A 72,089-nucleotide genomic window follows, 5' to 3' on the forward strand; every position below is an offset into this window, starting at 1 on the left:
GAAGTAAGGTGACATTCATTCATTCTACAAACATCTATTGAGTATTTCTCTGTTCTAGGGAGATGGTAGGACAGACAATTAAAAGTCGACTATGACACAATACCTGGTCCTGAGGAGCTTACCCTAAGGAAGGCATTTGTGGGAGTAATTAATTACCCTGGATGAGAAGCACAATGGGGGCTGGAGATAATGGTGGCCTAGTGTTAGAGGACAGAGTAGCTTTCTTAATAGTGATGTTCCCATCGATGTGTTTGAAAAATGAGAGCAAAGGGAACGTAGGACAAGTGCTGTGGGATGGTCTGTATGTGCTCTGACTGGTCAATAAATAAAACACTGATCAGCCAGTGGTTAGGCAGGAAGTATAGGCAGGACGAACAGAGAGGAGAATTGAGAGAACAGGAAGGCAAAGGGAGACACTGCCAGCCGCTGCCATGACAAGCAGCATGTGAAGATGCCGGTAAGCCACGAGCCACGTGGCAAGGTATAGATTTATAGAAATGGATTAATTTAAGATATAAGAACAGTTAGCAAGAAGCCTGCCATGGCCATACAGTTTGTAAGCAATATAAGTCTCTGTGTTTACTTTGTTGGGTCTGAGCGGCTGTGGGACTGGTGGGTGAGAGAGATTTGTCCTGACTGTGGGCCAGGCAGGAAAACTCTAGCTACAGACAAGCTCAGTTCATACTGAAGAAAGATACACACAAATGTCACTGAGTTTTACTATGGTATGGATGGTGACCTCAGAGGCCCTGCTGCTGAGCTGAATGGTAGAAGTGATGGAGATGGACCAGAATTTTTCAGGAATTTCATAGTTAAGAGCCCTGTGTATCAACATGTAGTTTGAATGTATATAAGTCACTTGGTCACATGGGCTATAAGTAATAGACAGATCTATGGTGAAACACAAGTTATTTAATTAAGACCAAGGCCAGGATATACTACATTGTAATTATCTCATTCTATATAGAACAGTGGATATCACAGTGACCCTCAACCTCAGTGCTGCTGGGGTTACTCTCGGTGGTGTAGTTTGGATTATAGAATGTGAAAGATGTGGTCAAGGGCCATGTCTGGGTCCATGGCACTACCACAGCCAGAGTCTGTGATGATGTCCATGGCCCATGTTACCATCGAAAGCCATGCAGATGCCTGGGGTCTGGCTCATCACCTGAAGATATGTTGGTGTCTGAGGGCCACACTGTCACTGGGGCCATACCACTCTGAGTGGCCTGTGCAGCCACCCAGGGCCATGGTCACATCTAGCCGTGGTCCTACTTCAGCTGGGGTCTGTGTTGATACCCGTGGCCTGTGTTACCACTGGGAGTCATGGGAGAGCTGACCTCAGTGGCCTGGGCACCGTCCCTTGTCATCCACCTCAGCAAGAGAACTGCTCTCCTCTCCCCCTCAGCTGGCCTGAGTGGCGTGGGCACAGGAGAGCTGGCCACAACCTTCGATTGCCCTAGGAGAACTGCCTCCCCCTCGCAGACTGGCCTCATATAAGGAGAGCTGGTCTCCTCCCCCAGCATGTGCTCAGGAGAGCTGGTCCTGACCCTTGCCTGAGTGGGGAGGTCCCAGTGGAGGCCCAGCCTGAAGAACCATAGAGCAGGATCTCCATGACTACGGGCAACAGTAGGGTGTCCAGGAGAAGTTTCGGTGAAGATCCAGTATTGATGATGTGCTAGAGGCCAGAAGCCTTAAACTAGACCAGCAAGTCATTGCAATGAACATTTGCAAGTAAAGCAGTTTGGGCAAAAGGGTGTACTGCATGACACATTGTAGCTCCCAAGGCTGCTCAACAGAAGAACGTATGATAGAGAGGTGGGAAAGATGGAGCAGCAAAATGTTTTTCCTTTTTTCCCCTTTCTTTTAGGGTTAGGGGAGTCTACAAGGTTGGAGGGCAGATATGGAAGGACTGGAAATGAGTGGGATTGGGGTGCATGATGTGAAATTCCCAAAGAATCAATTTTAAAAAAAGAATGTGGAAAGTAAATCTATGTCTCCTATTAAGATGGAGAGTTAGAGGCAGACACACTGAGGCTGCTGACTGGAGGAATCAATGGCTTACTTGGGCAATGCAGATTGCATATCCCTTTTCCAATATGCTTGAGACTGCATTTTTTTCTGATTTCTTATTTTCAGATTCGGGGGGATCTTTGCACATATATACATATATACACATAAATATACATTTATATGCTTATATATAATGAAATTGGGATTTGACTCTAAATTTATTTGTGTTTTATATGTACGTACAAGTAGTCTGTAAGTAATTTTATCTAATATTTTTAGTCCATCTGCATTCTGACTGTGGCCCGTTGTACGGAATTTTTCACTTATGTGGCATGTCAGTTGTGGTGATATTTTATTTGTACTGAAATGTGATTTTATCCGTATATTAATAAATAAAGTTGCCTGGGGGTCAGAGCTAATAGTAAGCCATAGCAGAAGCTGGGCGGTGGTGGTGCATGCCTTTAATCCCAGCTCTTGGGAGGCAGAGCTATGCGGATCTCTGTGTGTTCAAGGATACAGCCAGCATGGAGACACACGCCTTTAATCTCAATACCAACCATAGAAGACCTGGAGGTCTGTACAGACAGGCAGTGACGAGGAGGTCATGTGGCTGGGTTTACAACCAATGAGAAGGCAGAATAGAAAGTCTATAAAAAAGACAAACAGACAGGAAGTAGCTCTCTTGCTGAAGAGGACAGCAGCAGCAGTGAAAGGTAAGGTTTTTAGCTCTGACCTCTTGGGCTTTCATCTTTTCATTGGCTCTGTGTTTCTTATTTAACAAGACCGTTCATCTACAGCCAGTATTTAAAAAGTTTTCAGTTTGAGAGTATTTCAGATCACATATTTTCAGGTTAGGGATGCTTAACCTATAGCTAGTCTTTGAGTTCGAAAGCAAAGAGCCCAAAATTAGGTTCCCCTCCCCCAAACAAACAAACAAGGGAAGATATGAACCATCTAAAAGTAAGTGAAGACAGGAAAGCAGAAAGGTACCAGAGAGTCAGGCAACAGATCAACACAGGAACAAGATAGGAATCTAGAAATAAAGATTGCAGGGAGAGACGGGGGGGCACAGTACCCTCTTCCTCACTAGTGCCTGCAAGTTCTGTTACTGGTTGTTACTTAGTGCTGGCTAAGGAGGTATGCATGCACCGGTGACAGTCTTACTGCTCCGTGGCTGTGATAAAACATCATGACCAAGGCAACTGATAAATGAAAATATTTCACTGCACTTCCAGTTCAGGGGTATTAGAGTCTGTGATGGTGGAACCAAGGCATGGTGGCAGGAAAAGCAGAGAGCACACAACTCAAACTGCAAGCAGGAGGAAGAGCATCTGCTGGGGATGGCAAGAGGCTTGTGAAACCCCGAGCATACCCACCCAGTGGCTCACCTCCTCCAACAGGGCCTGCACCAACTAATCCTTCCCATGCAGCTACATACTGGGACCAAGCAGTCAAATGTCTGGGCCTATGGGGGCCATTCTCATTCAAACCACCACGGCAGATCTTTGTTAAAAGCACAAAGCTGACACAGGGAGCAAGCTGTAATTGGGCCCATTCTGTGCAACTGAAATCACCTCTTCTGTAGGATGCCTTCATGCCAGTTGAGTGGTCTTGCTATTGTCTTCCTTGCAGATCTTAGGGATCATTGTCCCTTCTTTGGTCCCTCCCAGTGGAAAGTGCCATTTGAACATTTACAATAAAAGCATTCTCTTGAGGGTAGTCCAGGGTTTAAAATTAATTTGAGTAGTCATTTATGGAAACTCACCTGCCTGAGGACATCTCACTTAACCATCCTAAAGAGCATTACTGTCCTAGAAAAAAAAATCAGGTTAGATAGAATTTGTATGTAGGTGAGTTAGATAGATGAAGGGAACACACACACACACACACACACACACACACACACACACACACACACACACACGAGAAGTAGGAAGCATGGAAGTCTCATCCTAGCTGTTCCTGGGTTTCATTGTGGGCAGTGTTGTGTTGACAAGTCTGTTTCTGTTTGCTCTGCTGTATTTGCTTTCTGGTCAAGTTGGTGGGGTGTTAGAGTACAGTGCTAGCGCTCACTCTGGCAGCCTAGCTGGTTTTGGTAGAGGGATTCATGCTGGTATGTGTCACAAAATATAACCAGCTCTTTGCTCTTCTGGCCCCTCTTGCCCAAACTAGAGAAACACACTTCTTTAAGACTGATTGGCAATGCTAATGTGCAATCTCGATAATCTTGAAATCTTTTGACTACAACAAAAGCACACCTGTTGGGTTCTCACTCAGTTCTAGCTGGTGCTTTGAAAAGATCAAGCAAACCAGTCCTGTGCTCTTCACGGGCCAGCTGCGGCTGAACCCAGCTAAGACTTTTAGTGGACCAAGTTACAGAACCCAAACCTACATCTGTTAGAAAAGCCTGCTGCTCCAGTTTTCAAGGGTGTTGATGTTTTTAAAGTGGCTTCAGAGCCGAGAAAGTCAGAATTGTTTCTGAAACGTTTGCAGATGCAGCAGTATACCTTAGAGAGTGGCAAGAAAGTTTGGCATTCTTTTTAAATTTAAAATGTAGCAGGCTATACCTTTACACGAAGCAGTCATCCTTTCCAGCTTCCATTGGGAATCCTCAGTGGTCTTGTCACCTACTGCCCTGGGGGGTGAAACACAAGGGACGGACTCTGCCTTCCCAAGGTCGTGATGAGAGGTTACGGACCCCCTCAGAGATTGCTCTGGAAATGGGATTGCCCAAAGTGAACACTGCCTTGCTTCTTCCTCTTGTCTCCTCCCCCATCCGCTGCTCACCTTGTTTATTTTTTCCTTACTGAGGAAGAAAGGATCAAATTATCACACACATCCTTCTGAAGGCTCTAAATCATCCATATCTCTGCCCATTTCTTCAAACATACAAGCTGCATTCTGGAATGACTAATATTATTTAGCTTGTCATGTTCTACAGAAAATCTTTCTAGACCTTGAGAAGGTTCTGATAAAGTTGGGTCAGAATAATGAAGTAGGATATAATAAATTTCTCTTGTATACACATAAATTTCCTTTGCATACAAATACATTTATTTTGTTAATTTATATATCCCAAACACTTACTATCGGACATTAAAAATGTCCTCAAAATATTTGAGTAAAATAATGAATGAATAAAGATCCAAATGTGTTTGTCATTCATTGAAAAGTTTCATAGCATGTAAGGAGCTACCTGGTTCTTCTTTCTATTCTTCTCTGATGGATTGAAGAGGTGGGAAGTATGAGCCCAGTGCGTGGTGAACCTCTATAATGGTAGCATTTGTTTCACCGAGGCAAGAACAGCCAGAGTTCAAGGCTAGACTGAGCTATATAGACTATATCCTACCACAAAACAAATATGATAGAGTATAGATAGAGTAATGAGTTAGGGAGGGAGTTGGAGAAACTTTGTGATTTTTAAAGTATTACATTCAAGGAGAAGCTTAAATGTATATAAAAATAGTCTAAAGAATTAAAAGCAAACATTGGCCATATACATGTACACTAAAGTTCACATCAGTTTATAATTGATAGCAGCCAAATTATGGAAGCAACCTCAAATGTCTAACAGGTTAATGGATAAAATGAATGTGTTGTGTAGCTCCTATGGGACATTAGTCAGTCTTTCAAAGGAATTAAAGTTTGGGTGTGTGCTATGATGTGGTTGAACCTTGAACACATAATGCTTAGTAAGTCAGACACAAGTAGACAAATACTCCATGGTTCTAGTTATATGAGGAAAATATAACAGATAAATTCATCGAGGTAGAAGGCATAAGAGTTTTCAGGAGCTGGGAAGTTACTGTTTAGCAGGTATGGGATTCTATGTGAGATGTTGACAAAGTTCTGGAAATGGACAGTGGTGACAGTTACAGCACTGTGAATGCACTTGGCTCCTGTGTTGGTAATTTTTTTTCCTGTCAACTTGGCACAAGCCTGAGTAATCTAAGAAAAGAGAACATCATTTGAGAAATTACTCCTGTCAGACTGGCCTACAGGCAAGTCTGTAGGGCATTTTCTTGATTAGTGATTCATGTGAGAGGGACCAGTCAGTCCACTGTGGTAGGGCTACTCCTGAGCAGGTAGTCCTGGGTTATATAAGAAAGAACATTGAGTGAGCTATGGGGAGCAAGCCAGTAAGCAGCACTCCTCCATAGTCTCTGCTTCAGTTGCTGACTCTAGGTTCCTGTCTTGAGTGCCTGCCTCTGTAAGTTTCTGCCCTGCTTAAATTCCTGCCCTGACTTCCTTTCATGATGGACTATAAGCTGCAAAAGAAACCGTTTTCTCCCCAAGTTGCTTTTAGTCATGGTGTTTTATCATAGCAATAGAAACCTAACTAAAACAGTCCCTCTGAATTGCCTCGTTTGAAATGGTTAAAATTTCTGTGATGTGTGTCCTGCCATAGTTTTAAAAAAAGGTAAGGCATGATTTCAAAAACTGCTGTTTCTGCTTTGCAAACATTTGGTCCCCTGATCCAGGACTTCACTGATAGAAGTGTGTGCTGTCTGGCTCAGGAAGCAGCTACTGTGGAGCTAACAGTCCGTGAATCAGGTGTGTGTTTGGAAAGCTGTGCAGACGTTTAAACTGGAGCTCAGAGTCCTTTCTTTGTGTCTCTGGTATTGCTGGTGCAGTCCATACATTCCTCCATCATTGGAGAGTGAGATCCAGTCAGTTTCTTAGAGTATCAGTTTTACCTCCCTTATAGTAAAGCACAAAGGAACTTCTCTCCTGTGTGTTCATGGCTTTCTTTTTTGAAGTTACTATTTTTAAAGCATGCAGTTTTAAAAGTCAAAAGGTTCTATAGCAATTATAAACGCAGCATTTTCTTTCTTACTCATCCCTCCTCCTGAATCTAGCTATGCAGAGACAAGTATTATCAACTCTTTTTGCTTTTACTGTTAATATTTATCATACTCCATTTTGCAAATTATATAATTTTACTGTTCTGCCTTATTTTTATTGAGTTAGATATTATCAATTGACTTGTTACAATTAAATATGAGAATTTTCTCACTTAAAATTTCTCCCAGCTCTCTAGCCCACATTGTTCCTCTTTACATCCTTTTATTAAGCAACATTGGGTTATATTAATAGCTGATATTTACATTTTTATAACATTGTTAAGTCTTGTTCTCGACTGAATCATGCATGCTTTAATTTTTGCATAATCACTTTTAATGTCCTTTATAATCTTCTAACTTAGAAATTTTTTTACAAATCTTTTCTAAGATATTATATCTGAAAATGTGTTCCATTTGACTGATACTTTGATGGGACATAAAATTCTTAAGGATTTACAAGTACTAAATCTTAGGGCCATTATTGTGTTATTCAATTTCTGGTGGTATGTTTGAGAAGTCTAATGGCGTCCTCTTGCTTTGTTTATTATTTGTTCTGACTCGGTTTGGTTTTCTGAGTGTTGAGATGACCAGCCTTGTCACTGTGAGGGGTAGTCAATAGTCCCTGGCCTTCTGGAACTTGTGGCTCTTACTCTAGTAAACTCACATCATCCCTTTGATGATGCTCTTTAACTCTTTCTGGAGATCTCCTAGACCAGCCTTCTGGTTGATATATATTTTCTTTCCTTTTTTCCCTTCCTTCCCATTTCTTCTATGTGTTTTTTTAGAATTAAAAAGTGTCCTTGATTTTTTTCTGACCTGTTTATTTTAGTTTAGTATTTTTTTATATTTATACTTGATTTAGTATTTTTAACTGTCAAGAGTTTTCTTGCTCTTTGAAAGTTCCTTTTTCATAGTCTCCTGTTATTTTTTAAACATAGGCAATATCTTATATCTTAAAGGAAAGAATTACATACAGTGCTTTGTTCTGTTTTTGTTTTTCTTTCTTTTTTCCACTTACACAATTTCTTCTGAAGTTCTCTTTAATCGACTCACTCTAATATTCATTTCAGAATATTTGAAATGTTTGGTCTTCTGCTGTTCATATTTAGGAGTGAGGAACTAAAATAATGGTTAGAACTTCGTATGAGCCGAGCTGTGGACTGGAAGTGTTCCTTATCTACGGTTAGTTCAGGGCCTGGTCATTTTAGAGAAACTTTCATGAACTCGTGACTGTAGGTTCATTTTCTTGGTGTATCAAAATTTCTGGTCCTCTGTGATGTACATTTGTATTGGGGGAGTGATTAGGAATATAACTTTAGGCTGAAACATTCTGGTTAAGATTGACTTTCTGGGAGCTGGAGAGGTGACTCAACAGTTGTGAGTACTCGCTGCTCTTACAGAGGACCTGGGCTGAATCCCCAGCACCCATGTGGGGGATGCACAATTGTCTGGAAATCTAGTTCCAGGAGCTGTGACACCTTCTTCTTGCCTCCACAGGGAGTTACAAACTCCTGGTGTGCGTGTATGCACACATATACACACATACACAATTCATGTGCACACATACGCAAGCACACATACCAAACACATACAAATAAATCTTTGAAAACAAAATTGATGCACACTGTTGATTCTCAGTTTGACCATCCTACTTTCTATGAGAAGTCTCTGTTTTGTCTCTTTAAGAATGTAGAGCTAAATATTCCTCTTGAGATTACGGGATGATCTGTGTTATGAAAGACATCTAAGGAGTTTTCAATTTGCTGTGTGGATGAGAGAAGGTTGATGTATTAAAATTTAAAATGCAATATTTAGGAAAATTGGAAACAAAATGCAGTGCCAACAATAGGGACAAAATCAAGTAGATTGTGATGCAACCTTGCCCTGATATTTGGATGATAAAATAATTATTAGACAAACCTGATACATAGGAAAATGTTCATAACCAAAAGTCCGTGTGATAAAATATGTATATTGACCCTGTGTAACCACCCTGGAACTCGCTCTGCAGACCAGGCTGGCCTTCAATTCACAAAAATCCACCTGTCTCTGTCTCCTGAGTGATGGGATTAAAAGCATATGCTACTGTGAAATTGTTGTCATGATTAAATATTTTGAGTAATAAGGCAAAAGCTGTATGAACAAGATCGATGAGGTAATATGGCTCTTTAAATATAAAACTAAAGAGTGTCTTTTCAAAAAGCTTTTTCCTTTGACGATGTATAAGAAGATTATATGCTCTGGCTTTTTTCCTACCTCTTGTCATCTGTGTGACTCAGATATTTTTGACTTGACTCTTTGGCCAAAATAGGAGGTGAAATACAATATAAGCTCTGTGGCACCCAGTGACCCAACAGCCCACAGCTACTACCTGTGGCAAAACTAGAGAAGTTCAAGGGCCCTGGGACCAGGATGCAGACAGCATGAGGAGAGAGAGTAGAAAGCTTCAAGCATCCTTGGTAAACACTGTATTTTTATGTTATTGAGAATCTTAGGAAAAGTGTTAATTACATTCCAATAAGTTTGAAAATGGCCTGTTGACTCTTAAAATGGTGTGTTCTCTCTCCTTCCCTCCTTCTTTACCATCTTAATGAAGTTTCCTTACAATCTTGGATTTCAAAGGGCCTTTATTTAACTTGTCAGTTGAATTTTACAGAATGCTTTCTATAAGCTTTTTCCTACTTGATTCATTGATCTATCATTAGATTGCTTAATATTTAATACTTCTAGTTTAGCTTGAGAATTATGATTTGATTGTGGCAGTTTTTGTACTTTATAATACCTTCAAATTTTATTTGCTAGCATTATCTTTGGGATTTTCTCTTCATTTGACTTCATAAGTGATAACGATCTGTAGGGTAGTAGGCATGTATAGATTCATGTGAATGTGGTTGTGTATGCATGCGTGCAATCTATCAGTGTAAGGGACAGGGCAGGATTATTTTCACTATAAGTAAAATGCAATAGATAATCTACGTTTATAGTAAGAGATTTCAATGTTTGTTTCTCAATAACATACGAGATGAGTAGACATGTATACCTGAAGAATTTTTGTGTTTTTGATCATGGGGTACATTGACCTATTTTTTTTTGGTAATAGTTCATCTGGTTTTGTATCAAAATAACATTTGTATCTTGAAATAATTTGAGAAATATTCTTATGGCTATCAGTTTCCAGAAGATATTAGATAAACACAGTGCTATGGTTTTCTTTAATACTTGATGGGGAAGGCTTTGAACACCAGACTCATGAGCATACCCATGGTATAAAAGATAATGTCTACACAGTTTGCTTGAGAAACTGAATCTGGCAGTTGTAGGTAGGGAGAAGGCTTAGGTCTCCCTTGCTCATATAATCCCTCCTCTTCAACTAAACTCCAGGATCTTGGCCTGTAAGACGAATTACTAAATGGTCTTATTAATAAAAAACATGGAGTCAGATATTAGGGTTAAAACTGAGAGATCAGAGGAATCGGACAAGCCACAGCCAACCCCACTTTACCAATCCTCAGCCTCCAGAGAGACCCACTTCCACACCTATATGCCTTTCTGTTCTGCCATCTCACTTCCTCTCTCCACTCAGCTACATCACTTCCTGTCTGTCTGTACAGACTTCCAGACCTCTATGGTTAGTGCTGGGATTAAAGGCATGTGCCACCATGCCTGGCTCTGTTCTCAATGTGGCCTTGAACTCACAGAGATCTGGATGGATCTCTGTCTTCCGAACGCTAGGATTAAAGGTGTGTGCTATCACTGCCTGACTTCTATGTTTAATATAATGGCTGGCTTTTCCCTCTGATCTCCAGATAAGCTTTATTAGGGTGCACAATATATGGGGGATACAATATATCACCACATTGGCCCAGTGCTTAGCTATGGATCTCTGCATCTGCTTCTATCAGTTACTGGATGAAGGTTGTATGATGACAGTTAGGGTATTTCTGATGAGAACTGCAAGAAAGGTTTTCTTCATGGAAAGGCTAGAAGAAGGCTGTAACCACGGTCACTGAAGAGTGATACCTCCTGCCTGGAGCTTCTCATTTAGCTAAACAAATCCAGCCTGGCTTCACACATACTTTATGAAGCACCAGGAATGAAATTAGACCAGAACGTTTTTAAGTGACTGAGGTTTTCAAAGACTATTTTGGATTTCCTTTTCTTTGTATATTTAAACAGTCATAAAAGAAACAGAAACCCAAAAGAACTATTCATAACAGCACTCTGTAAAGTTGCTGGCTGCCCACAACTCTGAGGATTTGTCAGATGAACAAGTACAATCTGGACTTGGTCTTCCATTCTGGACATGGTGTCCAGGCTATTTCCTTCTATACTGTTCATTGTGTTTAAGAGAACAACATTGCAATGTGATTGGATTGCCGTGGCCACTTGCACTGAGTTGCCCTGCATTGCATCAGCTCCCAGGATAGGACAGGGCCAAAAAAACTTAGTAAGTTCAACTGTAAGAATAGTGACATAAGCTTATTTGAAGGTCAAAACCACTGGATCTTGTAAATCAATTGCTGCTCATGAAAATATTTCCTAAGACACAGGTTTTCTAAGAGTATCTTTTGGGATTTCCTTCTGCTCTTTAAGTCCAACAAAGCCTGAGTGTTAGTAAAGTATACATACCTTGCTAATGTCACTGTTATCAGGGGGAAGTCACAGTCAATGTCTCTGAAGACTTAATGGATTAGGGAGGAGGGCTCACTGGCTTCAGTGTGAATGACTTGGCTTTGTCATTATTTTAACCAGAGAACACCTTGCTCAGTGATTCTTACTGTAAACCCCAAGTCTGTGGTGTCAAATTCCAGTACAGTCTCTATCTGGAATGTGAGCCTGCCAAATGTGCACACGGTAAATGTCTTTTATTCAAACAGCTCTGGGGGCAGAGAGCTCCCATCTGAATGGTGCGCATCTGTTTTCCCATCTGGTCCTCGTAACAACTGTGTGAAGTGACTAAGTCAGAGTTTATCATTGGCTTGTTGTAAGGTGGAGAAACGGAGACTTGGTGACAGAGGGGAATTTGCCAGGATTAGAAGGAAAGAACTAAGATTAGAACCCACAGCTTCCAACCTGGGCTCTCATGGTTTTACCATTGTGGGACTTTCTCCAGAGTGAAAACACAGATATTATAGTTAAGTTTTCAGTTTGAAAGATTAAAACACACCCCCATCCCCAAGCCACAGCTAAAGTCAACATCACACTCCTGGAGTTGGGTTATTAAATTTCTTTCACCAGCCATAGGCTTTTGGCTGGGTTTACTATAGCTGGAATTAATTCCCTCCTGTGGAGTGGGCTTTAAATCCAACCAGAGAGCAGTTGGTTACCTCTCTCCCAACCCCCACCCACAGAACAGTCATAGTACCATTGCACAAGGAGGCATATCTTGCCTGGTAGGTTGATGCTATAGCACACGTGGTTCAAAGCTGGGTAAGACCGTTGGTGACAATTCTTCCCCAGCAGCCCTGCATAGCACCTTCTGGTCCTATGTACAATGACCATCAGGGAGGATGCCTATAGCTCAGCTCCAGCTTGATTTCTCTGTGTCCTCTAACTAAAGCATGTTGTCTTCCGTATAGAACTGGGTGTTTTGTGAAATTTTGAGTTTTCACAGTTGTATAAAGGATGCCCATATTTGGCTTTCACATAAGATACTAATTCTGTGGGTGGCTCTGTTCATTTTGGTGGCATCTCAGGACTTAAATATTGGGTCTTAGGAATAAGAAAACAATAAGAGAAAACTTGGAGTTATTGACGTGTATGAATTGGAGAATTCTAGCCTGAGTTGTACACATCTTTAAACTTCATAGGTAGGCAGCAGGAGTCCTGGGCCACTGACATTAAAGGTGAGAATTTGTGTTTCAGTTATCCCTCGGTATCTACCAGGGATATGTCCCAGGACCCCTGTCAATACCAAATTTCATGGATGGAAGAGTTTCTCATACGTTTCCTTCAATGGTAGTACTTGCATACAACCTATACCCGTCCTCCCGTGTCCTTTAAATCAGGTCAAGATTATAGGTTATGCATCCACGACCCCTAGACACCAAATAGAAACTTTCTGAGCTCTAACACGATACCAGAAGAAGAAAACTTCACACCATGAACCTTGTTTCATATGCAAAATGATCAAACTCTTTATATTCAAGACCACCTTCAAGCCACGTGTATAAGGACACTTCAACCGTAAATGAACAAAACTCCCTGGGGTGCTCAGTCTCTTGGGCTCTATGCTTCTCTAGTGACTGAAATTATTCAGTTAATGGGTTGCCTGGAAAGTCCCCTCACTGTTCTGTTGACATGTTCACCCAGGTCTAGGATTACTGCCTTCTTATGATTTTCATCCAAAGCCATTGAAGTAAATTAATTTCACTGTAGGACCATGGAGGTGGAAGGATTCATTTAACACACACACACACACACACACACACACACACACACAAAGTAATCCAAAATTGTGTATTTCACATTGTCATTGTCTGTTTACTTAGGGTGCAGACTTCCACTCCCTAAACTTTGGCTCCACCCTCTTTCCTGCCTTATTTGATTCTTTATAGAATTTGGATCTGTGGATAAGCCCACTCCCCAGTCTCAGCTCAGAGCCCTTCTCCAGTAAATATAAAGATTTCCCATTCCTACAGCAATATAGAAATTGCCTTTTCCAGGGACATTATGTTCCCAGGCCTTCTGCCAAGGCAAAAGCAGATCCCGTTCCACCTCAATTTCACTGGGTTTCTGAGAGCCCGAGATTGCAGGCAAACTAGTCGGCCACTTCTGGTGAATTGATGCTATTAATTAGGTCCACTGAAACCTTTATCTGTTTCCTAATAGAGACAGTTCGTAGAGTGTTGGGAACGTTATGTCTGCGGCTGGGAAGGGCTGCGAGGAGAACGGCACGTAGTCTCTCTTCTCAGTACTGTCCTTCCTGGAGGTCACCAGATCCGGAGATATCACGAGGCAGGCTTGCTTCTCTGAGCAGAAATGGGTACTGGGCCTGATGTGTGGGAAGTGGCTTTCTGTTTTCATATGCTGTTTGGTAACATTTGGATCCTACTCTGTGGCAGGCAGGTGGCAATTTGGAAACTCAGTTCATGTCTTGGCACATTTAAATAAAATCCTTCAAATTTTAGATCCTAGGGAGACCTTATTTTCCTAGACAATTATCCCTTATTTTCTTTCTTTTTTTTTTTTTTTTTTTTTTTTTATCAGAAGGGCATGAGCTGTCAGGGAACTTGTGGCTCATGTTAAGAATTGTTGTTACACTGTGGGCGCCTTGAAGCCAGTCTTACGAATGGGTTCTTTGCTCCACCAGGGCTGTCACGTCTTCCTCTATCAGATATCAGGCTCAGGATATGTCTTAGGATCTCCCTTAACTCAGAAATGCCAGGATCCCGCCATTTTGGATGCTCTCTGAGAAAGCAGTTTGGATGGCTCTCTGAAGTTCTTAAGAGCCCAACGGCTAGCAGAGACACAAGAAGCAGCTGGGTGGGCAGAAAACACTGTCTAAAGCCGCTGTGTTATAAAAGAGAAAATATCGCCCATAGAAAGCATGCCTCCAGAGGTGGGTGTTCGAGACCCCATCCACATGTGTCCCTAGAAGGACTTCATCTGCAAGATAGAAAAGGACTGACATGTTGAAGCTCCAGTTCTGCGGGTGAAAAGTTATGCTCCAGGTGCTATTAGAGTCTTCTAGATTCTAACTTTCTTTGGCTTGGGATCAGCACCATTAACTTTCTTTCCAGACTGCACGCAGCACTGTTAGGTTTTTCCATCTACGGGGCTTGTGCCTATCATCCTTTGTCAGTCAGTGGCCGTCTCGTTGGTATCTTCAGGCAGAGAACACAGCTGAGACAGGAGCCTGGATGTGTCACACCCTATTATCCATTCAGGGAGGCATCCTGTATGCATACCTTCTGCAGGTAATGAATGTGAAGTGTAGCTTTCTGCCAGCCCCACCCAAGCCATGGACATCTTCCAAAACTACTGTCATAATCCTCTAACTTACACCCTGGTTTTGTGTTTGTGTCTGTGCAATCTACTCCAAGCAAAGCATCCCGTGCAAACCTTTATCTCACCCTCCTCTAATGCCATTTTATCACTTAGACATTCCTGAGTTCTAACCATGATTCTTGAAGTTGACCACGTTTGGTCCTTGCTGCCTTTCTTCATCCCACTCTGCTTTGCCACCTGTAGTGACAAAGCCACCTTGCTTTGTCTATGATGAGTCATGCTTGCTTTTCATTCAGAACCTTGCTCCTCCCCTGATGGGCTTGCCCCTTACTTCATTTGGGCTTTCTGCTCCAGTCACCTTCCCGGAGGGTGTCCTTGACATGTTATCTAAACTATAACTGTCATTCTGTATTCCATGGTCTGTTTTCTTTTCCCTCATAGCTCTTGTCTCAACCTGGCTTAATGTCTGTTCAGTTCCTGGCTTCCAGCTAGAATGAGCATCATGAAGGGTGTGGCTTTGTCTGTCAAGGTCTTACTGGCTCTCCAGCATCAAGAACAGTGCCTGGCCCACAGGGCACACTAAAGAAATGAAATAAAAATAACACATGTGATGTGATGTGATGTGATGTGATATGATGTGATGTGATGTGGTGTGTGTGTGTGTGTGTGTGTGTGTGTGTGTGTGTGTGTGTGTACGTGAGGAGGAGTAACTTATGAAGAGCAGGTCCATACATCCCAGCTTAATTTCATTAAAAGAGCTTTGCATTTTGCCCTAATTGATGTTCCATCTAGAATCTGCCCATCTTGAAACTGTTCTAGAACTTCTAGGAGACTGTTCCCACTGTTTCTCCAAGGCCCAAGGGAAGAACACTATGCTATCTACCTTACACTGTCCTCCACTGAGAAAATTTCTCTCAAAAAACCATAGTCCTATTCATTTGGGATCAGGCTGAGAGGTGGATTTCCTTTCAATATTAAGGAACTAATCCTCAGAAAATGTCACATATGAATAGATGAAAACAATACTATTTTTTTATTTAATAGCTTTTAAATTATTTAATAGCAATTAAACTGCTATTGTAGAGGACCTGAGTTTGGTTCCCATGACCCATGTTGGATAGCTTCCAACTGCCTGTAACTCCAGCTCCAGTGGACTCCAACATCACTGGCTTTGATGGGCACCTGCACTCACATGGATGTACCCGCACAAGACACACACACACACACACACACACACACACACACACACACACCCCTACATATAATTAAAAATCATCATCTTTTTAATGAAAGAAAGCACATATAATGACTAAAGGCTTGAAACATACATTCTACCCCAGAATTAAACATTCCACCCTTAGCTACTTATTCAGACCTGAACTCCCTATTTCTTAGATTCTAGGCCAGCCCTGTCTACTGAGCACAATCAATCTAGAGGGTGTGTTGACCTCGCCTTCCTGAGTGGTGGGAGGTGGAACCTGCCTTCCCCCCACCCCTGATTAAAAAGACCTCACTGTGTAACTGGTGAACCCTAAACAACCACTTGCATTCTTTAATCATCAGAAAGTCACATGTGAGGCTTTCTGCAAAGCCAGTAAGTACAGGACAATTAATCTTCTTGTGTTTTAGGAATGCAGAAAAGGTCACCAATGCTAGTGTTTCAAGGAGAGAATTGAGAAGGAACACTTGTACATGGGAGAGTGATACAGAAAGGGTAGATGAGAAACCAGATCCCTAAGTGAACACGAGTAAAAGATTGGAACTTTACTAAAAAAATAATAGTGACAGGCTGAAGAGCTTACTCAGCAGTTAAGAGCACTGGCTGCTCTTCCAAAGGATCCAAGTTCAATTCCCAGCACCCACATGGCAGCTCACAACTGTCTGTAACTCCAGTCCCAGGAGATCTGATACTCTTACACCAATGCACATAAAATAAAATTTTAAAAAAAATCTACATGGAAAAAGAATCATAGGGACGATGTAGGGATGGTGCAAGAAGGGCAGTTGTCTGAATGATCACTTGGTACATGCTGCCTCTTTCTTTCTGAGACACCTACGAAGGTGGGTGTGGCAGTTGTCAGGAGAGTTTAGATGGCAGGCTGGTCTGTGACCACAGTCAAGTGCTGGGTGGCCAGTCCCACCTGTTGTGCCTCTTTCCATTCATTAAGCACTCACTAGAGTGAGTGACCTCCAACTTTTCCAAGATTCCTTCCCCTCCCCTTCCTGCTCTCTCTCAATCCCTTTCTTCCCCTCTTCCTGTCTTCCTTTTTTGAGTTTTTCTATCTTCCAACTTACTTATCTCCTTCCGGAGTCAATTTCAAGATTTTGCAGCCAATATAATTCAAACTCTGGAGACCCATTTCGTAGAAAAGGTTCATGTGAAATAATTCTAAGGTTCATGACAATTTATCCTGATCACGAATCTATTTCAATGGACCTTGGAAGAGCCGATGAGGCAGAAAATGGAGGAATGGCTTTCCCTGTTGGTCTGTGCCTGTTTGAGCTGCCATCCTGGAGCATCATCCCTTCAGGAGCCAAGAGCAGCCTGATCTAGCCATCCTGGGGAGGAAGAACTGGTCCAACAGTCTCCTGGAAAATGGCTTTGACTTTGTTTCTTTCACAGAAGGAGGGACAGGGATTGGGGGATGTGAGGAGGTAACTAACACACTGTCTTTTGTAGGGAGGCCTTCTCAGTGTGGCAAGAGAGGGGTCATCTTGGCCTGACCAGTTCAGGTCTGGATGATTCTTAGTGTTTTCTTTAAAGGGCAACTGAGCTACCCTTAGTTATTCAGCTGAGCAAAGAAGGAAGATTTGAGCAAATGTTTCCCCAAAAGGTCTCTAGAAGAAAATAGACTTGCAACAGTTATCTCAAAAATAAATTTTTATTTAAGATAAATGTACAGTTCATTTAGAGAAAAATAGTTATCTACAGGTCAGAAGGACTGAATGTGTTCCAACGTGTGCCCTTACAACAGTGGCGATCCTAAGGCAATGGTCAGGGTGTGTTCATGGGCCTTCTGAGGCATCCCATGCTCTTAAATCATATTCTTAGTATCAAGTGTGATGTTGAAAAGAGGCAAGACAGTTTCATGAAAGTAATTTTGTTCAAGACATTCCTTTCTTCCCAAGTGTACATGTCAATTGAGAAACAGCCAGGTGTTAGGGCAGATTCTAGAACAGTTGAGATCAGTTTTGAAGTCACAGCACCATCACTCTGTGAACAAGCCACATTCCCTCCTGTCTTCTCTGGTGCGTTGTCCCTTGGCTACCTTGGAAACCGAGAATTACTGTGTGGTAGCATGCTTTCTCCTAACATGCTCTGCTAGAAACGGACGTGATGTCTCCAAGTTCCTGCAGGGAATCTGTATCTTTTGCTTTAAAGCTATCCCTTGATGGCTACCAAGATACTAGATTTAAACGAGCTCTACCACGCTGTTCTGGTACCATGTTCATGGTGCCATGCCGGCTTTATAGTTCTGGGCACCATCTTGCTGGATGGGGAATCTAAAACAATTGAGAAACTGCAGACATGCTCTACAATCTGTAGGAAAGGAGACTCAGCAAACATACAATGTGATATCCACCTTAACATTTGCACGGGACAGCACCCTCTCCCGAGACCATGGCAGCATACTTAGTTTGGGATCTTACACGGTTTATGTCCTTAGCTTTCACATCTGCAGAATGAAGATGCTTTCCTATTAGGGTTACTGTGAGGATCTGATAAGACAGGAGAACACTTTATTTAACACGACATTAAGCATATGGTAAGAACTGAAGGGTCATTACAAACATTTAGCCATTTAAAGACTCTGCAGGTGCCAATATGTGTTTCTACGTCCTAAGAGAAGCAGTCAAAGATGGAGGTAGACACATACATACCAGCTATGACTCTAAGGTTTAAACCATATCATCCTTTAAGGCCTTCCACCTGTATGAGGTAAACATCTTTCCTGAACTTCAGACTTCGGTGTGATGGGGAACAACCATTCAGGGTGAGGAAAGGCTCTTGTTACTCAATGAGTGAATCTGCCTGCAATGCTCACTGGTAGTCACTTATCAGTTCTCAGGCTGTGTAAGAACACATACTGACAGCGATAGTCAGTACGTTTGCCCATACACACCAAATGCCAGACACTGTGCTGAGCTCTTGGACTCCTCCATCCCACTGTCCCAGTGCATCCCTATCATCTCCATACCACAGAGATGCTTGGGGACTTGCCCGAGCTAGCACACCCAGGACAGAGAAATGTGTGCTATTGACATAACGTGTAGAACTCTAAACACACCCACCAAGCTGCCCATCTAACTTTGCCACCAAGCACAGCCAAGAACCAGCCATTCTTGAGATATCCTAGAGTTCCTGCCGAGCCCACCTTCCCCACGCTCTCCCTGTCTCACACTTGTCTCAGGGTCCACACAGACACACACAGGAGGACTTAAATGGACTCTGCATCTGTGGTCCCACTTCATTCCTGTTTCTTGGAAGAACCAGGTTCAGAAACACTAAACAGATTGAAGTGACTCTGTAAAGAGATGGGACACATGATCACAAACCTCAATTTTAGACTCTCTACTAACTAACATTCAGCTTTTCATTGGTGAAGGTAGGTAGGAATGAGATTCATAAAAAAATGGTGGTTATTGTCCTTTCCATGAAGTTCTTGTGAGCTAGAAACCTCTGTGCTGGATGTGAGAAAAACAAGCAAACAAACAACAACAAAACCTGAACCATGACTGTCTCATCTTCTAGGTCATCTCCTTCCTCCTTGAAAACAAGATACCTTCGCAGACTTTTTTTCCATTTCTAGAATTAGCCCAATGTAAGGGTCTAGACTATGGCTACAATAGGGACGAAATTCTCAGTCTTTCCAAAGAGGGCAAAACATTGGCTTCAGAAATGAAGGGCTCAAAGTTCTGGATCAGGAGTAGCATTTTGTTTTGTTCTTGAACCTAAGTAAGCAAAAGGGTCTGTGGTTGCTTTATTTATTTATTTATTTTGCCAGAAGTGAAAGAAAGAAGTGTGACATTTATTTGGGTTTAAGGGAACATACTGTTCCAGTAGGCAAGATTTTACTAGGTAAGAATGCTAGGAAATCAGTTCTGTTTAACTACATGATACATGGGAAATCCACCAGCATCTTTGGATGAGGGTGAAGTTAAAAGCTAGACATTAGGTGGGTCTCAGATTTCTGCAATGTTTCCAACTGAAAAGGGACTCCTTTAACTGGTCAGCAACTGTGCCATTTAAAACCTGCATGCTCATTTTTGAGAGGGGATGTCTGCCTTCTAGACATAAAATGAGTCAAGGCAAGTGCCGAAGTTGAAGCCTCAAAGAATTACTTTGCCCTCTATTTATCCAGATCCAAAGGCTCAGAAATGATGCCAAATCTTCGAAGTAGCTGTTAGAATATTCTAAGGGAACCAGTGATCTACTGGGCCTGCTTCTTGCCAAGGAGCATGTAGCTTGCAACAAACTCTTAAAATTTTGGACTCCCAGAATTGGTTGAATTTCTTTACCAGGGTCCACAAATCTGTTGATTTGTCTGTCCTTTGCAGGTATTCCTCAAGTGCCTTGAGGTTCCACTCACTGTGGCCTCATGTGACAGGCTGGTTTAATTATAAATATCCTTTCTAAGAATTTGATGCTTCACGGTTTACCTCTTAATGAATTATCCACTACATTAAACTCTAGAGATACAGCCAACTTATGTCAACCTTTCTCACATACAGTTTTCAAGCTCTTGTATGGGTGATAAAGGTCAGGGTTCTCATCCCTCGTGAACTGTTGTCCACTGAATCACTTAGCAGTCTCACCAGATAACTAACCTCTCTAGCAATACTCATCAACGCTCTATCAATATTTAAGCACTTCATTTTTTTTTAAATGGCTTTGTGCCTTTTAAAATACAGCAAGTTCTATCTAATGCTAGGCTTCTGCAGAGGAGACAAGGTTTTTAAAAATGAGATGACCTCATCTGTTTTAGATGCTAGCTCAGTCATTTCATCCCCAAGGATCCAGTACCCTTTCTGCTGTGCCCATCTCACAGTGGAGTTACTGGAGCATCTCGTCTGTGCTTTAAGCCTTGCATCTTTCTTCAGTTCTAGATGTCTTGAGACGTCAGAGTAAGGACGTGATGGCCAATGTGATGGAAAACTCAGAAAACTCTCCCCTTGACACAGTACCCCTTTTCCACCTCCAACTCCCTAGCTGTTCTCCACACAAAGGTCCACGAATTCTCCATAGGAAGAACATGTCTACATGTCTGATGCTATAGACCAGCAATGTGTTGAACACATTACAATTATAATCTCCATGAAGCCACATAAGAATAGTTTTTATCAAACTTTAGGTTATATCAGAACTATATGAAGAGTTTCCTGGTCCCCATTACTGGGGTTTCTGATTAAGCAGGTTTGTGGTGAGGCCCAAGAATTTTCATTTCTGTTAAGTTCCTAGCAGTGATATTGCTGTTCCTGGGGCATGCTGAGAACCACAATTTAGATTGTTTAACAACAATGCTGCCTAGTATCCTTCCTACCCATCTTCACGGTAAGACAAGTCAGGCTCTTGTAAGAGTAAACCCTTTCCCATGCCGTGGAAGGCACTTATCTTTGACCTACAAATCATGACAGAACATGGACAACAAAGCACGAGAACTTGTGGGAATCTTAGCATGGATTTCTAGATCATTGTGAAAAAAAAAGAGAAAGAAAGGAAATCTTCTGCAAGCAAAAGGAATTCTGGGAAGACAGTGTCTTTTATAAAATAAGAAATACGTGAACTGGGTGTAGTGGTACAGACATGAGACATGTAATCCTTGAAGTTAGGAAGCTGAGGCAGGAACACTGCAAGCTTGAGGCCAGCAAAGAAGGAAGGAAGGAAGGAAGGAAGGAAGGAAGGAAGGAAGGAAGGAAGGAAGGAAGGAAGAAAGGTTGATAAATTTGGGGGAACAAATATTAAATGGTAGCTATTTCTTTAGTTAGTACTTGGTTGTATGGGCTAGGTATACAACACCAAGAGCTATAGCTCAAATGTCTAAAACATTTGGTGATACACAGGCTGTTCCCAGTTCATTTTAGAGGAATAATCAAAACCATGGTTAAGCTGTGTGGTTTAATTTTTTTTAGCACTTGAAAAAAAAATGTACAGTAGTTTGAAGTCAGTCTTTGCAAACCTCCACAGAGGTCAAAGATTTCATTCATACGTACAAAATTAGTTTACAAATTTTTTTTTTTTGGCAATTTCATCTTAGTAACCCGTTTTATCCTATTGCCATTGTCCCAAACATTGAAAAAGTTTACAATAATTTACATAGAAATATCTTCAAAGTGCTTAAGAATAGTGATTGTTCTCTGGGATATGTACAGGTGGCCTATACAATGTATGTACAGGTGGGAGTCACTATAGCACAAGGTTCATTGCTGGACTATGGCTTTCTAGGGAAAGTGCATATTTGGCCAGAGATGGCAATACTGTCTAGAGATCCAAGGGTTACAGATACTTGGTAACCACATCCAAAGCTGAAGTAGAATGTGACCAAGAATATTTACAAAAGTAATATAAAAATGGTCAAGGACACAAACTTGATCCGTGGAAAGATATCTTGATGTTCTTCCAGATGGGAGGAAGAAAGGAGACTTCAGCGCTGGCTCGGTTACCATTCTGGAGTGGAGTGTTGTTGGCTTAGACCTCAGAGGTCAAGACTTATTCAGAGGTCAAGCCAGATCATCATCTGTGCTTACAACTGATATCTGCAGAGAAGAAAAAGGTTCAGGTGAGCTTGGTGGTTACTCCCTGTTAGCAGCTCTATGAAGTGGACTTGGGTTGGCCATTCACAGACCCAAAGAATTGCAGGCCAGATACATGAATTGTATTTGTTCCCAGCCTGAAAATCTGAAACCCAAAAAGGCTCCGAAATCTGAAATTTTCTGAGTGCCACCATGACACTATAAGTAGAAAATTCCACACCTCACCTTATGTTATTGGTTGTGATCAAAATGAACACACATTAAAATGTTGTATAAAATATCTTAGACTATGTGTATAAGAATACATGAACCAGATGGATTTTTTTTTTTTGTTCAGACTTTTTGTGTATGCGAAAACTCCAAAATTCATGCTCCCTAAAAAAAAATCCCCAACCCTGAACACTTCTACCACCAAAGTATTTCAAATACGGGAAAGTTAACCTACACCTGCTTGCTAGAAGAAAAAAAACAAACAAAAACAGTATGCCTGATTCTAAGGAGTGTAAATCTTGGAAACAAATGTGAAAAGACACCTAACGTGGACTGAACACTATTCCATGTTCCCCTGGAGAACGGGCAAGGGCAGTGCTCCTGTTCAGCATGTTTCACTCAGCATGGTGCTGAAGTGGAGGCTGAATGTGTACTTGGGTCTTGAGGGGAGGAACAAATGATTGCAGTTGCTGCTCCTGCGGAAAGCTGGCTCTCCTGGGTGGGATGGAGCACCTCTTGAAAGAAAGCATTTAGTACTTTAGGCTAATTGAATCTTATTCAAGCTACTGACTTTCAGCCAACTCCCCTATATACAATCCTCATAGGGCCATCCTGATTTACCTTTAGCTATCCAGGATGCAGGAATTGAAGTTTAAAAACAAGCCAGTTGGTTCATACTGTTATTTACAAGTCATTTTTATAATGTAAAATAATGAGGAATAGGACTTACCTGCCTTCCTCTGTGGGTGAGATGCTTATCAACTGACAGACATTTAGCATCTAACATGCAGCCAGTGGATAAAGTGTCCAGGGACTCCATGATCCTTCCCAGCCCAGGTACCCATAACTAGAGGTTCTGGCCTCCTTTGAAGAGACTCATGTCAAGCCACAGTAAATACAGACAAAGCAGACTTACTGCTGGGTACGTGTGTCCCACAGAAGCACTGTGTCTACCAATGTCTATTGAGAGGTCCTCTTCAGTGGTCTTTAAGTACACAGGATTGTCAAAGTTCATGCTTTTCATGTTTTTATGTTGCCAATTCCGCCACATCAAGTAGCCACCTACTGCTGCCATTACCAAGAGCACTGAAAAACATCACAAGTGAAGTTTAATAGGCATGGATCTAGGGTAATCGATGTTAATGAAAGTTCCATGTTTTAGGGAAGGTGGAATACAGATGATACAAAATTTTGAAGTAAGTTCAGCCCAGTGGTTGTGTGAATACTTATACTGGGGCTTTCCACACTGGGTGACGTACAGAGTCCTGAGTCACAACCCTGGCCACCTTCATGAAAATCACAGAAGCCTTTGGAGTGCCAGTCAAGTGGTCCTGGTGTATTAGGGAAGCGAGTAAGCTAGGTCAAAGAAGCCATTAAATCAAAGTGCCTTAGACTTCACAAGCCTGAAAGCAGCTTTATAGGACCCTTTCCCCTGAGTTTAAAAACTTTACTTTAAATTTATCCTTTATGGCCAGACAGTGGTGGTGCACACCTTTAATCCCAGCATTCAGAGACAGAGGCAGGTGGGTCTCTGTGAGTTCAAGGCCTGGTCTATAGAGCTAGTTCCAGGGCTATACAAAGAAACCTCTTTCTGAAAAAGAAAAAAAAAACCCTCCCCCACAAAAATTTACCCTTTATGAATTTTACAACTCTGTCAAACAAGCATTTGAACCTTTGTTGACCTCTTTGTGATCATTATATACAACAAATGGGACTAGAACAAAATTCTTGCTAAACTAGCTTCCAATATGTAGAGATAAGCAAGGCTAACAAGCTCAACCCAGAAAGCAGTAAGACTTTTTAGGCAATTGGTGAATGTTCACTGGTGTCCACTGTCATGTGAAAGATACTACTGAAGAGTAGGTACCAGACAGTTGAGGGAGTGAATGCAATTCAGTGTCTCATGTGTTATGACAGCATAAGAGACCACAGAAAGGTGGCTGTAGATGAACTAGAACTGTCTGTATGAGAAGTGAATGTACTTACAAAGAGGAAGGATGGCCCAGGCAGCTGAAGTTCCTTTTGGGGGAACGCTGACCTCTGATACTGCTGTGGTCACGTTGATCCCTGCAAGGACATACAAGAAATCGGTCTATCATGATTTGAATTGAGACTTAGAAATCTGCCCATCAGGTAGATGTCCTCATACCTTTGTACCTAACATTGATCTCTACTATCCACTATAATTCCATAGCAGAAAAACTTGGGATTAGAATTATTTGAGTTACATGGCCATTTCACCAACAGGTTTAAATAAGTCAGAGAAATCCAGGATACACAGGTTCTGAAATCTTTCAGGCACAAGTAGCCAGTTGGGGCAGAACCAGTAGTTAAAGGCTGCATTAATTATTTAAGCGGCAGTTAGTTGAGATTAACAGTTTGCAGTACTGGACCCAATACCTCCAGGAACCAGTCCACTAGTACGTAGAATGTCTGTTGTGTTGATATCTTTTGTCTCACTGTAAGTCACAGGAGTTGAAGTACCTGGATTATAAAAACCAAGAACCTGGTTAAGGCTAAGTTTCCTGTGTGGCTGGCTGCATAGTCCAGAGAAATCATGTTGGAGGGTTATTTTAACTCCAGGAAAAGGGACAACCCACTGTAGAACTAAGTTGTAAAGTGGATGTATCTGAATGGAGAGAACTAGCCAGCTTCAAGCAAAAACCAGAAACACAAAACTTTGGGCAGGGCAGTCAGCATGTGGAATTTGACAATGCAGAAAGATTCACAGCCACACAGATTCCCTCTGAACAAAACCCCAGGCTCCTGAAGGACCAACAGATGTTCTAAAAATGCTCTGGTGTTCTATGCACATCAAGTGGTCCTGCACCTATTTTCTCAGGAAATCAAGATGCAGAATGATGCTAATTAAGACATCATTGTGTGAGCACCTCGTTTACAATAAGCAAGTTCAGCCCACTGCTTAATCAAAAGCTGAGAACAAAATATTAAAATTCAAGTTCTGACTACCCGAGAGCTTAAATTGATGTCATCTACTGAGGTCTGTAAGTATCCTGCAACCATGGCCTCCTTCCTCAAATGTCTTCATTGTTTTTATTCTGCCTTTTGTGGAGGACTTGAAGTACCTGAACATTGGCTAGCTCAGAGGTGTTACAGAGTGATGGGTACAAATCAGTGTGTGGTACATTGACACTTTGGTCATGGATAAACTCATCTGATGTTGAAATGGGACACATGTCAGCTCCAACATACTGATACAAATGCCTGTTGTGCAACACCACCACCTAATATTCTATAGTCGATTTCAAAAGTGAACTACAACAGAATTTCTAGAATGCAGGCAAGTTGTCGTAGGCAGTGTCTTTCAGTGCTTGTTATGTGTCTTGCCTGTGGCTGAGATGCAGAAAGCCTTACTTTGACACGCTCGTCCATTCTCCTCGAGACTGAACCCATTGGGACAGGAACAGGTATATTTTGGAGAGTGGTCACTAATCTGTGGTGCTGGCAGGCAGAGGTATTCACATCCTCCATTCTCCATATCTTCTTCACACCAATTTTTACCTAGTCAGGAGAAAAAGGTCCTTTACAATAGGCATTGCAATGTTAACTATCTATAGTCTCGATAGAGCTTAACTTTGTGTACTCTGTCAATCTTTCAGGAGAGACTAACATCCCTGCAGACTGTCCATCACTGATGTTGAATGGGTATCAATCAATGTACTGGAAACACACTCCAAAGATACCAGAGTCAGAGGTTTCTTGGAAGTAGAGTAAGAATTTTGTCTTCCACGGGTTGGTGTGGAGGGAGGTGAGGGACCAGGCCTGGCTCATACTGTTTGTTCAAAGCTTAGAGTAAAGGGTCAGAAGAAGGAGACAAGTCATATTTTCCTGGCATTATATTGACAAAGTGAAAGGGAGCTCAGCCACAGGGAGATGTGAGGATCTCATTTGATAGGCAAGCCAGTGTTCTGGGCAGGAGAAAACATGACTAGATACATTTGATGATTTGTTAAATCCTGTATAAGATGTGCCATGGGGAAGAATAGGTGTTACGGGTTAAGTTGTGTGTCTCTATAAAATTCGCACATTGAAGTCCTAACTGCCAATGTCTTAGAATGCAACCTTATGTGCAGATATGGTATTGACAGAGGTAATCAAGTTAAGATGAGGTCTTCAAGACAAGAAGAGAGGTCTGGGATAGAGCCTTCCCTCAAGTCCCTGAAAGGAACCAATTTACTAACACCTTGACTTAGGACTTTCAGTTTCCAGAATTGTGAGACAGTAAATTTCTGTTGTTTAAGGCATCTGATTTGTGGTACTTTGTTACAACAAACCTAGAAAACAAATCATAAGGACAATCTGTGGCCTGAAGGCTACTGCGCAAGCTCGTACAGTAGGCTTAGCAATGGGAATCTAGAAGAAATCGAGATGAAAACTATGCCACTAAGGGTTGAAAAGAGATAAGAGCTGACTCGGAAGTCATTTTTCCAAGATGGCTGGAAAAAGATACCAGACATCAGGTGTGGAGTTTAGCCTAGAGTTCAAGAGGACAAGAGGACATTTTAAAGGAGGTTGAGTAGCTAAGGAGCCAGTAGGTAGTAGGTGCTAGATCACACTACTCCTTTAGCATGGTCATTAAGGAGGGGGTTTCTCATGTTACCTGGTGGCTGAACGAGTTCATGGTAGACAATGATGTCTTGGGCATCATTGAGGTTATTGACTAGAGTAGCCAGCTCTGACCCAGTAAACTTATTGGCACCATACACTGCTTCATTTTCTCCATCTATCCAGTAGACACGATCCTAAAACAGAATCCTGACAATTAGCATGTGCATCCAAGATTAGCACAAATCAAGATCTAATATCATGATTTATTCATCATGTAATGGGGTAAGGTTATTGAATGGTTCTCTGAGACATTGAGTATTATGGGTAAGAGAAGCAAGTTCATGTTTCTTGAAGTTCTTTGAGGACTTAGTGTCCAATGTGTACCAGTCTTTAGGTAAAAGTTTTTCAGTTGCCTATTGTTCCCTCCTCTTCCCATGCACCTGTTCTAAGAGTGCCCTCTTAGATGTGAGGTGCACGTCTTACCTCAAATATTGTGAGTGCAAGTGGATGAGCTAGGAACTCCAGAGACTTGAGCACTATCCTGCGATCTTGGCCATCCAAGTCCACACTAGACAGCATGTGCAGCTTGGAATCAAGCCAGTAGAGGCGGCTTTTGACGAGGTCTAGGCAAGAAGATAATTGACACAATAGGAGCTGTTGATGCTCTGGCTTCTATTTAAAAAAATCCAAAGAATCTACTCTGGTTTCTGGTTTCTTTTCTATCCGGAGTTCTTAGTGGGGACACCATAATACTTGTGAAGCCAGTGATAGAACCTGTATCTGCATTCTCTCTGTGGGGGTGGGGGGGGCAATGGGATTTCTAAGACTCTCAAAGTCACTGACTGGGGATATGTTACTTTATAGAAAGTGTTTTAAAAAAGGCTTGTAGCATGAATCTTAAAAGTTCTTATTAATAAAATCAAACCTGAGGCCAGTTATTAGGGTGAACACTGGAAGATCAGAGAGAAGAACAAGCCACAGCTAACCTCACCTGGCCAACTTCTTAGCTGATCTTGTTTCCTCAGACTGGAAGCCTCTGTGTCCTCATATCCGAATGGCTCTCAGCTGAACTGTGCTGCTCAAAACCTAAAAGCTTAACCAGCCAAATGCTTCTAGTTTCTGGTCTTCACGCCTTATATATCTTTCCTTTCTGCCATCACTCCCTGGGATTAAAGGCTCGCTTTCTGGGATTAAAAGCGTGAGTCACCATGCTTGGCTGTATCCTTGAACAGATGGATTTCTGCCTCTGGAATGCTAAGATTAAAGGCGTGTGCTACCATTGCCTATCCTCTATGTTTAATATTGTGGCTGTTCTGTCTCTGACCCCAGATAAGTTTATTAGGGTGCACAATATTTCGGGGAACACAATACCACCTCAAAGGCTTATATTTTTCACTTCTTCCCAGATAATTCAAAAGGAAACAGTTGCAAGTTACCACCCAGGAAAGGCTAAGGCACCCATGCCTGTGGTGTTCCATATGAAAACCCCCAAGATCCAAGATTCACTGAGTTTCCACTGTATATTAGACCAACTAGCTGACAAGCCAGCCATCCTGGCACCTGTAATTTGTTAAGTCCACCATGTTTGTTCAGCCCCTCTCTCTGGCTACAGACGGAACTAGGAGCCTCATCTCAAATTTACAATGGGCATACATTTAAACAGGATGAAGAGAGTTACCAGTGAAGGAGCGAGAAGGACATACATACCAAGTGTAATTCCATTAGGCCATTGGATGTCCTCAGTCACCAGTGGACGCCTATCAAATCCATTCATCCCTGCTTTTTCTATTTTAGCTGGCTCGCCCCAGTCTGACCAATAAACAAAGCTGGGAAGAGTTAAACCAGAAACGTGCCTTAGTGGCTAAGAAGAAAGAAAGCTGTGACTTAAATCCAAAGCTTAAAGGGGGGCACAGAAAACTCTTGTGCTTGAGGCTCTCAAGATAAAGGCTGATGCTTAAGGCTCTAACTATGTTTTATGTACATGAAATTGAACAGCGAGAATGGACAAGGGTTGGAAGCACAGCTCAGTGGTAGAGCACCTGGCTTGCCATGCTTGAGGCTCTGGATCTACTCCTCAGGACTATAGAAGACAATAATATAATGTCCAAGTTATAGCTGTGTTAGTCTGTGTTGGTCTGATGTGTAAGTATCAGCCCAAAGTCCCAAGGTTGTACATTTCCTTTCTAAAGGCATATTCTTTCAGATCTATGAAGGATCCCTTTTCTGTAAGCTCTATAGAAGGAGCTTGGGGATTATGTTCTAATAATCTAATAATAATCTAATAATTTCACAGGGACCAACTGTGAGGCTACAGTTGCCTTTTTCCAAGCTGCCTACCTTAGTGAAATATTTTGACAATAGTCTGTTCCTTTCAACTGAACTTTCACACAATTTGCATTTTTAGATGGAAGCCTTGAGGGGACAGGGTTATACAAATACCAGCGTTTTCTTTGAGTCCTAGATTTGACTACCCAGAGCTAGCCAACCCAGCAAAGTGTTCTCTCTCTCTCTCTTTCTCTTTCTCTCCCTCCCTCCCTCTCTCTCTCTCTCTCTCTCTCTCTCTCTCTCTCTCTCTCTCTGTCTCTCTCTGTCTCTCTCTGTCTCTGTCTCTGTCTCTGTCTCTGTCTCTCTCTCTCTCTCACACACACACACACACACACACACACACACACACTATTTGTTCAGAATCTGAATGGACAAAGGATTCAGATATCATTTTGGTATATGTCATACATGAAATTTAAAGCCTCACTAATGCCGTCATGCACCTGAACAGTCAGGAGTGAGATTGGGAGGCACATCATACATAAGGGCTGCCCCAGGACTGCTCTGTATTTTGTTACAACATTTTTCTTTTTACTAATGTACCTTCATTATGTATCATGATTGGTCTCAAGAAGATGTTTTCATTCAAGTTTATCATGTACACAATGGAGTTTTATTTACCCATAAAGAAGAAGGAAATTATGTCATTTTGAGGAAAATGGAGGCAACCGGAGGTGATCATATTAGGTATAGTAAGACTCCAACAACAAATATCACATCTTTTTTTCCTACTTGTAGATCCTAGATTTCATAAAGATACATAAATTGTGTGTGTGTGTGTGTGTGTGTGTGTGAGAGAGAGAGAGAGAGAGAGAGAGAGAGAGAGAGAGAGAGAGAGGAGACATGAGATAAAGAAAGGGAGTTAGCTGGAGATGTACAGGGAAAAGTGGGATGGGCTGGACAATGAACAGTGTCATTGATGTCTTGAACCAGATAATTCTGTTCCTGGGCACTCTTAGGTTGCATGAGAAAAGCTCCCAACCTATGTGGCTAGCACTCAAAAGGCTAAGTGAAGGAAAACATAGAATACAAACCCAGACAACGGGTCCACAGCTATGGAGGCAGGCTCTCGCAAGTCAGAATTAAACAGGAACTTCCTCTTGGCTCCGTCTAGGGTAGCTACTGAAATAGTCTTAGAAGCCGCATCAGTCCAGTAGATGGTCTTGTACACCCAATCAACAGCAATGGCTGCAGGATTATAGACATTGTCGATCATTTTAAAATGTCTACCAACTTTGTCATCAATTGAGGCACTGAAACAGAATAGGTCACAAGAAATTTAAAAGTTGTCACCATTGGACCCTGGAGAAGGGACTTTCTGCTTATAAAATGGTCAAGGACTTTATTCAGAAAGGACCCTAGGAACCCCACAGCTCTCCACTAAAATTATTCAGCCATGTTGCTTAGGGATGGAAAATTAGCAATATTGTAGCTTGTCTAGTTGTGGTTATGTATTCTAGATGCAAAGAAAGCATTTGACTCAGCTGCCATCATCCCAAGTCTACAGTTTCCACTGAGGAAAAGCTACTACCATCATTTCTGTTTGTAGCAAGAGAAGACAGTTCACAATTATAGAAGGAGAAAATATGAGGAATTCAGATGTCATCTGTAGGCATTGTCGCCTTTTCCTTCATGGATGATGATTCATTCCTAAATAACAGCTGACAGTAACTTATTAGCTGGAAAACCAGTGTTGGGTTTAATACTCCCAACTGAGTAGATGGTAGACTGGAGCCACAGACAATAGAAGCCCCATCCCCTACCCCAATCCTTTCCACAGGCCCAATGACAGTGACTTTTATGTCCAGATGTTAGAAATGCAAGTGAAAGTTACCTGAAGATGGCCTTTTGGCTTAGATCAGCCCAAAATAGCTTCTGAGCTGCAATGTCAGCATCGAGAGCCACCGTGTTTCTTAGTTGTTCTACAAGTTGGATGTATTCCTTCCTCTCTAGGCCAATCTTCCTGATGTCTCTTCGATTAGTGAAGATCAGACTTGGCTCTCTGCCTATAAGACATAAGCCAGGTTGATTTAGGTTTGCTATAAAGCAAGATCTTCTAAGTCACTGCCTCTCCACAGAGGACCACTTCTAAAGATACTGCTGAACATCTCAGTAGTACCCAGCCTGGAGTTCAAGCCCCCTGGGCCTGTTAGTACTTCTACCCTATTTAGGAAGGCAGTCCTGGGGTTACAGCATTCAATAGTAGGGTGGCTGATAAACAAGATATTTGTTTGCATTGTGCTCAGTTCCAGAAGCAAAAATGAAGCAAATATGGAGACTCTTTGTAGTATCCTATGCAAAAGGAAAGACCAGGGCAGATGCATGGGAAGGTGATCTGCCTTACGTTATCCTGCTGCGCTAGTTTAGTAGCATTGCTCTGGGGTACGACTTTATGTGTAGGTTGACTGCTGCAGTCACCGGCTGTACCTTTTAGAATCACTAACTCATAAAGGTACCAGAGCAACACCAGCCCAAGTCCATTTACCTACTGCCTTGCACACGCCAGTGGCAAGATCCATTTGATAGCCACGACTACATTCACACTTGTAACCGCCTTTTAAGTTGATACAAATTTGACTGCAGATCCCCGGATTTTGGCATTCATCAATATCTAGGAGGGAAATTAGAATTAGTCTTGCTGTTCCTAGATGTTCCTTGCTGTTACTAGATGCATGTCGCCCTTTCCCATGTTCTCCAGGGGCCAGGCTCTTTGCTTCCACTCACCTCCACAGGTTTTCCTATCTATCAGTTCAAACCCAGCTGCACAGTCACATTCATAGCCTATAACTAGGTCTTTGCAGATATGGGAACAGCCACCATTATTGACCAAGCATTCATTGATATCTGGAATAAAAGAGTAGCAAAAGTCACCTGGCAGCTTAGTCTTGATTTTTAATATAATATTTTAGATTTTTTCTTTGAGACTTCCATATACAGATACAATGGATTCTGATCTTATCTACTGCTCCATACCCCATCCAACTCTCTGAAGATGCTGCACAAACATCTCCCTCTCAACTTCAACTGCTCATTTTCTTTTCTGTTTCAAATTAGTACGACATCTTATTCTTAATTGATAGTTGTCTTATTCACATTCAAACTCAGGCTGCTGCTGCTGGCCTTTCTAAGATCTGATTATTTGTTCTGTAGATAAACATTTCAGGCTGGATGGTAGGCAACCACTTAGTTATGCAGGATTTACTCATGTTGCTACCAATTTTAGTTATTTTAAGGAGTTTCTAAACTCAGGGTTAGTTTGCCACTGGGTGGAACCCCATATCATAAGACTTTATTGTCAAGCTTATACTAAAGTTTAGCTCATTTTGAGTTCAACAGGGCTTCAAGCAGGGTCCAAACAGCGTTGGCTCTGATGGACTGAAGGGAACCCCCCAGCTCTGGCCTCAAGCAAGCCCCTCACTTACTGCATTCCTTTAGGGGCTCATCACTCCAGTCTCTGCAGTCCTGCTCCTGGTCACACACTTTGCTGATGTCTATGCATTCCCCACTTCTGCACTTGAACTTTCCAGGGCCCAAGCACTGATTGACTATAACACCAAACACAGGAGAGAAGTCCCATTGTTGGTCTGACCAGCGCAACCAACGGTCTACCCGAACACGATGGAGAGAACCTCACCGTTTTTGCAGTTGACTTCATCAGAGCCATCAACACAGTCTCGGATGCCATTGCACTGCCTGCTGCCATGGATGCAGCTACCGTCTTCACACTCAAACTGGTCAGGTCGGCAGGTTCGAGAAGCTGTGAAAGGAGGTAACACAATGGAATGAAGCCAGCCAAAGGGTCCCCAGTCGATGCATGGAGGAGAACTGGAAAGTTACTTACGGCAGTTGACCTCATCACTGCCATCCTTGCAGTCAGGGTCTCCATCACACCGCCACTTTTTGTGAATGCACTCGCCAGAGCCACACTGGATTTCGCTGGCGGGACATTTGGTATGTATCACTGGCTGACGGCCACACTGTTCAAGAGACTCGTCTGACTGGTCGGAACAATCTGCGTCATCATCACACACCCAGCTGAGGGGGATGCAGGAAGAGGTGCTGCACTGGAACTCATGAGCGCCACAGGTCGGTGGGGCACAGTCCAGCTCATCACTGCCATCATCACAGTCGTCCTGGCCATTACACACGAAGTTCCTGGAGACACAGCGGCCACTGGAGCAAGTAAACTCATCAGCACTGCATGTTATGTTGCCTGTCGGAGGGAAGATGTCCCATTGAAAGTGCATCAGCATTTGTTTTCAATACAAGACTCTCATCACCAAATCAAATATATTGATCTCTGATGAGTAACTTTAGCTTTTGAACTTAAAAGCTATAGTGCTGTTATATTGAGAACAAGTTTCTGAAATATGACAAAACAGTTTCACAGTATAAAATAAGATGCAGCCATACTATATATAAGAGCAGAAATAAAGGACCAAGAAAACAGTAGAAGGCTAGAAACTAATTTGAGATGAGACCCACAACTGACACTTAAAGGGACAGTGATCAATATCTTAAGCTGGTATCAGGGACTTCATTTTGGAAGGCAGAGTTATACCTAGACCAACCTATTGTATGTCAGCCCAAACCACATCACTAGCTGAGAATATGTATCAGCTATATATGGGCAATATAAAATGGATATTAAGGCACTATCCAAAAAGAAACAAACCAAAGAACATTCTACATGGTTCCTTTCTTTTGGGTTCTTTAAATAAACATTAGGAATACCATCTAAATAATTTTCAGATTTTTTTTCCACTGCTAGGACCAGAATCATAGCCTAGCAACTCTGCATGCTAGTCATGACAAAGTAGTCACAGTAGCCATTATAGGTTTTGATTTAAATTCCTGCCAAACATACCAAGGTCACAATTTGGTGGTAATTGGTGAAAGGAGACCACGACTCTCTTGGGAAGCAAAGTGTAGATTTGCGAGGGAAATGTTTGGCAGCTCCAGGGCTTGCCATGGCAATGGATAAAGCTCGATTCTATGACTGAACATGAAACTCATTGGACTAGGTGCAGTGGGATTGCCCCCACAGAGTGACTTGTACATGCCAGACTAGTGTTTCATCTGCAAGGATCCTGAGCTCCAGACTAGTGTTTCATCTGCAAGGACCCTGAGCTCCAAACTAGTGTTTCATCTGCAAGGACCCTGAGCTCCAGACTAGTGTTTCATCTGCAAGGACCCTGAACTCCAGACTAGTGTTTTATCTGCAAGGACCCTGAGCTCCAGACTAGTGTTTTATCTGCAAGGACCCTGAGCTCCAGACTAGTGTCGCACCTACAAGGACTCTGAGCTCCAGACTAGTGTTTCACCTGCAAGACCCTGAGCTCCAGACTAATGTTTCATCTGCAAGGACCCTGAGATCCAGACTAGTGTTTCACCTGCAAGACCCTGAGCTCCAGACTAGTGTTTCATCTGCAAGGACCCTGAGCTCCAGACTAGTTTTTTTCATTTGCAAGGACCCTAAACTCCCTTAGATATTACAGCAGCCTGAAGTTAGGCTCAAGAGACTCAGGTTTAGAAGGAGTATGAAGGAGTAGTAGGTTGCAACAACACTCAAAGCAATGTTTTTCAACCTACAGGTTTTTCTCCGGGGCCTCACCTTTAACACAGAACACTTCGTTATAGACACCCCAAGAATATAAGTGTGAAAGAATAGAAAATAGTGCTAGCATTCAGAGACAGGAATCATCATAGGACACAAAGGTTGGGTAGACTTTAGCTATCTGCTGGCAACATGTTAGGCCATGCTTCTATGCTAATGTACCAATAGAGTCTAGTTGGCAGAAATGCTTGTATCACACTCAAGTAACTTGTTCCAAAAAGCCGATCTAACTAAATCTTTGAATGTGTCTGCTGGCCCCATCACCTTCTAGTTTTATTGAGCCAAATGTAAGGAAGACCCTTGAATTAGTGTCATAAAAGGAAAAAGTCCACATAGCTGCGCCCTTACTAAGCTACGCTAAATGTACTATGCTGAATGTAAGCATCAAGATGACTTCTTTGCTTGCTTCTGTCTGCCTGGAAGATGCACCAGGCAGTGGCCAATTACCAGGAATAGGCCTTTCACAGTTTTATGGTGGCCAGGAAGGACCAATATTGAGCAGACAGCAAAGCCACTGAAAAGTGACTCAGTGGCACTGTGTCTTCGGGCTTAAGTTAGCATCCCTTGCCCACCTTTCTTTAGGAAAAGGGTCTTTGGGGTATGCCACTTCACACTGGTCTTCTTACCACAGTTTTCTTCATCTTCTCCATTGTCACAATCACTCTCACCATCGCATCTCCAGGACACTGGGATACACTGAGTAGAACGGGCGCCACAGCTGATTTCATTTATGCGGCATGTTCTCATATCTGTTGATGACATACAGTCTCAAAAGAGCCTCCAAACTGGTCATTGCAAAGCCGCTGCTCCTGTGCTGCCTGGAAGTGCAACACCTGGGACTCAGTGGTCAGGTACTCGGGGCACACTGACTAGTGGAAGCCAGGCAGCTCCTTCGCCAGCTCCGTCCTTAGAAGCTATGCCAAGCAAGGCCACCTGGCCGCGTACCCGAGAACCTTGACCAGGTCACTCCTTCAAGGTTCTGCGGCATGCTCAGTTCTGGCTTTTGTTTTACTTGGCACGATTAAGTTGATTTGTTGGCCTGTTCCTAGTCCATTACTTATGTTTGGATATCAGTGGGCACACCAGATATTGTCACCTAATCCTGACTCTATTAAAGGTCAGATGGGCTAATACCTATGAGACCTTCCATGGAATAGTAGCCTTCCTAGGCCTCCATTCACATCTTTCTTTATACATGCAAAGCAGGAATATACCCTGATTCTTGATTTTACCATGTCATTAACCCCTAAAACATGGGGCTGACTCTGTGTAGATCCTGTCTAGGACCCTCAGGTTTCTAACTCACTGACAAAATTGTCCACTTCTTGGTAGAAAATAACCACCTCGGTTATTTTCATAATCATATCCTTAACCTAAACTCGGTTCATGCCAATCCTATTTCTTCTGTGTCAACAGGCCTCTACTGCGATGAATCTTCAGACTTTCCTGCATCCTAGCATCCAAATGATCCAAGTTTATTTGATCTCAACACACCTTTCTCTGTGGTTTGTGGACTTCTCCCTGTACATCAGCCTATGGGCAGAGAGATATATTTGTACCTTTATGAAGTTTTTCTTATTCAATAACAAACTCTATGGCCCCTGCATTAGGTTATACATTTGTTAAAAATCCCCAAACTACCCTATTACTAACCACCTTGCTGTTTTAATAATAGCATGTTCTCATAGTACGAAAATCTGTGCATTTCAAAGCTTATGTGTGACCCTTAGGAAACCTTCATCTCTTGACTTAAATTCTAGGTTCAGGGGACCATCTACTCAGTTATTGTCAAACAGTTGAAATCTATGCACCTAGTCAAGGAGTTCTTAATTGAATCTGCTGGCTTCAGTCTTAAGTATTCAAAGGTGAAGCTACCCAAGAGAATGTCAGTCTTGTTAGACTAGGGAGAGCAGTCTTTAGAGGAGATGGAATAACTGTTAATAGCTTGAATGACCTTCAAGTCAGTTGGCCTCAAGTTCAAGGCAGGCAAAGAAAAATGAATGTCAAGCAATCGATAAAGCATCACTTAGAACGGAGACAGAACAGCACAAAAGAAGTCAAGTCCAAAGCAAGTCAAGGCACACTCACGGCACTGTTCGGGGCTTTCATCAGAACCATCTTCACAATCAGGGTCCCCATCACACTGCCATCTGTTAGGAACACACTGGCCGTTTTTGCACACGAAGTCAGACTCAGCACATGTCTTCTTTACTACAAGAGTTTATTCTCAGAGTTAGAATTGAAGTCAATGATCCCAGACCCCAATTTTCATATTAAGGTAAAAACTATACTTTGGTATGTTTTCCTTTAAAAGTAATGCTGAATCTGTTGACTGATATTCAACTGTTGGCATCTTTAGAAAGCTCATCTTTTTCCTCATAGGTTTCAGAGGAGGGAGTTATTCATTGGAGAGATTTGGAGGACAATAAACTGAAGGAAAGACAAAGGCTGTCCATTGTCTTATGACCCAGGGACGTTTCAAATGAACTGGTCTGTTTACAATGTTAACACTATGGATTTCTTCCAACTCATTCACAAACTCGGAGGTGTTTTTCTCCAAGTCCATTTTCTGTCCCTAAAATGGAACACTTGAGAGTAGGCAATTTATAAAGGAAAGAAACTTATTTCAACTCAAGCTTCTGAAATGGGAATCCTAAGAGCATACCACTAACACCTGCTTAGCTTTGGGTGAGGACCTCGTGCCTTGCTTCTCAGCTCACTCTCTTAGTAATTAATCTGGTCCAGGGAGAAAGGATTTATTCCCTCTCATTGATCTAATCACTTCTTAAATGCCCTGCCACCTCTCAACACCATACTATTAAAAATCAAACTTCAGCATGAGCTCCAGAGGAGACAAACCATAGAAAAGGTTTTAACAATCAAACACTCCATCCTCTGACTAGCCTTTAGGATAACTGTTCGCTGTGGAGTGAATATGTGTGCCTTCATAAACTTCATATCCTGAAATCTCTACAGCACTGTTCTAGGAGGGAGCACTTGAGGGAGGTGATTAGGTCAGGAGGATAGAGACTTCACAAGTGGGATTGATGCCCTTGTTAGAAACATTAGTGCTTGTTTGTGTTCTCTCTCTCTCTCTCTCTCTCTCTCTCTCTCTCTCTCTCTCTCTCTCTCTCTCTCTCTCCCTCTTTCTTCCCTCTCCTCTACCATGGGAGGACACAGTAAAAAAAATAGCCATTGCCAGGAGGTGGTGGCACACACCTTTAATTCTAGCACTTGGGAGGCAGAGGCAGGCAGATCTCAGTGAGTTTGCGGTCAGCCTGATCTACAGAGTTAGCTCCAGGACAGCCAAGACTGTTACACAGAGAAACCCTGCCTCAACCCCCCCCCCAAAAAAAACAAAACAGAACAAAACAACCAAAAAGAAAGAAAAAAAAAGAAAAGAGTCACCTGCAATTTAGAAAGAGGGCTTTTATCAGACACTGGATCTGCCACTTCTTAATTTGGGGACATCCTAACACCCAGAACCCTAACATCAGATTTCCATCATTTAAGCTGCCCTCCCTATGTTTTTTTTTTTTTTTTTTTTGTCACAGCAGTGTAAACCAAGACTATTTCAGGGACATTCTTCACAAAACATACACTTAGTGTAGAGGTATACAGATGCCTCTGAACTGAATACTGCCACTCAATGGGTCGGCCAGGGCAGAGGAACTCATCCACTAGACAAACTTAACGCCAATTAGAACACTGACAACAAGTGGTAGAACTTGGAATTCAAAGAGATTTCAGGCCTCCAGCCAAAGTTTGGTTCAACATCAACTAACTGAAAGTTACTGAAGCTGCCAGCACCTAGTCCCATAATTCACAGCTCCCATACAAATAGCCTAAGGCAAAATATCAATTCTACTACTAATTCTTCCTAGGGCAGGACTTAGAGTTACAATACAACATGCCATCCATTAATTAGACCAGGAAAGTAAAGACAAACAAATCAAGCAGCTTGGTCACTGTACCCATGAAAGAGTCCCAGAATCTGGAAGTCTTGCCAAAGCAGCCAGATAAGACACCCACACCCTGTGATAGTCTTTTTAGATTGGATTCTTCCATACCTATATGTCTGTACTTTCTGCTTAGACTTCCATTTTAAAGCATCACTCTAATCAATATTCTGTGTTTGTAAATCAGCCAAAGCCTGAAGTATGTTGCAAATTTAAAAAAGATCCCTTGGCATTGGGGTTTAAGCTAGGTGGAGGTCTTGGAGGCTAGGGCTTACTCTTCGGCTACTCTTATCCAGCCTTTAAACTTGAGAGATAGTCAGTTTGTAACATTCAACATGGGCTGATGAATTATGATCCTAAGGGATTATTCATATCCTTGAACTACATAGCTAAGGAACCAAGGAAAGCCATGCCAGCTCATAATTCACCCCTGTTTCTAAATAACCATTATACAGTGTTAACACAGCAAATGCTATCCAAGGCTGGTGTTCCCCTGGGCCCATATGGAAACAGAGGCCTGGCTATTGGGCCTGTTGCTGGAATTCAACCCGTGATCACCTCTATAACTTGCAAAAGTGAGAACAGGGGAATGGCCATAAAGAGAGTAGATGGTTTTGCAAAGTGAAAAATGTCATGATGATATGAAAGATCAGCTATGCAACAGAGAGTCTGAGCAAAGATAAATGAGGACATATCTTCATAGAGTTTATCTTTCTCAGTTCTGAGCATACACTATAAGGCCAAAGAAAAGATGTTCAAATCACCCACTGACAGCAAGATAGAAAGTGTTCCACAGGGGAGGAAAGCCATAAAGATACTTACTTCGGGAACCCACAGAAGCAAGTGATGTGGAATCGACACTCAAACTGATTACACTAGCTGTAAAGCTTGAAAGTGAGCCCTCCCAAAAATTATAACCAAGTACAGGTCAAAGGTTAGATAGGGAAGTTGGAAGTAGGCTTTGTAAGTTTTTCCATTTTAAACACACATTTAAGGCTGCTTTGGGCATGCTCGCACTTTCTTTGCTTACCACCATACCTGGGATCCAGGAACAAATCTGCCCATCGATGTGTTTAATCTATCCCACCTCAAGTGATCTTGATTTACTATGCTGTTCATTTACCTCTTTCCCTCGCCCAAATTCTTCTACCATGGGGCTGGTAAATAGTATTTATACAGAAGGGACTTAAAGAAAATCCAGTCACTGCTCCTACAATGACCCAGGTGTCTCTGCTGAGTTAGATGATAAAACTGTCTATAATAGGAAGTATAAAAATTGGTGGGGGATGGCTTTTGCCCAAATGTATGATTTCTCAGTAGCCTTGCCCCTTCCTACCAGAGAACAGTTGAAAAGAGGTCCTCCTAGTGAGATATGTATTGAGAGAACTATATTCTCCGGGCCACCTAGAAATAGCAGGGAACTCAGTGTTTTGTGGAGCAGACTGAAATCTTTCCACTGAAAACACACGTTGGAAAAGGATAGCACAGGAGGACTATTCTTGGTCTTGAGACTGGGGGTAAGCTTTTTCAGAATGGACTTTCAGAGCTATCACAGTCCCTTGGGTATTGCTCCCTAGGATGATATCTGCAGCATTTTAATGATGATAAACAAAGACGCAGGGAATGACATAATGAACATGGCAGTCTATAAAACTCCGCACGGCCTTTTCTTCTCTTCCCATGTGCTGGGATATGCTTGCGTCTCCACACTCCACATTGCATGTACCATCTTTCAAAAGGCAAGTGACAGTGGCCACACTAATCTCCCCACTCACCACTGCTTTAGGGTTTTTCTGACACAAAACAGAGGGATGAAAGAGTACACGTCAGCAAGAATTCCAGGTCTTTGTGATCTTGACATGCAGTTCTCAGCTATTCTCTGTGACGTGACGTTATGGGGCCTATATGCACAAGCATTTCTCACAATGACCTTTTGATAGTTTCTGATCAATGGTATGCCGTTGCAGTCACATTTGTTTGGAAAGACAATGTCTTCTACCCTGCCCAATGCTTTCGAATAAGCAAGTATTGTGAGCGGAGAGTTAGAAGAATCCTTATCTGATCTTGGACATGTGCTGGCTTGTTATTTCTATGCCAGAGTTAGTTAACTTCTGAAACTTTAGGGGATTTTGTAGTGTCCATAGCTTGCTATCTTCTTGGATCAGAGCCATTTGTGAGTTTAAAGATTTATTTATTTCGTTTATGTGTATATGTGTGTGTCTGTATAATTGTATGTCGTGTGTGTGTGTGTGTGTGTGTGTGTGTGTGTGTGTGTGTGTGTGCGCTGGGGATACCCATGGATGTCAGGTAAGGGTGTCAGATCCCCTAGAGCTGGAATTACAGGCAGCTGTGAGCTACCCAGTATGGGTGGTAGGAATTGAACTCAGGCCCTCTGGAAAAGCTGTATACAATCTTAACCACTAAGACATCACTCCACATATCCCATTTGTAAATATATAAAGGTACTTTTAAGCAATCTTCTGTCTTCTTCTACATCTGTTCTTTTCTTTTCTTTCTCAGCTTTCTATAGCACATATTTGTCTGAGGTAAGATAAATCAGGTCTTATCATGTGAAAGAAATTCCACTTGGTGGTCAACATTCCATATTCAAGTTGATTACCTCATGTCAAATATTCAATTATATGCCTCCCGACCAGTATAGATTCATTGGACTCTGACTGACAGCAATACTTTAAAGTGGATTTTATTTACAGAATCTCGATACATGTGTAGAAACTAAAAGAACATCTGCACATTTCAATAGAATGCATAAGTCCACTCAAGAACTGAAGCTTGGTAACAAGTGAGCCCGCCAAAGTCTTTACTTACCACAGTTCTTCTCATCGCTGCCATCAACACAGTCTTCATCTCCATCGCATTTCCACAGCAGAGTAATGCAGCGGCCATTTGTGCACTGGAATTGGGAAGTATCACATTTGGCCTTTTTCCCTAGGATGAGGAAGGAACACTGAGCAACGCATGCATAGAAGGTAAGTTAGAGATACAAGTTCCCCAAAGCCCATAGATAGGGACAGCTACAGACTCAGCAAGCTGTAACAACGTAGGGGCCAGCCTTGGATGGGTTTGGGGGCCGTGAACAACAGTAGCAGAGTCCTTCACTGGTCAACAAACTAAAACTGAACACTAGATTCCCAGCCTTTCTCCCAGAGAGGCACAGCTGAGACACTAGGCTCCCACTGCTGGAATGCAAACAGAAAAGGATTATACAGCTTCTAAGAAATCCAAGCACATACTGGCCAGGGATGTTTTAGTCCGTATGTCAACATGTATCTCATCTCCAACGGTGGCCATAAAATTGTAATGGAGGAAAATAATTCCCAGCATCTAGAGAACATACAGCTGAAGAACCAGCAAGAGAAAACTCCAGAAGACGAAGAACCACCTCCGAGGAGATTGACAGCGAAAGGGTTAGGAGAAGACTTCAGACTTCAAGTAGCTCAGGAATGCATTGGAAAACATGGACACCCAATACCAAGATGTCCTCACTGACAGAGAAGGATGCTCATAGAGAATTGTCTGATTGACAAGAAGATACAGAGCAACCAAGCCACCATGGGCACATTTCTGTAAAGTGTAAAGGAAGGAAGAGCCTGCCCCAGAGAGAGCTCTAGTCCCTTCCTTCAGGAGAGAGTCCAAAAGGCCTTTCTGTTGTAGGGAAGAGATGCATGCACATTAGTGCCCATAGGGTAAGATGCAGGCCTGACCCTCTCTAGGCCTAGGAGAAGGTGTGTGTTTATGTGTTAGTTCTTAGGAAAAGTTTTAACACACACACACACACACACACACACACACACGATAGAGAAAAGCTTATAGAGTAAGCGTATAAAGAAAATATTTTTGTGTAGCTGTACAGAATGTGTTTTAAGTTGTTATCAGAGTTTAAATTTTTAAAAAATGGGTCAGTGAGGTGACTCAGTGGTTAAAGGTGCTTGCTGCCAAGCCTGACCACCTGGGTTCAAGCCCTGGAACCCATGGTGGAAGGAAACAAACACAGAAATTTTTAATGTTTAAAAAGAAAAATAAGGATAATTCATCATTGGAGACAGAAATATTTTTATAAACTTTTTCTAAATTGAAGGCCCACTAAGCATACAGTGTTTCTAAAATAATGGCAATGTCCTAGGCCTTGACTTTCACTTACCATTCACTCACAGGCCCACTCAGAGCAACTTCCAACCCTGCAAGTCCATCTGTGATAATCATCCTATACGGAGGCACCATTTTAATCTTTTACAGATATATTTTCTGTACCTTTCCACGTTTAGATGTATTTGGACACACACATACTTGCCACTGTGTTACAGCTGCCTACAGTACTTAGTGCAAGTACCATGCTATGTACAGGTAGCCTAGAATCAGCAGGCTAGCCCACAGAGTCTAGGTATGAAGTCCCCTAAACCACTGTGGTGGTTTGAATGAGAATGAACCCCATAGGCTCATAAATTTTCATGTTTGGTCTCCAGTTAGTGGAACTGTCTGGGAAGGATTAGGAAGCTTCAAAAGCCCACACCAAGCCCAGTGTCAGTCTCCTCCACCCTCTCTCTACCTGATGTCTGCAGATGGGTCAGGATGGAAGCTCTCAGCTACTGGCTCAGTGTCATGCCTATAGCTGAAAGTTTTCCTGTGTCCCACTCGGTCCACAGCCACTCAGACCCAGGTAAACATACAGAGGCTTAAATTAATTAAAACTGCTTGGCCATTAGCTCAGACCTACCACTGACTAGCTCTTACACTTAAACTCAGCCCATTTCTGTTAATCTATATGTCGCTACATATTCCGTGACTTTACCTGTGTGTCATTACATGCTGCTCCCTGGACGGCAGGCTGGCTTTTCCTGACTCAGCCTTTCTCTTCCCAGAATTCTCCTTGTCTGCTTATCCCACCTATACTTCCTGCCTGGCTACTGGCCAATCAGTGTTTTATTAAGCCAGTGTACAAAAGCATTATTCCACAGCACACGCCTGTCTGCCAGATGCCATGCTACCATGATGGTCATAGACTAGCCTCCCTGAAACTTAAGCAAGCCCCCCAGTTAAGTACTGTCTTTTGTAAGTTGGTTTGGTCATGGTATCTCATCACAGCAACAGGACAGTAAGTAAGACAACATCGCTGTGTGTTTAAGTAAAGGAACAATGAATAAATCCTTAGGACTTCTCCTGCTCATCATGTGATGCATGGCTATATCTCTAAAAGAATAGGGAACTCATTCTCCTTCTCTTTCATCCTTTTTACTTCCAGGGCCCAGAGGTGAGATGGCTCAGCAGGAAATGGCACTTGCTTCCAACCTTGAGACATAAGTTTTGTTCCTAGAACCTATAGGGTAGGAAAGAACTGATTCCTATAAGTTTGTCCTCTGACTTCCTATGCGTGCTATGGCACATATGTGCATACATAGACACACATAACTACATACGTCTAAAAAATTGGACATGGTGGCTGCAATTGCGATCTTGGGCCAATGGAATCAGTCCAAGATTAATGAACCTAGCCAGGTCAGAGACACAAGGGGCCATCGCAAGACCTCTGGACTCTTCTTTGCATAAACTGTGTGTGTTGCCAACAACATGCAGACAACCTTAATCTGTTAATAGCATTTCCTGGGCACATCCACAGCTTTATTCAGGAGTGACACTGCTATCACAAACAAGAAAGAGCAAAGTACTTATGAGGGCCTCAAGGAGAGGGCAGAAATGATGGGTTGATGATGGTTCCGCATCTTAAAACTGAGGTTTCCTTTGGAAAACACGTGATTACAAACCAGCTCCAAAGACAAGTCAAAAGCACCATGAAAGCATGGTTGGGAGGCAACAGGGTGCCAATCTTAACTCAGTGATGAGACAAAGGAGAGCAAGCTAGAGCCACAGACCTGATTCTGCTTTCCGGAACTCAGTTGCTGTGGCTCATTATGGACATACTATTTACAGAGGTGTGAACTAAGACTTCACGGAGGCACTCCATGGCCAGGACAGTTCGGGTGCTTTCATCATGAGTACTTCTATCCTTCTGCAGGACCAGATTGCTTTGTGATAAAAGGTGCAGCTCTTGTCCCATAGAGGCCTCCCTCAAATACACTGCATAGACTTCCAAAACCCAGCACGAGGCCTGGGGTGCATGCAGATTTGCTGGGGGAGGGCAGTTGCAAGCAGAAAGCCTTCAGATTTCCTGCTACCTCTCAGCGTTTGCAGCTGGGGCATGCTGGCATAGGAGAGGCAAGCACAGGGCAGAGGCAAGCACAGACTGGAACTCTTGTGTGAAACACACAATGCTCTAGTTGGTCCCTAGTGTCAACTGCGCCCTGCTGTCGGGGAGAATTCTGCACTTTGTGACTAATTCCCAAAGAGATTAAAAATTAGCTCAAGTCAAGATTACTACACAGCTGTGGTTACCTTCAGGGACTACGTATATTGCTTTTAAAACTCTACGAACCTTTCAGCTCTTAAACGCTTAGCAAGCTAGAACTTAGCTACAGAGCATATAACTTGATATTTCCTACCAATATTTCATATTCTACAAATATTTTATTGAATAAAAAAATACTAGGGAGTTACAAAGAGAATAAGAGGTGAGAATCAGTTGTTTGTTTTTAATACCAATAAGCCAAGAGTGATGTACCTGGCTGCCCCCTCTCTCCCTCCCATTGCCACTGTGTTCACAGAATATTCTCCATATTCTCCAAGTTGGAGGTTCCAGGGGCCATTAGCTTCTGCTCTATACCCTTGCAGCTTTGAGGACGATGGGAATGGCTGGAATCCACTTTGAGGACTTTATTAGAAAAAGGAGTTCACAATCAGAGAATTCAGAATGAAACACACTTAGAAAGGATAGTCCATTGCAGTTACAATAGAGTAAAGCCTAAAAGACTGACATTTTTAGGGCATTCATTCTGAAGGGTAAGTCAAAATGAGCCAAAAACATTACATTTGAACTCTATATAGTGAGGATGATGAGCATGCCATCAGACTTGGAGAAAGATTAAGATTTTAAAAAACCCAAACAAACAAAATAAAAAACAAATTCCAGGATTAGGCCTGTGGGAGAGAACTTCCTCAAAAATGAGGCCAATGTGATGGATTTTGTAGACACTCAAGCTGTCTTGGGACTAAAGCCTGGCATATAACATGCTAAGACTAATATACAGTTCATGGTTGTTCTGGACTCTGGATTTAGTTGTAATACACAAGCTATCAACAGTAATAAGTTATGTTAAAATCCTGGAGGTTTGGCTCAGGACACAGGTTATAACAGACATAAGCATTTTCATCTGCTCATTTCAATATCCTAAAGCAGAAAGGAGTCTAGCTTCTACCTTTTCATGTCTTACATGTGTCCATGTCACCCAGGCTTCTGCCTGCTTATCAGAAAGTTCTATGTCATCATGACAGATGTGACCTTCCACTAACAAAGAGGAAGAATTTACACAAGGAAGACAGTGGGTACCAAAATGTCCCTGCTTGTCTGAAAGATGCTGGAGAAAAGGATGGGTGGGAAGCCAGCCAGATTGATAAAGGATCCTCTAAAGAGAAGCAAAGTAAGCTTTCCAGCCATGCCTCTCAGACTCTTAGCTTCCTAAGCACTTTGAGAGGCTTCAACTAGGCAGAGAGTGTTCCCTGGTTCTGTCCAGTTCTCTGTCTCATGTACAGTCAGAAGAGTTCAGCCACTAAGTTGAGCGCAGAGACCTCAGCCACCCTTCCTGGAGCACTGTGGATTTTCCCTGCAGGTTCCAAAGAGACTCCACCTTTCTGTCTGGGTGTTCCACTGAGACCACTGCAGCTCAGAGGTCCAGAACTGAAAGCACCACATGAATTAAGAAGCTTTTGGGTCTCAAAGCTTTGGGGATTATAGGATTGTAGACCTGTAGTCTATTTTCATCCATGAATGCTAAATCTCAAATTCACTATTACAGTTCATCGAGGGAACAGAACAGGTATGAAATCATCCACAACCCAGTTTCTTTTCATTGTTAAGCCGAGCTAAAGCCACGGTAAGACATAAATAACCTTGGGAGTGGAAAGGCTAGGGACTCTATACCCCTGCATCTGTCTGCTCTGAAAAGGCGGGAGATGGAGTAAAACACAGTTTTCAGTGGGCTCCTTAAAACTGCAGTGCTCACAGAAAATAGCTTGGGACTAAAGGGATGGGGGAGGGGGATAGAGTAGTGCAGCATGGAGCATGGAGCTCTACCTCCATCCCAAACCATAAAGACTCTTGCTGTTAGCTTAGGAATATGCAAAGGGTCCTCTTCCATGAAGAGATTAAACTAAGTTTCCTTCCAGCTCTAATATTAAGCAAGAATACTTTTCATCTTTTGGGTCAGGAGATTTGAGGTCACTTGTATCTACCCACTTATGTGGCTATTAAAGTTAGTGATAGATGTCCCAAAATGTCAAAGAATGTCCTTCCTGCTTTTATTGTCCTTTGTATGTATGGCATCAGACTTGAAGCTTACTGGAAGGTGTCCATGTCCCAGGAGCTTTGCTCACCTAAATAGTTAACACTGATTGCTACCCACAATTAGCAGTTCACTAGCTTCAGGAGACACGACAGTTTGAATGCACAGGGATGTCAGTTTGCCATTACCTAATTGGTTCTGTAAGGGTTAACATGGAAAATCAGCATGTGAGCTTCCATAAAGCCCTGTGTTGGTCCTACAGTGAGTAGCCTAGCTGGCTTTAAGGATGGTCCACAGATTTCCCCATAGGCTTTGAGTAACTTTTCGGCAGGATTCCTCTGGTTGGAACCTGGAATAGTGAGGAGATGCTCAGAGTATCAGGCTCATGGAGAACTTGATTCTATAGAGGGTCTCATGCTGCCCCACTCTGCCAGGCCCAGCCTTCACTTCGCTTGCCTACATGGAAGGGTGTTATCATCTTCTGGAATATCTTCAGTCCATTGCTTTTGGCACTTCTAGGGCCACCAAGGGCATTTATTTTTAGTCTACCTCATCTCTACGGCTTGCTAATTTAATGCCAATCCTTCTATTCATAGGCTAAAACTCCTTTTAGGCCAGGCAGACTTCTGAGTCAGCAAAAAAAGTTTTCCTACAGGAAGGAAGGAGAGGCTGTCAGTGGCAAATAGTGCAGCGGGGTGGCCGGGAGGAACTGTTGTCACAGGCTGTTCCGTTTACACCTGACCGAGAGCATCTTCCATTCATGGATACAACCAAACGCTTTGTGTTGTTGGCCTCTTTGCTGATCTAAGACTTCTAAGACTTCTCATGTCTTAACTCATCAGTTCTACGTGACCTTTCCCCTTTCCCTCTTTACAGATTAGGAAAAGAACAAAAATACAGTGACTTGCCCAAGATTGCCCTGGGCTGACCTAAGATTTGAACCCAGGTGTGCTGGCTCTAAATCCTACGCTACCAAACACACAAACTACAATAGCCAACTCAGGACTACATAACTCTAGAATGTTCCACTTGCTTGGAATTTAGCTAGTGCACTCTGCTTAAATCAATCAAGAATAAAGAAGTTTCCTGTCTCAAGAGGACACTCTACAGTGTAGCTTTGTAGTTGAGATAGGGTCCTATTTCCTGTTCTCATCGTAGCCTTTTAAATATGCTGCTAGAATTCCCATTATAGTGGCTTTTTCTAATTTTTCTGATTTTCTTGACTAGGGTACATTAACCAAGTCATATCTCTACCTTATCTGCCTGGGGATGGAGAACAGCCCAAGGGGCACCAGCATGAAGACCAAGAAGTTACAGAGGCAGGCAAAACATGGGAGAGGCTTTGTTTACAAGGTTGTAACACTGAATACACTGGTAATCCCCCTAAGACCTCAGAACTGTCACTGCAGGGAGACAGGAGAGAAGTGGAAGTGTTTTATGACAGACATGTTGGTGACAACCTGAGCACAGCTTTTGGGCACATTGCATAAGTAACATTCATCGGGATGCCTCAGCAGACATGCAGAGTAAAGCAGTTGGTCCCCACACCTGCCCTCTTCTCTTGTGTCTTACAAGCCTCAGTTGACTTGCCACTTCCCTAAATCAGTAGCACGGGAGGGAGCCCAGCTTCTTCTCCCCTGACACTGGGCCTGATGGCCATATCTAACCCCTCATCTCTCACTTGATCTAAATTTAAGTCAACTTTCCCTTTGCCTCCAGGGTGTCTCGGTCTCTATCCAAATTAAGACAGTGATTTAAGCCCCTTAGAATATCCAGAAGGGCCAAGGATAGGATCATTTCCTGGCTTCCCACTGACTCCAGGATTGAGTCTCCATTCCCTACCAGCTTCCCCTGCCTTCTTCCTATCAGCCACCACCCACCATCTGCTCAGGCTGCCACAGCTGAGCTAACAGCTCTAAGGGGCTTCCCTGACTTCCCCTGCCTTTGACCATCCTCACGAATGCATAGTTTCTGTTTGCCCATATGGTTCCTGTTGTCTTCCTGTGTCTTCCCCACAGGAGCAGGTTCACATACATAGCATGTCCTTGCTGCGGCCCGCTGGACCCTTAAATATGTCCCCAGAGCCAGGTATGATCTGGCTTCTTTCCCAAAACTTTTCCTAACCTGCCCCCATGCTCCAGGGCACTGAGGCCTTGTCACCTAGCATCCAAAGATTTGCTAAGTCCTACGAGTCATGAATGTATTCATTGGTTAATGAATTAACCTATAAATCTGTTCTGCATTATAGACTTTTGTCAAAATATTTTCCCAGCTTTTCTGAACTTGAAAGGAAGCATGGCCTGCTAAATGAAGTTTTGCCCAGTAGAATCCTTTGAAAAGATAAAGTTAAAGAGGTACCCGCTTCCTATGCCTATGAGAGTATTTTCATCTCATCTGTGTGGCAAGTTATCACTAAAAAAAAAAAGACAACATACCTTGCACATCTATCTGCCATAATTAGTGTATCAGCCACATTTCCACATGGCAGAGTTTCTAACACACGTGGAAGATCTGACAAGGAGAGGAGGTTGGTATGTCAGACCCAAGTTTCACTTTGGCATTCTATTGCTCCTTGAGAAGGCTGGCAATAGCCCACTGGGGTTTGAATCATCACCTTCACAGGACCATTGGCAGAGATAAGATCCCTTCTGGTATTGGCATATTAAAGTCTAAGTTGCTGGTGATTTTAGGGAAGCATTATGAGCTATAATCAAAGCAGCATGTGGGAACTCTCAAGACATCTTCAGCTGATGTCTGTGGCTTTCGTGATTAAGAAACACCAGCTCTGCTCACTCCATTCACAGCTTCTATACTCAGCTCTTTTTGAATCTTGAGTTTCCTGGTTTGACTTACTACAAAAAAAAAAAAAAAAAAAAAAAAAAAAAAAAAAAAAAAAAAAAAAAAAAAAAAAAAAGGCACAAAGAGGCCATTTCTCTCTGGCTTCTGTATTGTCCATCAAGCAGTCTTGAGCAGATGTACAAGGGGGACTGGCTTCAATTTATACCCTGCCTGGTAAATCTCCCTGCCAATGAATAATTTAGATCTTAGGAAAGCATGCTAGAAAAAGTAAAGAGCAGAGGCAGGTCTAGAGAATAGACAAGTATACACAGTATAGTATAGTATAGTATAGTATAGTATAGTATAGTATAGTATAGTATAGTATAACAGTCTGTGCAGGAAGTACGAAGTTAGAAACGTGTGAACTCTCAAATGTCAATCATCAACCCTGGCAAACTGCACATTCCCCTACCCCCTTCACCTCCACTGCCAATACTATTTCTGGACGCACAAAGACTACTGGCCACCTTGCCAACCCAGATGCCCCAAGTTAGTGGCAAGATTGGCCACTCTAGTGAGTGCCTGACCTTTCCAAGGTATAGTTTCTTGCCCTAAATGTACTTTTAAAATGCTGGCTCTGGCATATTCTCTCCCCTCCCCACAGGGCATCTCTACCATATGAAACTTAGCATTTCTACCTCACAAAGCTGGCGAAAGGCCCTCTGCACAAACGATGAAATGCTTCTGGAAGATCTCTATGCTTACTCTCACTATACATAGCAGATTCTCTCTTATGGTTTTAATTTAGAGCCTAAAAATGACTAGCAGGCCCAAATCATCCAGGGTTTTCTCCACAAGAAGGCCAAGTGGGCCCGGTTGAAGGTGCCACCTGCTTTCTCACTTAGCTATACTGCAGTTAGCATGTCTAACGTGTTGAAATTGACCACTTTCAGGGCCTTGATTGTAAACCGTCACTGGAGCTTAGCAGAGAGATCCGGATTTATATAGAAAACAAATACAGAGAGTAAAATTGAGCACGTTTTCACTTACAAAATCAGGTTCTCCAAGAACTGGGTTATAGTATGCCTTGGGGACCTCAGAACAAGCTACCAGTCCTCAGATTGTCCCCTCCTCAGCGAGGAGGAAGATGGCCTTAGATTACTCCTGTTCAAAAAGTACATTTTACTCATAACCTCCAAAGAAGGGCTTTTATTTTCCCCGAAAGCCGTCTACTGTGCTGTGGTCGGGTGATCTCTTGAGATTACTTCAAGTTAGAAGAATCTATCTCCTCGCATGTGAAAGGCAGCTGCCTTAGGCTGCCATAAGACTCGCCAGGTATATGTGACAAACACCATTTCAGGCCCATTTCGGCTCTGTAATGTGCATAATGTCTCACAGGCTAGCACATGCCAGTGGCTTTCCAAAGCAAGGTCAAGTGAAGCCAATCAGGGCCAAGACCAGAGGCTGAAAAGGGAACTACTCCATCTCCATCCTGTTTCCTCTACTGAGAACAACTTTATATTCTGTGAGGGCCTAGGAAATATTTCCTATACATTTTCTATTTCTATGCTATTTGGTAAGTGGAAATAGTTTGGGCATCTAAGCCTGAAGCCATGTGCCTGGGGTCCTCTCTGCACTCTTGACCTTGAGGCTGTGCTCTAGAGCCTTTTGTTTTATGGGTTTGACATTGTTCAGGGAACAGAACGGGGTCCTAATAGTGCTTTAGCTCCTCCAGAAGCATCACAAAAGTTCTGCAGTGAAATCCTGTCATTTTTTAAGAAAGCAGAAACACAATGATCAGCTGGCAATTGTTTGGAAGGTAGAGACGGCCACCTTTACAAGTATTGCATAGGGTTTGCTAATCAGTTTGTCCACCTGAAGTCTTAACATGTGCCAGCTCTACTGAAGTTGGCCTTTATATGCAATCTGTAGGTCTCTGGAGACTCAAGCATAAAGTGATGAAATGATACAGGACCAGCACTAGAGTTTGCTGGTAAGATGATGATTCTGGGAAAATAAAATAAAATAAAATAAAATAAAAATAAATAAATAAAAATTAAAAAAAAAACAACCTGTTCCAGACTTCAGGAAGTGCACTGCCCATCAAATTTGGATTGTGACCCTCTTTAAAAAAGAAAGCCCTCATCTAGTCTACGCGGCCTCTCTTGGATGTAGATGAGATTGCTCTGGTCTCTCCCTTTTCTTGGTGCTTCAGTAAGCCAGATATCATTTCTCCTGGTTTTCCAGATTCCTGCCTGCAGGTACACATCATTCACTTCCAGAGCAGGAGAAGTAAGAGTCTTTGGTCATACTGGAAGAGCTCTACAGAACTCTGGCTTTGAAGACTACACAGCATCTCACATCTTAATCTATACCTAGGCTGGAGGAAAGAGTCCCAGAGACTCCACGTATTTCGCCATCAGCCCTTGTAACACCTCTTGTCAGCCTCACTTAAATTCCCTACAGGAAACTGGTGCACACCTGCCTGCTCTGTATCGGGTATTTCGGAGCAGCCTCTGAGTGTGTATGTGTACTGGGGGACAGGGGAAGGGCTAGACAGAAAGATTGAGCATAGAAGACCAGGGCCAGAAAATCCATCCACATGTCTTGGTACTTTGAACTTAAGGCACGGACAGAATGGGTTGGCTTAGGGTCAATACCTGCTTCAACCAATTCCAAGTTTGGGCAGCTCAGAAAGAACGGCTTCCCCCACTCTGATGACTTAGGGTTGTGCCAGGTTCTCTCTTCCACTTTTTCCAGCACCATCATATTCCACTTGCAGTAAAGGAGGGGCAAAGGATATCCCCACTTTACGGATCCCAACTGAACAGCTTCTGACTTTGGACTAGCTCAGTGCAGCAGCCTGGGTGCTTTCTTAGCACCCCATTAAAAAGCAGCACCTAATGGAAAGTTAGCACGTTAAAAAATTCCCAGAATACAAAAGGACCTGCAGCTAGGACTCTTCTCCCACCTCCCTGGATCACAGTCAATAATGGATTTTATACACATTCGTGTTTTGAACTATTACAAAATATGTAACGCAAGTCAAGTCACTCTGAGGGGTGGTTTAATAAGTTAGCATTACTCATCCATTAATGATTAATGTCAGCGTCTGAGAATTTCTGCGAAGCAGGGCTTCTCTGGGCTCGTAGGCTTGCCACACACAGTATTCTAGCGTCACCGCACATGGACTTTTCAGAGTGCAGCAGGAGAAAGCACCAGAAGGCACAGTCCCTCTGAGCCTGGCTGATCTTAAAGGTAACCCAGCTGGGGCAGCTCAATTAAGTCCGCGAAAACACGTGACCAACCTAAACGCAATCCAGTTACCAGCCAATCGCATGGGGCAGAAAAGCCCTGCCCAGCTTCTCACGCTCGGGACAGCGGAACCAAAGGCTCCAGGGCCCTGGGAGACTTCAACACCCCAGCATAGGTCGACAGACTGCTTGACCACACACTTGAAAGTTCGCTCTCACTCCAGGACACACGTGACCGCACGCAGGCGGGCCTTCTAAGCTACCCGGCGACAGGAGATGGGCATTGTGGACTCTTAAGAGCTGGGACAGCATTCTGCCCTAATTACCTAGAGCTGGTTGGCAAGCAAGCTCTTTGGTGTCACCTCTTAAGACCTCTAAGACCTCTTCAGTGGCCTGCCAAGGATCAAACCGGACCTTGTTAGGGAGGCGTCTTATCGCCTGCTCTGGAAAGTTGTGCGACCCAAGATGGGGGACTGAAAACACACAGGGATCCCAAGCCAGTGCGCTGACCCTAGGGGGCTCACGACAGTAACCCCCGCCCTCCCCAAGCTACAGTCACACCCCAGCTCTAGCACTACACCTTCGATCTATTGTGTGAAATAAAGGGCTAGTTGCAGTCACTACATCGGGACTCAGTTTCTTTGGGGGGAAGTGTCACCCAGAACGAGGCACAGCAAAGTAACCTGATTAAGTCTGGGTCCCACTCCCCTCCCCCGTTCAGTTATCTCAGAGACTCGGAGGCGTACGAACGCCGCAGTAGCGGCGGAATCCCGGGGAAAGGGAGAAAAGCACTCGGAGGACAGTCCGGTTGAAAGCCACACTTGGGGCCGGAGAGACGGCCGGGCGCCTGGGGAGTCGCAGTCCCGGTGCGCAGGCTGCGCACTTGTCATGGCTCGGCCTCCAGGCTGCCGCCCACCGAACGTGCGCCTGCTCACGGCTGCGCGAGGACTCCCTGTCCGGCCGGCACCTGGCGCCCGGTGTCCTCGGAGACGCCCACCTTCACCCACTGTGCGCTCTCAAGCCTGCTTAAGTCTGAGGGGTGCACCCAGGCTTCCAGGCCCGGTGCTCCGCCACGGTCCTAACAGCCCGCCTGGCAGAGGAGGCAGAACCATTGTTCAGTGGCTCCAAAGCCCACATCCCCAAGCCCTTGTCAAGAGGGATGAAAACCATGTAAAACAGAGGTTCTGGGAAGAAAGGGGACACAGGGGAATGACAACAAGTTCAAGGAACGCTTTAGGACACCCTAAACCCCACCGTCCCCCGGGCCCAGCTCCCAGTAGCCTCGGCTCTGACAGCTCAGAGGCGCCACCCGGGCGGGGAGGGGAGGCAGGAGAGGAGCGCGGAGAGGCGCCTCCTAGGAGGGGGTGGGCAAGAGGAGCCCCAAGGCCCCCCAAAACGCAGCGATCGCGGGCGCCCCGGCTTGTTACGGGCCGAGTGCGGAGGGGCGCGTCCCCACTCACCGCTTGCAGAGGCGCCGCTGTCCCGGGGCGCCCAGCACAACGCGAGCAGCAGCCACAGCGCCCAGCGCGCGGACGTGCCCATGCTGCCCGCCCGGATGGTGCCGCCGCCGCCGCCGTCGTTGTCGCCGTTCGCTCCGCACAACAAGTTACCAGCCCTTCGGAGAGGAGGAAGGAGGTGGGGGCGGGGAGGGAGGAGGCGAGGAGGAGGGGGGGGGAAGGAGTGAGGAGCCGGGAGCACGGAGAGCGCGGAAGGAGCGGGCACCCCTTCCCTGCAACTTGCACGCTCTACTCCCCGCCAGCCAGCCAGCCACCTACCCAGCCACCCACCCGGTCACCTCCCCCGCCGAGGCCGCGGTGTGCGCGCGGACCCTGCGGGCGGAAAATAATGCAGGCGTTGCAGAGGGAGGGGAGGGAGAGGGGAGGGGACGGCGCGGGAGGAGGGGGCGGGGAGCCGGTTCGCCAGGGACAGCGGAGGCGAACGGTCGGGGGCACCCACTCGGGTGGCGGCAGGAGCACGGTCGAGCCGCGCGGGGACCCCAGCGGGGGAGCTCAGCCCAGCAGCTCCTGCACGCGCCGCTCTCCCGCGTGCTGTGCGGAGGGTGCGGGGGCAAGTGGCAGCGTGCGTGCGTGAGTGGCAGTGGCTGGGGCTGTTGCAGCCGCCATCCGGACGGCTCCAGGGGCCCGGCTGCTTCGCGCGTCGGCCCGGGGCTCACGGGGGACCCGGGGCGGCCGCTGGTTGGCTCGCGCACCATCCTCACCTCCAATCCCGGGTGCCTGTCCTAATTTCCTGATCCAGGGAACCTGCGGCCGCAGCAGCTGTGCGCTCCCTAGCTCCCTACAGTCGCTACTGTACCCTCCTGGCGCCGGGGCCGAGGGCGCTGATGCAACTATTGCTGCTGTTGCCACCACCTCCGGGACGATGGGGCTGACAGTTGAGGGGTCTGGGGGCGGCAAGGAACTCTCTACCTTCCTCGCCTGAGCCCCTAGGAAGGGCTGGTATTGTGAGGTCGGTAGGTAGGTAGCATCTTCCTGGGGACTCTTCTTTCCAACCGGAAAGTGATGAAGAGGAGGGTTGCGAATGCTCCGCTGCTCTGCTGTGGGGTTCGGGGTCCCGTCTCAGTGGCAAACTGAGATGCCATGTTGTTAAAAATTAAGTGTCTCTTTAAGTAAGAGTCTGTGTGTGTGTGTGTGTGTGTGTGTGTGTGTGTGTGTGTGTGTGAGAGAGAGAGAGAGAGAGAGAGAGAGAGAGAGAGAGAGAGAGAGAGAGAGAGAGAGAGAGAGAGAGAGAGAGAACAAGAGAGCTCCGTGGTTGTGGCTTTTCCTCTGTAATAGAACAAGACTAAAATAACCGAGTCTGGGATGAGGAGGAGGGAAATTGCCAGCCCAGCTCTGCATTCTCTCATCAACGATTATAGTTAATTGCTAATTGCACAAAATGATAGTTTGAGGGCCTGTAATTAAAAGCTTAACCTTTTTTGGTTGGGGGAAGGGGACCCGGGTAGATTTATTCTTGGTACACTGTGTAACATTCAATTATAAGCCTCGTGGAGGGAAAGAAGGAAGCAAAGTCAACCCGCCCTAGAAAAGATGGAGTTTTTGCCAGACAGGACCTGAGTCTAAGACTTGCTCTTCCCGCCCTTCAGTTTTCTTGAACACATCCCCCTGGTTGTGATGCCTTCTCTGCTCTGGCCTAAGCAGCGCACAGGGGTACACTGAGCTATCTCACCTGTTAATATAGTGTGCGGGCTCTTCTTTTCGTAAGCTGTTGGAACTTGAGTGAAGCAAAGTTGACGGATTTCAGATTACACCTCCTAGCTAGCTCTCTTCCGGATTTATAATCTCCCGGGCAATTGTCAGTGGCAGGCTTCCTTCTAGGAGGGATGCATGTTTGAGAATTTCCTGGGCCCAGGAGACATTTTGGTCCCTATAATTTATCCTCACTGTGCCTGATAAGGCCACATACAGATGGGGTCATTCTAAGCAGCTCAATGTGAATGGTGTTTTGTGTAATTGGTGGGTAGGAGATGGGTAAAAACTGCACCAGCCACACACATGTTGCATGGGAAACAGAATTCATGCCGTTCACAGTGCAGATGCTCACAGCTACTATTTACCTCACAGACCAAGTGGAGAGGGATGGTCTTACTTAAGGCCCTCAGAATCTTCAGCATTCCTAGGACTTGAAAAGCTCATGGTCACTTTACAGCCGGTGAAATGGGTGGGAACACAGGTGAAGCCGACATTAAAAAGCTCAATATTAATGAGTCGTCACATGCTTGTTTTTAATGTTTTCCTTGAGAGAGAAATGTACACTACAAGGGAAACATTGATATGGTACAATAAGACTTATCTTCAACTAACATGTATTAAGCTTTCTAGCATAAATAAACTGTTGGTAAGCTTAGTTATGGCTCAGTACTCAATCCCGTAGCTTTTTGTTCCGTCATTTTTACTCTGCCTCCGATTGGCTGTGCAACTTCAAACAACAGAACCCAAACCACTCACTCCTTTTTCTCTGCCTGCCTTCTGACCTGTTCTGAAAACAGCAACAACCCACATGATAATCAACATGTTCTGTGACCTCAGGAACCAGCTTTCTGTGGCATCCATTATTATCAGACAGAAGTTACAAGGAGGCATGCATGTGATTCAGAGAGACAGTAACCAATAGCTAAAAGAATAAATTAATCATGAGTAGATAGTGTGGGCAAATTAACAGAGATTCAGGAGCCTTTGGGTAACTGTGTCAGTAGTCATATTTACTCCCAGTGTCCACCACATGAATTAGTTGTCCAAACAACACACATTGAGCAGTGCTGGGAGGGTGATGACAGACAAGGCAACCGCCATAGATGCATGCTTATCTGAAGAGGCCATGGGAGCTAATCAGGTAAGACAGACATGTTGAAAATTCCAGCATGTTACATACAGCATTGTAATCTAGAGTTTGGGATGCTGTAAAATACAGAGATGAGGCAGCTATTGCTCAGTGGTGGATTGCCTGCCTAGCATGCACAAAGTTATACATTCCATCTGAAGCATCGCAAGAATGAATGAATGAGTGAGTGAATGTATGAATGGGATTATAGGAAAAAACTAACGAGTTGGTTGCAGGATGAGGCTATAAGAAAAGCCTTCCTCAGGTGCTTGCCCTTGAGTTGACATATTCAGCATTTTTCACCCAGTAAGTCACATCCTGCCTCCACCTTTTTATTGTTGGTTGGGTTAAGAGACTAACTTTGACTAAATTAATGGACAGAAGTTACGGGGCATCACTTCCAGACTGGCCCATTTAGTTGCCTGTGTGAGGCTCTTTCTTTCTGTCTTCCTGGCAACAGGAGGCATTCCAGAGGTGGCTGTGCCATTTGCCCAGGTTTCTGATCAACTGCATGAGTTTCACATCTTTGAAGACGTCTATGAATGAGAAGGATTTTCAATACATTTTAAAGCCTTGGAGATATAGACTCACATATCATAGGCCATGTTATTCACAAAGCTTAAACTATTTCTCATTTGTCTTGTTAGGGAAAAGGCTTGCTAACCACTGGCATTGAGTGAGGAAACAATCTATGTTGACTTAATTTATGGAGAGTTTGTACACAATGTAACCTGGAATTAACTTGACAGCCACACTGGGAAGAGGTAAGGAAGGGCTTAGAGAGCCGAGGAAACCAAGGCACAAGAGCAGTACAAGGTAGTGGAGAGAATTCAGAATGGCTAAGGTTGGGGCCCAAGGACCTAGTGGTGGGAAGCAGGGCTGAAGAAAGAGACTGGGGCTGGTATAGCAGGGCGTGGTGAGTCACCTCAGGCTTTGGAGTTTACTATGAAGCCCAGGGAGGCCTTGAGGTAGATGTGATCAGGAGGGGCTTGGCATCCAGTTTCTTTTCGAAAGATGATTCTACAGTGGTGTGAGATAGGGCAGAATAACATCAGAGGAGGAAAACCTCGAGATGCTGGGTGATGGAGTGTACTAAAGAACAGGAGGAAGAACTGTTATTCTCAGGCAGACTCCCAGGCCTCTTCCTCAGACATCCTGCTTTAATAGCACCTCAAAAATCTGTATGCATAATCCTATTCCTGTGATTTGGGAGGCAGAGATGATCATATTTCAATGTATACATCTATAAAATTCCCCCAAAATCAATTCTTTAAAATATAAAAATGTATGAAAGAAGCTGTTTTTAGAGAATGACTCCAATGTGGTTTTATTTGAGAAGCAGTTTTTTTTTCTGTGAAAATTATGTAAATTTATTCATCCAGCTTCTCTGAGGCTTCCATCAGGGCAGGGCCCACAGAAAACACCAAAGTCCATGCTCTTCTGGCATCTTCCTCTCTTCAAAGCCCTTAGATGAACACATACAGGTCTCAGAAATCATCTTCCAAACAGTTGGCTAATTTGTACTGCTGATTGCAAAAGGCCTCAGCAAGTCAGAAAAGAGCTGACCCTCTCTGATGTATTGAGATGCTTACATCCAGGCCTCCCTTCTGTCCCCTTTTAATTGTGTGAGAGGCTAGGGAAACTCACAGGATTCCCCTTCTCTGTAGGCTGCATGGGCAGGGCCTGATGGTTTAAACTAATGTGTTTCATATTTTTATGTGACTTCTATCAGAGTCACTTGAAAGGCCATCTCAATAGGGTGTCTGGCTCCACCCTCAGAGTTCGTGATTGAACAGGTTTGGAGATTGAAGATTTGGAGTTTTGAACATGTTTCCCAGGAATACTGATGCTGTTAGTCAAGGAATGTGATTTGAGAATCACTTCTGAACCCACCTGTGGAACTTCCTCCTCCAAGTACATGATTGGTTCAGGGCCTCAACCAGTTAGCCTGTGGCATTCCCCAGGTGCATGTTCAAGGCTGAAACCTTAATCACATTCCCCAAGCTGCTTGAGTTGTAGAGAAGCTCAAGAACTTAGCTCCAGGCTTTCTCTTGGTTAGAAAGAGGTTTACTTCTAACTAATGGGCTAGATGGGCTCAGGTCAGAACTACTCTTGCCATTGTGACAATATGAAGGAAGAGATTTGGAGATGAACTGAAATGTCTACAGTCTCATCATGATAGTTCCATTTTTGAACTTTTACGAGATTTGTATGTGGGCAGAAATGATATATCTAATGTTTTCTTAGTTGGTTATGTGTGTAGTTTATGTGACATCACAGCTGGCACTCTTTGAAGAACAAATGTGCTTCCTCCCAAGCTGGCACTTTGGGATGGTGCTATCCAAATATCTTTATTGTTTTAGAAGTGTATTTACTGGAGTTCAAATACTGAACACAAGCAGCTTATCTAGGGATGAAAGGAGAGGTTCAGATTTTGAAAATGCTTCGATTTACAAACAGCAGGTAGTTTGGAATTATTGGAAAAGAGATTAACTTAAGGCGAAAGGAGATATCAGAGAAATAGATGGATTGGGGAAGATATTGTTGTCTTCTCTGAGTGTTTATTCAAGGCTTCTAGTACACCATTAAAGATTTATGATCAAGCGTTGATGAGAGCTAATATGCATATTTAAAAATATGATCAGCACCTACTAGGTACCTGAAAGTCTTTGCCACTGAATGAATATGGAGAGGCAGTGTAAGTCAGTGGTTATGAGAGTGGAGGATAGAGGCAGGCTTTGGGGGTTCAAAGCCTGACTCTGATGCTTACTAGTTGTAAGAACTTAGCCCAATTATTTAAACTCTTTTTTTGTATCAGTTTTTTTCCCCAACTGGGAAGTGGGTTAGCAAGCATACCCACTTCTTACAATGATCAATTGCATTCAAACAAGTACTCATAACAGTGACCAGCAAACAACATTATCAATGAAAAGTTCCAATTGGCAATAGTAGTGATGTTTGTTGCTGTGATGGTGTGAAAAGGGCGGCAAAGGGAAGTCAGACCTTGCAAAAAGGTAAGGCAGTGGTTTTTGTCTACACTGCACATTAGCCCTTTGGTTGGTTTATGAGAATGTCAGCGCTGGTGCTCTTCTTAAGAATAGCAGTAACTGTAAGTGGGGTTTGCCCATTGGCAGCTTCAGGCTTCCCTGCTAAGTCTGCTGTATGTTCTAATTCTGAATCACTCCTGTCCAGTCCGAAGCTCTGGCCTGGAGTGTTGTAGAGGACATCTTGGGATAAAGTTTGAAGGTGACACCATCCATAGAGAGGATGAGGGTCATGCAAAAGCAAATCTCCCACCAGTGTTCCCGAACAGCCCTCCAGTCCTTGCTCTGGGCATCCTGCTCTTGGCCCGGCATCTCACACTCAGCTAAATTTGTCAGCTGTAAAGGAGCCAAAGACCACAGGAGGTCAAAAGCTGGGCACAGCCAGGCTGTGAGAAACCCAGCTGGCGTCCACCTATCAGGTGATGGATTACATATCACCAGTCGCATGCCTTTCTGAATCAATCTAACAACAAGGACTTGTTGAGCTCCTTCTGTGGGACCAACAGCGTGCCAGGTGACTGGAGGCAGCAACCAGATAGCCATGTGGCTGCTGTAGGGGAGCAAGTTGCTATTGTTCTGTTTGCTCTTTCTATGGGAGCCAACTCAGGCTTGTTAAGTGGTAACTGACAGTCCTTTCTTCTAAGGAAGTTTCTCTTGGATTTGCTGCCAATAGGAAGTGTATTATTTTGCAGAGCACTATAGCATTCATTTATCGAGTGCCCACTCAATTATGAGGCATGACAGAGTTTGCCATCTGAGAAAGGAAAGACCACTTAAGGATTCTTAGAGTCAGAAGTCTGGAACAAATAGACAGATGGATCAAAGAGCTGGGGGTGGATTTCATTACAACTAGGGAAGCTCTTTTAGAAAGAGCTGGATCTTCCATTGGAGGTTTAAAAGATCTTTTAAATGAGTTTCTATAGAAAATAAATTATGATTCAGAGCATAAAGGAATAATGAATTCAGCAGACATCATAACAATGTGGTTATTTTGCTAAATCATAAAGAGAACCTAGGTGTGGTGGCTCACCCTTATAATGCCAGCCCTTGGGAGGCAGAAGCAGGTTCATGAGTTCTAGGCAAGCCTGGGCTACATAGCAATTTCAAGTTTAGTCTCTTGCTTCTTACACTTACTTTTCATACTTTCAACCATATTGTCCTAACATCATCAGAATATTCCCTTGCAATCAAAACATGCTCCTTTGCTATCTCTTTAAGAAATATGTATCCTGAGGGCAGAACTTAGGGTTAAAATACATGTTTGTGAAATATCGAATGAAAGTATTGGGAGATATCATTTCAATCAGGTTCTTTTGGTGAATTCCAGAACAGCCCCTTTCAATGAGTGTTTATGAGGAGGGTAGACTATTGCTTGATTTTCTTTGTATTTCTTCTCTCCCCCGCCCCTGCTGCCAAGACCTGCAAACAAACAAATGAACAAACAAACAAAAAGCATAAATAAGGAGATGGAGGGAAGGACAGAGCAGAGAGATGGGAGTAGAGAGAAGGGAGGAAGAGGAAAAGGAGGAGAGACTATTCGAAGCACTCAATAATCTAGGAGGTCATAGAGGATCTCTCTCTCTCTCTCTCTCTCTCTCTCTCTCTCTCTCTCTCTCTCTCTCTCTCTTTGTGTACTGACTCTATAGAGCTGGCTTCGAAAGAGGGACAAATTATTTCTACATGCCCAACAGAAATATGATAGCTATGTCTTACATAGCGGGAGAAGAATGCCTTCAACTTGTGTGTTGCCTTTCTTCTGTGTGGGTTCAAAGTACTCCACAAACATGACGTCATTACTCCCTGGAAGGATCTGTGGACCAACTCTCAGGAAAAGAATCCCCTTTCATTCAGGAGCTTGGGGAGCTCAAACACAGATTAGTGCCCATTTTGAGTTTATACAAAGTGTCTTCCAAGGATTCGATCTTAGCCCTTCTTATAGGCGAGCACTCATTATTACTCATGGGTGGCTGGAAGACGTCTAAGTGAGGTCTCTTGGTAAACTCATACTTTAAAAAGGCAAACTGTGATGTTTTATCACTTTTTGCTTATTTCTCCCCAATGATCAGTCTTAGTACTTAGAGATATTTGTCAGACATCTTTGCTTTGAGCAAGGCAAAAATAAAGTGAGAACAAAATGAGATCGCAAGTAGCATAGCACCAAGCAGGATCCCCTGGGATCAAGTCTGGAGTTTCAGAGCACAACCCCAGCAGGAGAGAAAAGATACTATCTGGTGTCCTCTTGCCATCTCTCAGTAAAGCACAGTTGCTAAAACCCTGTTAACAACTTGAAGTGGACAATGTAAGTGAGAGTTCTAGTTTTCAGTCACTATCACTTCTTTTTTTCCCTTCTGTTGCAGGAAAATGTCAGTCACATTTTAGTCAAGTTGCCTATGTTTGTCCTCTCTTGATTCCCATCCACCTCCAAACCCTTTTTTCTCTTCTGCCTGCCTGTCTGAAAATACCTTAGGAGCTCTGGCCATGGAAGGAAGTTCCTAGGATATGAAGAAAAATGGAACTGTTCCTTATGGATCTAATAACATTTCCTCAAGTCTAGTTGATTTCAGTAGACATTCATTGGAAAAATTATCGGAACTGTTGCAGCAAGGGTTATCTGGAAATTGACAGTGAAAACAGGAACTATTTATCAGGTCAAATTCTATTCCAGTTTCCTTTGCCTCCGATCTGAGCTGCCTGGCGTTTAGTTTTTACAAATGAGCCTGATAGTCTGTCTGTCAGACAGAGTTATTATTCCATTAGTGTCTTACTTTTCTTTCACTTTTTTCTTTTGTTATTTTTTAAATAAAATTCAATCTTAAATTACATTAATATTGTATTTAATAAAGAAATTGTGATAGCCCACCTTTATGGGCTATAACATGATTTTTTAATATAAATGTTGCATGGTTAGATCAAGGTAATTGACCTCTCACTTCATTTGCCTATCACTTTTTATGGTAGGACATTTGAAATGTCTGATTCCAGTTGCGAAATATAAAATATATTATTTTGGTTTCTGCCCAATTGGCTGTGCAATGGATGGCAAAATGTTTTCCTTCCATCCATACCCTTTGACCAACATCTTCCATTGGCCCCTAATTCCCCAAGGCTCTTGATAACCACCAGATTCTTTGTTTCTTAATTACCAAGGTATCTTGGGTAGGAAACAGTACCACTCAGGTAAATCTCCCTCAGCTATAAATACTTGTCCTGTATTTAGACTTGACCCTGTGTATACTGAGCAGCTGGTTGGCAATGGTTTTCTTGTTGCTATCTGGATTTGGGGAAGACTCTGTTTTTCTCCCCAAATACTAACAATTAAAAGAAAAGAAAATCTTTGTGAGGCTATCGTGGGGGTACTGGATTTATTTGGACTGAATAAGAAAGTGGTGTTACTGGCCGTGTATTTAGAATTACACTGTCAAATTTATCTTCTCACCTGTTGTTGCTGTACACATTAATTATTCTTGCTGAGAAATGGTGATGCCTCTCCTTCCAAAGGCTTAGTAAACACTTTTGTATTGGCCCCTGGAGCCTCCTCCCACCCATCACGATGAGTTCCTATGCCCTCTTCCCACACAGAATCTCATGATACAATCACATGTCTTCTCATACTTACCTTTGCTCTTGATGCCTAGTATCATGTGGGAAGGGTTTGTGACATTGTTGCCATTGCAGACATGTCCTCATATTTGGTAAAGTTGGGATCACAAAGCAGCACTCTATTTTTAATCTTTTTCTCTGACTGTGTTGATATTCCCCTAATATTCAGGGCCCTCCCTAGGAGGTTCCCAACATGTACTTTAAAGGTCCTTTAATGACAAATGAGGGTACTTACTGTGCTTTCTTTAGCCGCCTAATCCCTCCAAGGACCTAGACTCATACCCAGCATGTTGAAAGCATGTGTGGTTCCAGTTTCCCGGCACAACAGCAGCACAGTCTTGGACTCTGTACAGCCACATCTATCTTGAACAAATGTTGTTTCTTGGAAAGAAATTAACGCTAACATTTCATTGTATGCTATAATTACTGAAAGGGATCCTGTGTGTGTTCATTGCTGGAGACCATGTGGATCAGGCACCAGTCTTACGTTTATACTCTGATGGGTGAGATTGGAGGTTCTGTTTCTGTCCTATGCCTTCTTCCTGGAGACACCCCAGTAGAGTTGGCAAGCACTGATTTTCTCTGTTCCAGAAGCCACTGCCATTCTTCTTGAGATCTGCATTTGCCCTCAGAGCAGTTGTATCTGAACTAAGCCTGAGAAATGCTCGAGAGAGCCATCCTGCCTCTCCAAAGATTCTGAGATGGTCCTTGAGCAGAGTGCTTTGGTGCCCAGTGTCATCCAAAGGAGAAGGAAGCATGGCCTTGTTAGAGCAATATGAATTTCTTTTATGTGTATGTATGTGCACGTTTATATGCAGATGCCCATGTGTGTACATGTATGTGGAGGCCAGAAGTTGACATTGGATGACCTCCTCTGTAACTCCCCACCTTAATATTCTTTTAGGGGAGAAAGCGTTTACTTGGCCTTATAGTTCCAGAGGGGACACGGTCTATCCTGTTGAGGAAGACACAGCGGCAGGGGCAGGAAGCCAATCTGGCTGTCAGGAAGCAGAAACCTCCGTGTTGTTTAGTTGTTTATTTATTGATTTAAGTTCTAGATTCTTCTCTATGCTTTTAATTTACATTTTTAATTGTTTTGAGAATTTTATATATAAGACCTGTATTTACATCACTTCTACCCTTCCCTCTCATCCCTGCAATTCCTTCCCTGTCTCCCCCAATTCTCTCAAGTTCATGGTCTCTTTTGTAATTATTATTGTTCTCTATCTATGTATCTATATCTATATACACCTACATGCTTGTATTTGAGACTAAGTCTCTCATGGAACTGGGCATTCGCTGGTTAGACCAGCTGGCTAGGGAGTAACAGGGGTCTGCCTGTGTCTCCTCGGCCCCACTAATACAGAGGCACATGACCATGAACAGCTTTTTATGAGAGTGCTGGTGTCCAGACTCTGGTGCTCATGCTTACAGAACAGGCACATTACCCATCGAGCCATCCAACCTGCCCTGTAATGTGAATTTCTAGCGCTAATGGGACCTTTGCTCTCCTATCACAGGGAGAAAAATCCTGGTAATTGCGCTCTTGGAGAAAAGAAGCCTTTCCCAGCTTTGCAAGACCTTGAAGTTCTGGAATTAAGGACATAATAAGTCCATGGTGTTTAATGAGTCATTATTGAAGTTTGTATCATCTACATACAAATTCACATCACTTGGACAAGGACCATTAATAATTGAGCTAGAAACAAGAGCTTGTGTGTCTTTGTGAGTGTGTATTGTAAAAATTTGGAGCCCATATTAATTAGAATATGTTTTCTGTATTCTAAGTATTAGTATCTGTTTGTCCAGAGGGTGAGTCTAGTTGTTTGGAGGGAAAGAATAAATTTCCAAAGTGTTGTTTGTTGTAGAAGGGGCTTGTTTGACTCTAGAATAACCACACAATCTGTTTTCAGCACCTTCGTGTGGTATGACCTGTGCTGCCATCTGGACTCTAAAGCTGGGGTTTTTAATCCACACTTTGTCATTTATGAGCTCCACACCCTTTCAAAAGGTCCTTAACTCCTTCTGGGCCTCACTTTAGTTCAACCGGGAGCGATGATTCCTGTCTCTACATCTGGTGAGGTTTTTGCTGTGACTATGTGTTGATATTCTGATTTCTGAATCCTAGAGAAGGTTGTAAAATAAAAAGTAAGTAAATTTGCACAAGGAATCTAGCAGTTCTCCTTGGGAGAAAAGGGACCAAGATCTCAATCTCCAATTGCAAAGGCAGGTCACAGCATTCTTCATGGTGGAGTCGTGATGTGGACCATAAGTCTACCTGAAGGTTTCTGTCCCAGAACCAGAGTCGTCTGTGCTTCCGGTGAGCAATGCTAGGTCTTGTCTTGTTACAAAACAACAGAAGAATCTGCCCGGAGCTCAGAGTTTGCCCTTGAGGCTTTGGAGGGATACAAACATGCAGATCACTGCAGCTTCATGGCACAAGTCATTTAATATAGAACTTTTTATAGTCTCAGACACATGCTAAGAACCTGCTCCATTTAATTGCTGTTACTTATGATAATGTAGTCATCTTTGGAAGCTTGCTGATGTATTTTACTGTTTGTTTGAACAGAGACTAAGGTAGCCAAGGCTGGCCTTGAACTCCTGACCCTCCTGTGTCTACCTCCCAAGTACTGGGATGGCAACATGCACTACACCTTCACTCAGGAAACTTGTTCTTTTGAGGGAAGTCAATCAAAACAGAGGCTACACAGACTAACTCTGTCACAAGTTGTGGCTCCCTTCCAGCACAAAGGGATGGAATATATATATATATATATATATATATATATATATATATATATATTCCCTGAAAAACAGTACTTTAGCGAAGAAAAAACAAGGTAACTTCAGAGCATATTGTACGGAATGTTTGGAGCCTGAAAATAAACATACGTCTTATTCATCATGCTTAGGCATGTCCACTGTTGCAGCAATTGCTCTTGTTTGGGGGTGGCCTCTCCCTGCGCATCTCAGACAGGCCTCAGTCCAGCGCCCCCAACCTCAGTCTCCTGAGAGCCAGGGTCACAGACGTGCCACCACTCCTGACTTTAAGAGGGTTCGCTCTTAATACTTCATCCTGAGTTCCAACAGAATCTCTGGGTCACTGCACCATGCAGTAACCTTTACGGCAGTGGTTCTCGGCCTTCCTAACACTGTGACCCTTTAATGCAGTTCTTCATGTTGTGGTGACCCCCCCAACCATAAAATTATTTTCTTTGCTACTTCATAACTGTAATTTTGCTAATGTTATGAACTGTAATGTAAATTCCGTGTTTTCTGAAGGTCTTAGGCGACCCCTGTGAAAGGGTCCTTCAGTCCTCCCCAAAGGGGTCGTGACACACTGGTTGAGAACCAATGCTTTATGGGATGGAAGCTGTCCACAAAGCCTTCATGGAGCTCTGGGTTGCTATTTAATGCTTGGTTCCCTCCAGCTCAGCAGACCTGGAATCCATCACTGTGCTGAGGAAGGCACTTAGAAGAGGAATTCTTATGACTCACCTAAGGTATTCTTTTCCGGAAAAAAAAAATGAAGGAATAAAAATGTGTGCTTGTGCTGATACAAAATGAGTGACCAGACAGTCTTCTATACATCCGTTCTCCTGGACAAAGCATAGAGGAAAACTCTTTGAGTATGCTCAGTGAAAGCATTTTGCCAGCTCAGAACTTAGAAAAGAGATCGGGCTTACCATGGAAAGTGGCCCAGGACCCTTGGAGAAAACTCTGCGGGTATGACAAGCATTCTTTTCTTTTATCAGTGCTCCCTGCTAAAGAAGATGCAGGCTGTGCCCTTTCTGAGGAATGAGGGGAAGTTCTGGTCACAGGAGGCCATCATTCCATAGGTACTTTTCCACTTTTCTTTCTCTTCCTAACAGCAATCACTTCTCTTACGACAACTGCCCTGGTTTCATTCTGTCGCTCTGATAAACCACTGACCAAAAGCAGCTCAGAAAGGAAAGGGTTGACTTGGCTTACACTTCAGGTCGTAATCCATCCCTGAGGGAAAGCAGGCCAGGAGCTCAAGACAGGAACCTGGAGATGAGAACCATGAAAGAACGGTGCTTTCTGGATTGTTCTCCTGGCATTCTTATATAGCCTAAGTTTACCGTCCTAGGAATGGTGCTGCCCACAGTGGCCTGGGGCCTGCCACATGAATCATCAATCTAGACAATTCCTCACCAACATGGCCACAGGCCAATCTGATTGAGAAAATTCTGCAGTTGAGGTCCTTTCTTCCTCAGTGACTCTAGGTTGTATAAAGTCAATAATAAAACCCAGCATGGACACTCATCTTATTTCCTAAAGACTTTAAGGTGTTTTCTTATTTTTTTAAAGGATACAATATAGCTGGGTGTGTTGGTAGACATCTATAGTCCCAGGACTTGGGAGACTGAAGCAGGAAGATCAAGAGTTTAATGCCAGCCTGGGCTAAAATAATGGGTTCAAGGCTAGCTTAGATTGTATAAGACTCTCTCTCTCTCTCTCTCTCTCTCTTTCTCTCTCTCTCTCTCTCTCTCTCTCTCTCAAAGCAGCATAAATGTGGACTAAAGAGAAAAAGTGAAAGCAATAAGGCCAAGTTAGCTATAGAAAATCCATTCCTGTGCTATAACAATTCTGAGTGTCCTAGTGACCAGAACTAAAAGGAAAAGAATCTCATTTGTCTGGTTACCTGTTTGAAAGAAAAATGAAGGTTCTCAGGAACAGCTCCATTCTCCTTCACACACAGAACAAATTGAGTTTTCTTAGCTACTCATAAAAAGGGTGTTTGGAACTCTGATGATTCAGTTTCTCCATACGGACTGCCATCCAGTTGTATAGGCCTGCTTTGTATAATGGCCTTCATTGGTATCAAGCCAAAGTCCATTTCTATAAAGGAAAAGAAGTAAGTTCCAGGTAGTCATCCATTCTCAGCATTTATTGTCACTGAATGCATATGAAGCATGGAGCTCCACAGAGCTGGAGGTCACCTCTGATGAGCCACAGGGCACAGCTCTGCTTAGCAGGTGCCTAAGTACAAAGGCATAGGCTCCAGACTACTTCCCCTAGCTAGGCAACATTCCCATATCCATAGAAAAAGGGAGCTCAAAGCATGAAGCAGAAGAAAGGCCATGATGCCTCTGGAGCAAGCACCTCAAAGAAGAGGCAGAAAATTTTAAGGAGGGGAAAAAAATTAATGGTGATTTTATTACCTTAACTGCTTGTCACACTTTTACATATTTCTATCTTAAAAAAAAAAAAACTTCTCATGGGTAATGTTAACACCATCAGGGTGTGCATACAAATTCAATCCATTTTTCACTTAACTAAGCAGCATAAAATAGGTTATTACATTTTATATTACTGGAGCGTGCAGGGTGCTATGATATAATCTTCACTGTGCTTCAGACCTTCCATAAAGTATGTCATATGCCACATGCCACAAGTAAGGGATGCCTTAGGAAATTAGGCAAAGAGGCTGCTTGGCGAGATTAGAATCAGTACAGGGATGGGCAAGATGGTAGGAGGTGAGACCTGGGTATGGGGGAGATTCAGGCCAAACTGAATCAGAAGGGAAAGTGTCTGCAGGAATTTACACCAATGGAAAGCTGAGAAGCCTAGGGGTATGAGGACTCAATTATGTGTGTCTCCAGACAGAACAAGTGGGCCTCCTGAGACAATTTTGAAAAGACTAAGTGTGTGCAAGATCTGCCCTTTCATCCAAGGTAAAATTAGAGCAGCCACTGATAGTGATAATAGGTGATGTGACTTTCTAAGATTTCTTCCCTTTTCAAAGCAGTTTTTTAGAAGCCACTTTGGTCATGGTCAAGAACTTCTCTTATCTCTTTTGGAAGCGGGAGGGAGGGACACAAAAAAGAATCTTAATTACAGAAAGAGATACGGCACTTGCTTTTGAACTAGTTCTCCCATGTAAATGCCCAAATATCTCCCCTTGCTTTATTCCATTTTCTATCTGGCCTTTCCCGAAATCAAGAATTTCTGATTCCTTAATATAACAACAAATTCACTGAAAGCATGTCTTAAAAAGAAGTTCACTTTATTTTTTGTATGTTTGAGTATTGTGCCTGCATGTATGTATCTATACAATGCATATGCTTGTGGAATCCAGAAGAGGACACTGGATCCCCTGGAACTGAAGTTACAGACAACTGTCACCCACCTGACATGGGTGTTGGGCCATCTCTTCAGCCCCAGATATCAGAATTATTAATTAATTCTGTGCGTGTGTGTGCGTGTGCGTGTGCGTGTGTGTGTGTGTGTGTGTGTGTGTGTGTGTGTGTGTGTGTGTGTGGTGCTGGCATCGAACCCAGAACCTTCTGCATACAAGGCAAGCAAACACTCTATTGAGCTACATCCTTAGCTATGAAAGCATGTCTTGAATGACCTCTAGGCTCTGATACCTCTGCTATGGTCGCTCACAGATGGCTTCATTGTATTGCTTTGAAATAGGTCATTTCCACCTTCCCTTGCTTCTCTGTGTTATTCTGTTCCAGGAAGGGGTGGGAATTGTATTTTCTTAAATTCTGGTAGTTTTTCCCTGGCTGGATGATGAGGCTTACAGAAATCCAGATCTTAATACATGATAACCTTAAAAATTAAGGGGAGGGAACCTGTCACTAATTCGCCTCCAATAATCACTTTGCTATGGAGACTGTTTCTTCAGAAGTAACTCCACCAACGTGTCATTGAGCCACCTGAAAATCTTCCTTTCCCAATGAATGGATGTAGGTATCTGAAAGGACACAATGAAATTAGGAGCTTTGGTTGATTTAATTAAGCAGCTGGGATTAATGAGAGGGTGGCTTCTGCCTGCAGTGATGGAGCCTCCTGCATTATCTAGCATTCAGTTACTGAAAGGAAGCAATCAATACACGTTTTGAATGTTTTTCTTCCTCTAGCCAACACTGCAAACCTCAGAAGTTGTCAACTTCACTACTAAATACTGAAATATTTAATGGTAACTGTTCAACGGAAGTATAAAACAAAGCCCTCTTTCCTATCAAAATGGGAGGGGATTTTGCGTGTCAAACATAGCAGGTGTGTGAGCACCAGGTGTTCTGCTTCTTCAGAGCCATCGCTGGGGTTTCAGAAATGTAAATGAACCCTACCATACAGACCAGACTGTCCATTTCCTGGCAAACCGATTCAGAATTTGATTGTGAAATAAATTCTCTGTGCATAAAAGCTTTAATTTTAAATTCAGAGAAACACTTGTGTGCTGGGTGACGTGAATCTGTTTAAAGTATCCGATGGGCAGTTCAGGTGATGACGAAAGGCCTGGGATTTATCTGCTGACTTGATCCTTTGGAGTTCCAATGGTACCATTCCTGGGAGTGTCTCTGGGTCTTTTCCTAGATTAAAAGAATTCCTCTTCCTCTATTTGTAGTTTTTAGAACCTTTATCTTGGGGTCTGAAGAGCTGTTTGTA

The 72,089-nt window shown here is 43.3% G+C and overlaps 1 protein-coding gene across 1 annotated transcript; it reads right to left on the reverse strand.

Annotated features, from left to right (window-relative positions):
• Positions 1–21,810: 21,810 nt before the first annotated feature.
• Positions 21,811–55,434, reverse strand: Vldlr (very low density lipoprotein receptor). The gene is made up of 18 exons (XM_059259427.1): positions 55,143–55,434; positions 42,069–42,188; positions 37,369–37,491; positions 35,907–36,029; positions 33,505–33,876; positions 33,298–33,420; positions 33,086–33,208; positions 32,388–32,507; positions 32,149–32,274; positions 31,498–31,669; positions 30,698–30,916; positions 29,046–29,164; positions 27,822–27,961; positions 27,391–27,532; positions 26,145–26,291; positions 24,756–25,253; positions 23,686–23,855; positions 21,811–22,562 (listed from the first exon to the last, which is right to left on the reverse strand). The coding sequence occupies exons 1-16, from the start codon at positions 55,222–55,224 to the stop codon at positions 25,141–25,143; spliced, it is 2,364 nt and encodes a 787-aa protein (XP_059115410.1). The 5' UTR covers positions 55,225–55,434; the 3' UTR covers positions 21,811–22,562; positions 23,686–23,855; positions 24,756–25,140.
• Positions 55,435–72,089: the final 16,655 nt, after the last annotated feature.

This window comes from Peromyscus eremicus, chromosome 1 (assembly GCF_949786415.1).
Source record: "Peromyscus eremicus chromosome 1, PerEre_H2_v1, whole genome shotgun sequence".
In the NCBI taxonomy this organism is placed as follows: Eukaryota; Metazoa; Chordata; class Mammalia; order Rodentia; family Cricetidae; genus Peromyscus; species Peromyscus eremicus.

Bases quoted from the DNA above. Each gene is read 5' to 3' on its own strand.
- Vldlr (XM_059259427.1), bottom strand. From the start codon at position 55,224: ATGGGCACGTCCGCGCGCTGGGCGCTGTGGCTGCTGCTCGCGTTGTGC. The intron at 27,962-29,045 runs GTATGTATGTCC...CTTCTTGCCTAG, and splicing joins GCCTAATGGAATTACACTTG to ACCTCGTCAAAAGCCGCCTC. The intron at 25,254-26,144 runs GTAAGGCTTTCT...TTTATAATCCAG, and splicing joins GAATGGACGAGCGTGTCAAA to GTACTTCAACTCCTGTGACT.